At 35.1% G+C, this 72,089-nt stretch overlaps 1 protein-coding gene across 1 annotated transcript; it reads left to right on the top strand.

Moving 5' to 3' along the window:
- Window positions 1-18,672: 18,672 nt before the first annotated feature.
- On the top strand, window positions 18,673-58,421 carry CMAS (cytidine monophosphate N-acetylneuraminic acid synthetase). Its single transcript, XM_051963416.1, has 8 exons — window positions 18,673-19,015; window positions 43,325-43,467; window positions 43,675-43,830; window positions 46,772-46,905; window positions 49,187-49,281; window positions 49,874-50,045; window positions 50,878-51,031; window positions 53,513-58,421. Exons 1-8 carry the CDS (start codon window positions 18,762-18,764, stop codon window positions 53,698-53,700), a joined length of 1,296 nt encoding a protein of 431 aa, XP_051819376.1. The 5' UTR covers window positions 18,673-18,761; the 3' UTR covers window positions 53,701-58,421.
- Window positions 58,422-72,089: the final 13,668 nt, after the last annotated feature.

Genomic DNA, 72,089 nt, shown 5'->3' with positions numbered 1-72,089 from the left:
CAGGACTCAAACTCAATCTATTACTACTATAGTGAAGAATGAATTCAGTTTCTCTTTGTAGCCTGAAAATATTCTTGGATAAATAGTTTAGAACTTAAGTTTTGATGGAAATACTTTTGTATGGAAATCTATTGTGAGGCTCCTGTGAAAACTGTTTTAACGATGTTTATTTTAAAACCAATTCTCAGATCTGCCAACAAGATAATGGCAGAAGATTTTCCTAATTCTGAACAACAGAACGTGAAGAAAAATCCAATAAATCTGTTAGGAACAAAGTAACACTCACAGAGGGCACTAGGTGGCACAATGGATAGAGTTCTGGGAAAGTCAGGAAGACTCATCTGGCCTCAAAAGACACTACTGGAGCAGTCATAATAAATTCCCTCAGTTCCTCATCAATAAAATGAGCTGGAAAAACAAATGACAAACTACTCCAGTATTTTTGCCAGGAAAACCTCAAATGTGATCACGAAGACTCAGATATGAAGTGAAACGAGTGAACAAAATAAAAACCCCAACAGAAAGTAGTCTTTGTAGGAGAAAATGTTGCTGAAAATATCATTGGCCACCAGGTGGACCCAGGCCCTTATAAAAATCAATGATAGGTAATGACAACTCTAACAAGATTAACGGAATAAAAATCCAGTAGGTCACAAAGTTGGAAGCCCACGTTCCTTTGAATATAAAACTAATATATAGTAGTAATATCTAATACAGGAAGGAATAGGACAGCACTAGTCCAAAATTAGTCCTACCACAAACTAGCAATCTGAACTTAAGCCATTTAACTGTTCTGGGCCTGTTTGTCAAAAAAATAGAGAACTTTCTATAATTGTTATAAGAATTTTTAATTTATATATAGACACACAATATACATATGAAAGTTTTAGTAAAAGTACCTTATTGGTATTCTCTTATTTATGAATATCTATACAAATAAACAACTTTCCATTGGTTAAAATTATCTCTGGAACGGAGTAATCTTGGCTACTAATAGCCAAAAGCTTTTGTGAGCTATTACGGGAAACTAGCTACTATTTCTAATTTTAAAAATATATGTTCTACATTCTTGAAAAATGACTTTTAAATGAACTTTTAGAACACAATCTATTCTCAAAAAGATTATTGAAATTATTAGTATTAATGGGTTGTTAACATGAATCAGGAAATAGAGGAAATAGCATTAATGTAATTTTCAAATCCAAAAACAACATGGCATTAGGTTACTCATACTTTAACTGTTTTTGTAATATCCAGCTAAGCAGGCTCATCACAATATACAGTGCCAGGTACCAGAGGGAAATTTTTTAATATCTTCCCAAGCTGGGTTATGTATGACGTCGAGGTTCCAAAAATCACTAACAAAATTAAGAGTAATCTCATCTTCAAATGGTAAATTGTCTTAGTTTGCGGACAGGGTAATCTAGAATTTACATAGCATTTACTCTGTTCCAGGCACTGTATAAATTACTTTACAATTATTTCTTTAGATCCTTATAACAACTCTCTGAGGGAAGTGTTAATGTTGTTGCTTTTGTTCAGGTTTTCTATTCCCAAGCCAAATATTCTCTCCACTGTGCTGCCTAACTGCCAGAGAAGTTTAAGTTAACATTGGAGTTTAAGTTTATTTGTGTCATCTGTTAAGTTAGATAATTGGAGAACATCCTAATTGGACAATTTGGACACTGATATCTAAGGATTAAAAGAGAAAAAGAGGGGAGAAGGCTTTTATTTAAAAGAATAAATGTGTAATTATTGTCAAAAATATAAGAAGATACTGCTTCTGTTGTGGATGAATAGTTTAATATCTAATAGAGTGGGAAAAGAACTTTAGTTTTAATATAAACTATTGAAAAGTGTATGAAGAAATAGCTTGTAGATGAGATTTTAGCAAATTTTGGAAAGAAAAGGATCTGTAGGGGCAGCTAGGTGGTACAGTAGATAAGAGTACCAGGCTTAGAGTCAGAAGAACCTGAATTTAAATTCAATCTCAGACACTTGATGCTTAGTAACTGTATGTGACCCTGGACAAGTCACAACCTCAAATTGTCTTTCCAAAAGAAAAGAAATAACCAGAAAAATATTTATTTTTTTAAAAACTTGAGTAACTTTAAGTGTAAAGAAATTTTTAGAGCACAAAGACAAAGACCACTCTTTTTTTTTTTCAAGGATGCCACACTCTAATGGAAAAGCCAATGTGCAAATAATTATGTACAAACAAGGTATTTTTGCAAAATAATTTGGGGATAATCTCAGAGGGAAGGCACTAAGATTAAGGACTAGGAAAGCTTCATGAAAAAGTTGGAACTCAAAATGAGATTTAGAAGAAACTAGGGAATCCAAGAGGTAGAAATGAGGACTCATTCCTGACGTGGAGAACAGGCAATAAAAATGCTCCATATTGAGAAGTGAGTGTCCTATTTGAGTAACCATTAATGTCACTGGATTGCAGAATATGGGAAAGGAAATAAGGTGTAAGAAGCCTAGAAAGGTATAAAGTAGCCAAGTTGTGAAGGGCTTTGAAAAACAAATAGAAAAATTTGACTCAAAGGTGATTTTTGAGAAGCACTAGAATTTATTGAATAGGGAGATAATATAATCCGGTCTACATCTCAGGGAGACCAGTTTTCTGAGAGAGGGAGATTGAGATCCCCCAGTGGTATAGTTTTACAGTCTTACTGCAACTCATTTAACTTCTCCTCTAAGAGTTGAATGCTATACCAGCTGGTACATATTTAATAATGATATTACTTCATTATTTATGGTATTCTTTAGCAAGATATAGTTTCCCTCCTTATCTCTTTTAATTAGATCTATTTTTACTTTTGTTTGGTCCGAGAGCACTATCTCTGCTTTTTTTGTTTGTTTATTTGTTTTTTTTTATTTCAGCTGAAGTATTATATAGTCTGCTCCAGGCTTTTATCTTTATTATGTATATCTCTCTGCTTCAAATGTGTTTCTTGTAAAAGCCACAATGTGTGGCTTTTAATACATTCTACTATCTGCTTCCATTTTATGGGAGAATTCATCCCATTCATATTCATAGCTATGATTATTAACTTTGTATTTCCCTCCATCCTGTTTTATCACCCATTTATACTTTTCTCTCTCCTTTCACCCTTTCTCTTCTCACCAGTGTCTTGCTTCTGACCACTTCCCTCAATCTTCCTTACCTTTTATCAGCCCTGTTCCTTTCTTACTCCTTTCTCCTTCTACTACTGACTTTCCTTCTATCAGCCTCCCTCTTTTCTTTCTCCTTTCTCAGGAAGATCACAAATGATACAGAAAAATTGAGGCAGGGAATCCAATGAGCATGCCAGACCAAGTGTGAGATAATGGTGTCAGAAAAGAGAATAGGACATATAGTATATAAAAGATATTTCACTAATAAAATCGATAGTACTTGGTAATTGATTATATACAGATAGGGAGAGGGAGGAGAAGTGGGAAGGAGAGAAAAAAGAAAAAAGGAGGGAGAAAAGAGTTGAAAACACCTCAAGCCTCAGTGACTAGAAAGAGGTGGTACCTTCAAAAATAATTGGGAAGTTAAGAAGCATGGAATGTTTAAGGGGAAAAAATGAGTTTGATTTTTGACATGTAAGTTTAAGATGTTTAGGAATATCCCATTCAAGGTATCTAAAAGACAATTGTAGATGAGTTCTGACAGTCAGAAGAGATTTTAGGACTAGATAAGTAGATCTGAGATTTCTCTGCATAAAGATAATTGAAATAATGAGTGCTTATGAAACATTAATAAATAAATGAAACTGTGGAAAGATACTGGCCTGGCTTCAGATATAGATGACATTGCTTCTTATTTTAGCCACTAGCTAGGGCTGTTTTTTAGAAGTCACTTAACTTCCCTGGGGTTACTTTACTTATCTGTTAAAAAAAAAAAAAATGACATTCCTCCATCCCTAAGGTTTTCAGTATACTCTGAAATTTTCTTTTGTTTTAAAATCAGGAAATAGACCCAGGAAAGACAGCATTTTGGAGTGGAAAGGAATAAAAAAAAAATCTGGATTTAGAGAAAGAAAATATCTTGAAATGCAAGCTGTGGAACTTTGCATGGAAAGACAATCACTTCCTTTCCTTGGGCCCTCTTTTCCTCAAACTGTAAAATGAGAGTTTAGACCAATATAATCTCTGTACTCCCTTCTATTTCTCTGATTCTAGATGTGTGTAACATAGTCACCTTATGTTTTTATTATATCTTCCCTTTCTATAATGAAATTCATTCATGAGCACTTTTCAAGTACCTTAATCCCTTTGGGCTTCTGTATCCTCATTTATAAAATGAGGATAACAGATTAAAGAATTTCTAAATTTCTTTTTAAATACTAAAATTCTATGATATAAGCATTCAAGGAAATATTAACACCTGGCAGAAACAAAGATAAATGATTGAAATGAATTAAATGATCCCTGACTTTAACAGCTTATCAATTAGTAATAAAAATAACACATGTATATAAATAAGCATAATTTCAAATAAAACATAATAAATCTATAACAAAACAATAAATAAAAGCAGAATGAAAGAAGGAGGCTTTAGAAATAACCTCTCTTTATAATGTCTCTTCTGTCTGTTCTCTTTTCATACTCATATCACAGCCTCAAGAAAGACTCTCAATAAACTCACATGATCACTGGATACAATGTTAAACCTTTGTTTTGTTATTTTTTCATCAAGTCAGAGTCTTCATAATCTTACTTAAAGTTTTTTTGGCAAAGATATTGGAGTGATTTGTCATTTCTTTCTCCAATTCATTTTGCAGATGAAGAACTAAAGCAATCAGGATTAAGTGACTTGCCCAGGATCGTATAGCCAGTAAGTGTCTGAGGTCAGGTTTGAACTCAGGAAGATGAGTCTTACTGATTTCAGACTCAGCACTCTATCCGCTGTGCCACAGAACAGCCTAGGACATCTCTAGCAATTTTGACTTTTTATGTCAAGTGAAGACATTTTCATGGGAATATAGCCTTAAACTAAATCCTTAATTGTGACTTGAGATTTTATAATAATATAACTATAGCTAAAAAAAAATAAAAATAAAAAAAAAGTGGCAGATGTTTGTCTCCTTCTATTTCTCACTACCTCTTAATCAGCATTTAAGTACCTCTTTTTTTTATTCTTGTATTTCTGGGTTAGATTTCCCCCAACAAAGTGTAAGCCTGGATTCCCCCCAAAAATGGAAGAAAAGCCCAGGCTGGGGTGGTGGGGGCTTTGGGAGCTTCTGCATTCAAGCTATTTAATCTTGTGTTTTGCAGTTTTTACTTTGTGTTCTTTTTACTGACAAACACCTTGTCAGATGGGAGATGCCCTTTTGTTATGCTGGAGAAACTGAGGCAAGATAGAGATTAGAGAGTATTTAATAATTTATTTAAAAGGGAAAGATTTACTGGAACCAAATGGATCCATGATTTGGTCCCAGGGCTAAATGAGATTATCGTCTCCAAGAATCCAGCAAACAATGTGAGTTCTCAATGACATATATACCCATGGCTCAGACTCAGGGGATAGACTGAGGCAGAGGCGGAGTCAGGGTGCTGAGAGCAGGAACAGGACTCTGACAGGGTGGGATGAGCCTCCGGAAATGGAATGACCTAATGGGGAAAGAACCCTGGAGATGAGAAAAGGCATCTTGATAAGACGGTATCTGACATTCTGATAGCTTGGGATGGGGAGAGGCATTCTGATATTCTAAAACATAAGACCTTTTATCCTTATCAAATATTCTGATAAAGAGGAAGGGGAGGTTTTGCAGGACTGAGCTTTGAACTGATAATTATAAACTGAAGCAGAACAATTTGAGAAACTGAGTCAGGACAATAAAAGAGAACTGTGGCATAACATTTTCTTGCAAGATCATAATAAATCCCTTTTTGCTTTTTCTTACTCTGAGAGTCTCTGATTGTTTTTGTGGTCAATATTGTCCCACACAGTTTGGAGGCTTATTCTGGGATATTTCCTATTTGTGAAGGGTCTCTCTTATACAGGCGCTCTCTAGAGAGTTCCCCAGTGGTCCTTGAACTTTATTCTTGAACTCCGACTCCGATCGAGTAAACACAAAGAGAGACACTTGAAGAAAGCAAAAATGCAGTAGGCTAACAAGATAGAAGATTAATTTGGCCCAGTAGATCAGCCAACTGAGAAAAGTTTGAAATCAGTCAGGTAAGTTGTGCAACACAGTCCAGAAGGCAAGAACTGGTGAGGGGAGAAGAGACTCTGACAAAAACTGGTGAGCCAATTCTAGGATTAGGACTAGAAGAATTTAGGCAATTAGAGTGTATAAAAGGCTCTTTTTTCCCTTTAAATGACAAGCACTAGTGAGGAGGAGAGAGACTCTCTGAAGAGGATTTTCTTCTGCCAAGCAACTGGTGAACCATCTGCATACTGGGAAAATACTAAATGTTCAAGTCGGTAAGGATTATCCTATTTTTCTTTGGTAAAATCAGGTGAGTCCTCCCTTAAAAGAGGATAAGATACTGTGAGCTTTAGGAAAGGAAAGTAGTTGACTAAACCTATTTGGTGTCCCAGAGAGTTGGAAGAATTGGGATGACCTAAGTTTCCCCATTGTCCTATTTAGTTATTCTGCCTCAGGTTATAACCTTTCCCTCTTAATGCTTGATGAGATAAAGGTTTTATATCTTTAGGTTTTGGTCCCAGTATCTCTCTCCAGTTAATAAACTATTGAATTGGTTTCTAATCTCTGTCTTGCTTAGTTTCTCTGGCATTACAATTTCTTGAATTTTTTTCAGTCTATCTTGAGCTGGAGAGTGGTTTCATTCCATCAGATTCTGTTCAGAGGCTTGGTTTGATGTGGTTTTCCAGGAAAACTGGGAGAGCTCAAGCAGCTTCCTGATCAAAATGGATCTTGGTCCCAGGGCTGGATGAGACTATCGTCTCAAAGAGTCCAGCCCTGAATATTGGGACAGCAAGCTTTTTTTCCCCACTCTTTCTCTTGTAACTATTCAAATCTTTGAATTACCTTCCTCTAGAAGGTCTTACCACCATAATTTTGAACAACCCTATGTAAAGTAAATAGACCAAATAAAAATCAAAATAAAGCTAGAACAATGCAAGGACTTATGGCAAGGTCAGGTCTCTCCCTGATAACCCCAGAGTTAATCAGCAATACACAAAGTTCCTTATTTCAATTATTTCTGACAATCAATTGTCAGATCCTCTGCAGTTGGGGAGCATATGGACAGCTGTGGTCATTTGTACATGACTCAGCCTCTGCTTACAGAGCAGCAGGGCTCAAGACAGTTGTGCTGCCCATTCAGAAGGGCAACCCACTCCAGGGGAGAAGGATGAGGCTTGGAGTAACTCCACCTGTCCCTGCCCAGAGGAACAAACAGGGCTGCAGAAGAATCAGATTTCTGAGCAGATTATGCAATTAGACCAAGGCAGGCAAACCCCAAACTTTTAGAAGCCTTATATCAAATACAAAGTCCTTTTAAGTATGCTGAAATACTGATTAAGGACCTGGGGTAACAGGAGTGGAGAAACAGATCAGAGAGACTGCCGGTCCCAAGACAGGTATCCAATTTCTGGTTGTTTCTAAAAAATAATCCCAAAAACTGAGTCTGCCAAGGCAATTCCAACAGAATAGGGGATTTCAAAGTTAAAGCACAACCAGCAAATCATAGTCTAGTAAATTCAAGCAAGGAGTAAAAAATGAAAAGGACTGTTTAAAGGATTTCCAATTAAATACGAACTAGTAAGATAGGGGGTAGGGCAGAAGTGCCTAAGAAAATATACCGGTTTCCCCAATTTCCTATTTCTTCCTCCTTTTTTCTTTTTTTCTTTTGGAAAGGAATTATCAAATAACCATCCCACATATAAATCATATACATATGCATATACATAACAGACTAAAAGTCCCTCAAACATGACAGCAATAGTTACACAAGTTTAACAATTTCCATCCCAGTCTTAAACACACAGTAATACAGTTAAAATTCTAACAAGTCAATCCCTTTCCCACTCCCCCATATCAGTCCAAATTATATCCGGAAAAGGGGCGATGGTTTTCTCAAAAGCTGCTTCTTGTTGAAAATGGGCAGAAGATGCTCAGTCCAGGGAGGAAGATGGATGGATGTAGTGTGGCGTGCTGACAAGCAAACCTTGATCTAGGTCCCAGAAGCAAGTCAATTTATCTGTAATTTGACCAAATCTAGAAAGAAAAACAAATCTAACAAAGAAAAGTTAGAACAGTCTGAGATAGAAAGACTGGTCCACAAGGACTGCTACAAAATGTGGCCTCTCATTAGTTATAAACCTTAAAAAAACTTGAATATCCAGACACAATACCTAGTAACCAATAGATGACCAGACTAAATACTTATTTGCTCAAGTATTTAGGATATAATGATTACAGATAACCAGATTGGAAACAGCAAGGTATGACATAATTAAATTAACAATTTCTTATTGACCATTATTCCAATCATAGAAATCAGTTACAGGAGGAAAAAATGCAGGGACATATTAACTACAAACCCAAGAAATTTTACCTCCAGTAACAAATCCTAAACAGATATTTACCATAACCTTATCAGTTTGCTGCTTTTAGCCAAGAGCCAGGTAGCTACAACTTGATTTTTTTAAAATGTCTGGAACAGTTTAGAGGGAGGGGGGAGGAAAGGATTCCATGCGACTGCCCTTCCCCCCACTCTACCTCCAAAGAGACAGGGGGTGGGGGGGTGGGGGAGGATCGAACTAAACTTCACTCCAGGCTAACCAAATGCTCCAATAGCTGAAATAACAGCAGTGGGGGGGCGAGTTTAAATCTTTGCAAAAGATCCCTACCCCACCCAACATTTAAAGTAGCAGAAATCAGTGGGGAGGGGGGAAGAGGAAGGAGGGGGTGCATGAATTCCATAAAACCCACATGTCCAGCAGAATTGGATTTAAAGCATAATTTACAATGTTATAATATAGGTAACAAACAGCTTTAAATTCCCAATAATATAAAACTGCTTTTCCTATCTCATTTCAAATAATGAAGCAGCATAGTTTCTTTCTCTCCCTCTGGCCCCAAGTGGCCATTATTCCCAATGGACTCTTCCTAAGCTCCAACTTGACCAAAGTTGAAGCTTTCAGAAAAGTCAGATCCTTTTTGTTACATACTTTACCTAATTAGAAGCACATGACCCCTTTCAGGCAAGTTAACAGAACTTTTTTAACAAGCTATTGTTCTTTTAAGATCTTATACTTAAAGATCACCAATTCTAGCCTACATAGGCAATGGTAAAATATATTTCCTAAATTTAGAATTATCTTTAAATTCCTAATCAAATGTTTTCTCCAGCTGGAATTCAGTATTGAAATAACCCAATTCCCGAACTTGATCATTGTTCTTAAATTTAACAGGGCTCTTACGTTAACAAAACAGACAAACAAATTACACAGAACACAGAACACAACTAGACTAGCAGCCATTTAACATTTAACACAGACCGGGGCTATCTGGAAAGAATAGCCCTGATGTCTGCGCCAGTCTTTCCTCCCATAATCCAAACGGAGCCCCTTTTTAACCTTAAGCCATAAAACAGGAAATAACATACAAGACATACAGAACACTGATCACACTTAGACTGCACAATTACAACATTCAGTAGGACACTAACATAAAAACCAAGCCAAATGGCATCTTAAAATCCGTTCTTTGTAGACAGCCCCGAGTATGCAGAAGCCTAATTCTGAGGCTTCTACAGTTAAAAGGCTGTGACAGGAGGGGCACTGCTCTAACACAGGATGACCAAATCAGGGAAACCGAGTCCTATTTTCAAATGTATACACTCCCTACTCGATGGAAGAAGGGGGAGGAAAGGCCAGAGCGAGGGTGGGGAAGGAAGAGATGCCATCTTACCCAGCTCTCGTCCAGAATGGCGAGGGTTCCTCTGGTGGTTCCACGTTGGAACTTGAGGGTAGGGTAACTCATCTAAACCTAGATTGCTAACCCCTGTCCAGGGAATAGCAGCCGTGGGCAGAGACATATCTCTAAACTCATCCCAATTCAGTGTCCTTTCTCCTCGTGCCTAAAGCCTGACCATTAGAAACTCCATTGCATTAAACAGTGGAGTGGGAGAATGGCTCAAACACAGCTCCTCTTTCCTTTTTTCCAGTTATCTCCCCAGAACAGATCAAAGAGAGCGCTGGCCTGGGACCCCCAAGAGAGGTGGGGTCCGCAGAATGGCCATGTGTTCCTTGGTCTGGGGTGGAGTATTAAAGAGACACTTCCTCTTGTGTCTCAAAGTCCCTGCATGAGAGCAGGACTTTCTGGTGACAAAAAAAGATTAGAAATGCATTGAGATGCAAAGGAAGGGCCTTTGTCTCTGGAAAAGGATTTGGACAGAGGGAATTTCCTCAAGCAAAGCATCTGCTCCAGGAAAGATTTTAGAGGCAGGGGAGTGTCTAGGTTGTGGACAGGTAAAAACTTTTAGTTTTCCAAAACCTTGCAGCCTCCCTCGTATCTCTTAGAGACAGAGCCAGACAAAAGAAAGTCTTTTGTCAATCCGCAGCAATTCCTAAAGAATTGTGCCAGAGCTTCCAAGAGCTCCAATGACGACTGCAAGGCCCAATCCACTTGACAACTGCAGTGTCCACTGCAAGATAAGGAAAGAAAAAAATCTTTTACCTTGTCCAGAGTTCCGGATTTCCTGGTCAAGAACCAAGCCAAATGGTGTCTCAAGGACACCCCAACAGTGACAACCACGTCTGGTTAGACACTAATCAACCAAGCAAATGGTGTCTCAAAAGTGACAACCACATCTGGTTATTCACACACAAGGCTAAGCCAATGGTGTCTTTAAAACACCCAGGGTTATACTCTGGAATGCCCAGCGTTGTGCCAACGGGCACACAGAACTAGAAGTGTCTTAGGAGACACTCAGGTAGTGCCAACTGGGTGCAGTTCGACACTACCCAGGTATTAGTACAAATCAGTATATTCTAATATTCTGAGAATCCAGGTGCTAAAGCTTACTCTCTCCCCGCCGAATCAAAAGTATCCACTGTTGGGAGTGACCCCAGCTGGTGAACTGCTCTTCCTGGAGCCTCTGGAGGAATCCAGAGGGCGCCTTTTCCAAGAAAAAGAAAACCCAGATCCCCAACTGTTTCCAGGCCCAAAGGGGAGACTTGAAATGTCTCTAACCTCTAGTCCCGTTCTCAGTTCCCGATGTCTTGCTGGGGAAGCTCCAAAATGTAATGGTGGAGAAACTGAGCAAGACAGAGGTTTGAGATCGATTCAATAGTTTATTAACTGGAGAGAGATACTGGGACCAAATGGATCTTGGTAATGCCAGAGAAACTGAGCAAGATAGAGATTAGAGAACAATTTCGTAATTTATTTAATGGAGAGATTTACTGGGACCAAATGGACCCATGGTTTAATCCTAGGGCTGAATGGGACTGTGGTCTCCAAGAATCCAGCAGAGAATGTCAGATACAAGATTATTTTATAGGGTAACAAGAACAATGACGTAATGGGGGAGGTACCTGGATGGGGATGACTTAATGTGGGAGGCACCTAGGATGACATAATGGGAGGTATCAGAGAGGCTCCTGATATTCTAATGATGTCTAAAATGGATAGACATTTATCCCATCAAACATTAAGAGGGAAGGATTATAGCCTAAGGTCTAAGATATTAGACCTCCATCCTAACATTAAGAAGGAATGGTTATAACTTGAGGCAGATTAGCTGTATAGAACAATTAAGGAAACTGGGTCAGGACATTAAAAGATAATTGTGGTGCAACAACTGACTCCAATTTGGGCTGGATGGGCTATTATCTTAAATTTGTGGTTTTCTCAAAACCACAAGACTATGATTGGTGGAGTCCACCTGTGCCTTCCTAGTCCCCCAATTTCTTGTTTGCTCAAGGCTTCTATTGATCACTTAATTGTTCTGTGAATCCTAATCTTCCTTAATCTCTCACATTCTGAAAACCTCTGGGTCACTGTTACCCACTGTCCAATCCCACACTACCTCAAAGCTTGCAACATTTTATGTTGTGTCACAGTTTTCTTTTGATGTCCTGACCTAGTTTCCCCATTGTCCTATTTAGTTATTCTGCCTCAGGTTATAACCTTTCCCTCTTAATGTTTGATGAGATAAAGGTCTACCTCAGTTGCTCTGCCCAAAACCCCAGGCTATAATCATTCCCTCTTAAATGGTTGAGGAGATAAAAGTTTTATATCTTTAGGTTATAGTCATTCCTTCTTAATGTTTGACAGGATAAAGGTCTATCCATTTTAGATATCATTAGAATATCAGTAACTTCTCCAGTACCTCCCTCCATTATGTCATCCTAGGTGCCTCCCCCCATTAGGTTATCCCCATCCAGGTATCTCCCCCATTATGTCATTGCTCTTGTTATCCTATAAAAAAGCTTGCTCTCTGATGCTTAGTGCTGTATTCTTTGAGATGATAGTCTCGTCCAGCTCTGGGACCAAGACCCATTTGGTCCCAGTATATCTCTCCATTTAATAAACTATTAAATTGGTCTCTAACCTCTGTCTTGCTCAGTTTCTCCGGTATTACATGTAGAAACCCAGCTTTTCAGCATTTCTCACATTGCTGATAGGCATCTTATTTGTGAAAGCTTAAAGGCTCTAATTACTAGAGACAAATGGTTGAGATGATAGATGGTCCCAGATGGAAATGGGGTAATCCCAATTTGTATGTTGAATAGGCTCATTAGATTCCAGGCCCTGGTTAAAATAATTAATAACCTGATGACAAAGGTACTAGATTTGTTATAGCACTGAGGGAGCATATAGTTCAAGGAAAGAGCTTTTATAAATTCCTTGGTAGAACTCAAAATTTCCCAGTAGAAAAGGAGTACCCCATGGGGTTGGGCATGCTAAATCCTAAAAAGGGATTTAGCACCCTAAAAGACTTAGTTAGCTATAAGGAGGAGACGTGGTGTCAAAAAGCATAGTGCAGCTAGGAGAGATACCACGCAATATGAGGGAACAGAAAAATGCTGTGATGGGATGACCCAAAGGAGAATGACCATTGGATGGCCCACAAGTAGATTTTATAGGGAAACTTTAAGCTCAGGGACATGACTGGGAAGAAAGATTGAGCAATCTGAAGAGGGAAGTCCAGTTAGACAAGGATGGATCCCAGTAGAAAAAAAGGACAAGCCAGGTCCAGAGAGATTGGAGACTGAGAACAAGATGGCTGAGGAAATGTATCAAGAATGTGTGACTGGGCATGTCACTTAACCCCAATTGCCTCAGGGGGAAAAAAATGAATGGTGTGAGAGGTCTTCAAAGGATAATAAATAAAAGAGGAAGAATTGTGTGGAATTAATAGAATGAAGACACTTTCATGGGAATATAGCTTTAAACTATACCTTAATTGTGACTTGAGACTATAGCTAAAAGAAGTTGGTGTTTGTCCCTTCTTGTTTCTTACTACCTCTTAACTAGTCTTTAAGTATCTCTTTTTTATTCTCTTGTATCTGGATTAGATTTCCCTAATTAGAATGTAAGCCTGGACTCCCCCAAACAATGAGAGAAAAGGCCAAGTTGGGGTGGGGACTTTTGTGTTTTGGTTATTTTTTTTTTCCTTACTCTGAGAGTCTCTGATTGTTTTTGTGGTTGATACTATCCCACACAATTTTTATCTTGACATTAGATTTCATTGATTCTGGAAGAAAAAGTGTAGCTGATGATTTTGTGCAACTCTGCTTCTTATAAATCTATGCTCAAATCAAGACCTCAGACCATGATGTCAATTATCTTCTTCATGAAGGATAAACAAGAACTGATACCCTAAACTACTGGTACAGTCTTGATAGGTGTCTTGATCTCAAGGGTTTTGTTGGGGTTCAAAGGAGACCCTAAAATGGTTGGGGTTCCAGACTGGGCTCATGAGGTATCTCAAAAGAATTTGCGCCTGCAAATTGGACCCATTTCCAATTCAAGAGGCAAAGTTTATTATAATTGTAATACCTATTAAAGCAGGTTAAATTCCAAAAGAATTTAGCAAGGAACCAGGAGCAAGAAGATAAATTTACAGGGAAAAAATAGACAAAAAAGGAGGGGGGGAAAAAAGGAGAAAAATTATGCTACTGATTTGCTAATTTTATGGCTTAAAGGTAGAATTGTAGAGGTAGAGAAATGATCTTAGAGATGGAGTTGAGGAGTAGTTTAGTATGCACCTCATTTTTGTCTCTGAAACTTTGATATTACTGACCAATAGCTTGTTATCTGACAGCCAGAATTGTTTGTGGAACTACAGCACTCCCAAGATTAGGGTTAAGAACAGGTAACCTAAGGTTATTGCTATATTTTCCCTATGAACTAGCCAGATCAGTTTCTTTTCTATCTGCCACATCTGTCGAAATTATTTCCTAAAGCTCAGGAAAACCCTTGTCATTTCCCTATCTAATAAACAGGTTATTTCTAGGATCAAATATAAACTCTTCTGTTTAACTTTTAAAACCATTTATGATCTGGCCTCAATCCATTAGAGTATATATCTTTAAAAGTGTAATGCCAGAGAAACTGAGCAAGACAGAGGTTAGAGACCAATTTAATAGTTTATTAAATGGAAAGATATACTGGGATCAAATGGATCTGGGTCCCAGAGCTGGAGGAGACTATCACCTCAAAGAATTCAGCACTAAGTATCAGAGAGCAAGATTCTTTTATAGGATAATAAGAATAATGACATAATGGAGGAGGTACCTGGATGGGGATAACCTAATTGGAGGGAGGCCCCTAGGATGACACAATGGAGGGAGGTTCCTGATATTCTAATGACATCTAAAATGGATAAAGACTTTTATCCTGTCAAACATAAGAAGGAATGATTATAGCCTAAAGATATAAAATCTTTATCTCATCAATCATTTAAAAGGGAATGATTATAGTCTGGGGTTTGGGGGCAGAGCAACTGAGGTGGACCTTTATCTCATCAAACATTAAGAGGGAAAGGTTATAACCTGAGGCAGAGTAACTGAACAGGACATCAAAAGGGAACTGTGGCCTTTGCTTTTGTTTAAATTCTCAGTTCTTAGCACAAAGCCTGGAACTAGTAATCCCTTAATAAAAGCTTATTGACTAAGTCTTTTTTGTGGTTGTTCTTTACCCTTAGCCCTCCTCTGTTGCCTTCTCCCTTCTAGAATGTAAACTCCTTTGTGACAGGGAGTGGCTATGTAATGAGGGGTGGAGATTCATTCCAATTAATGGGAAATCAGGGGAGGGACTTTTGCTTCAGAATAGGAAATAAAATGCTGCCTTTAGAGTCCCAAAGATGTGTCCATTCACCTAAGTATCCATTCCTGATAGAAAGTAAAATAAATCTTTTCTGCATTCATCAGTAAGTCAGTGGAGTTCTTGGTGAGATATTTTGTTTCTTACAAGTGGACAGCATCTTTATAAGTCCAAGTTTTTACATATTTTTGTAATTACACCAACTCATCAGTTCCTACAGCAAAGCAATATTCGAACCTTGTACTATCTAAATAGTCTAAAACTATATTAATATGACTGACACATGGTGTGGTTTTTCTGTTTTTCTTTTGATTAAATCCATTTTAGTCTTTGCCTGAGATTGTGATTACTATCCCTGCTTTTTTTTTTCATAATAAATTCTACTCCTGATCTTTGGTTTGTTTGTATTTATCTCTTATTTCTTACTGCCTCCTGACTCCTCTGTTTTACATCTACTCCCTACTTTGCCCTCACCTGTTTTGCCACATATCTCTTTTATTGTCCTCACTCAGTTTCTCTAATTATCCTGACCCAGTCCTACCTCAGTTTCTCTAAGTGTTCTGTCTCAATTTATAATTGTCCTGCAAAACCTCTCCTCCCTCTTTATCAGAATATTTGATAAGGATAAACGATTTTATATTTTAGAATATCAGAATGCCTCTCCCTATCCCAAGCTATCAGAATATCAGATACCATCTTCGGGGTGCCTCCCCCTATTATGTCATCCCCCTCTCCAGAGGCTCACCCCACTTTATCAGTGTCCCATTCTGCTCTCAGTACCCTGCCTCTGCCCATGCCTCAGTCTACTCTCTGAGTCTCAACCATGGGTATATATATATCATTTAGAACTCACACTGTTTGCTGGATTCTTGGAGACGATAGTCTCATTCAGCCCTAGGACCAAACCATGGATCCATTTGGTCCCAGTAAATCTCTCCCTTTTAAATAAATTATTAAATACTCCCTAATCTCTATCTTGCCTCAGTTTCTCTGGCACTACACAACCTTCCAAGGATTTTTCCTCTATTCTATCCCCCAAGTCTTTCTCCTTTTTCCTATCTGAATTTAGAAAAATTTTAATAGCTTCTAAATGTGTTGTTCCCTCTTTATCCCATTCCCATTAACCTACTTCCTTATTCATTCTACCATTAACTTAAACATCCTTCTATACCTTCCCCTTATCCTATTCCCTTGAGCTCTGACTTATTTATAAATTTAGAAGACCTTTATTCCCTTCTAAATATATATTGTTCTCTCTTTAACCCAGTTCTGATATGAGTAGGGTTCACTCTAAAACTCCTTCCTTTATTCTTTTTCTCTCTTCCCTTGTTGTGCCACAGTTCTCTTTAACTGCCCTGACTCAGTTTCCCTGCATTAGTTTCTGTTTCTTTACCTCAATCCCTAAACTGTAAACCCCTGTCCATTAAGACTGGGGACCATTTGCTCTGGGGTTGTAAAATGCTAATGTAAGACTCAAGGAGGAATTAAGACTTCTTGACTTCTTTGATCCTCAAGAATTTACCTCTGTTTATTCAGACATCCTGACTCTAGCTTTTAGTAAGAATTTATGGCCTCCCGGCTTCCTGACAGAGTCACATGGATATGTGAAGAAAGTTTCCTACTTCTGTTCCCTTCTTTGTCTGTAACTTCCTGCTCTCAGTGTTCTGACTTCGCCCCTGCCTTGGTCTACCCTTGTAGCTGGCTCAGTTACGTATGTCTGTGTATGTCATTAAGAACTCCTATTCATTGCTGGATTCTTTGAGATGACTGTCTTGTCCAGCTCTGGGACCAACATGGATCCATTGGTCCCAGTATATCTTTAATCTCTGTGTGACTGGATAATTTGAGAAGAGAGTCCTGTCCAGTCAATTATACTCTCCAATTAATAAAATATTAAAAACTTTCTAATCTCTCTCCTGCCTCAGTTTCTCCGGCATTACACCCTATCCCATTACTCTTATTTCTTCCTGAATTCAGAAGACTTTTATATATGTATGTGTGTGGGTGTATAAAATTAATAATACCCATGTATCCTTCCCTCTTCAACAAATGTAATGCCGGAGAAACTGAGCAAAATAGCGATTAGAGAACAATTTAATAATTTATTAAATGGGAGAGATTTACTGGGATCAATCGATCCATGGTTTGGTCCCAGGGCTGAATGAGACTATCGTCTCAAAGAATTCATCAGTGAATGTCAGATACTAAGATTCTTTTATAGGGTAACAAGAACAATAACATAATGGGGGAGGTACCTAGATGGGGATGAGCTAATGAAGTGAGTCACTTAGGATGACCTAATGGAGGGTGGCACCCAGGATGACATAATGGGAGGTACTGGAGAGGCTCCTGATATTCTAATGATGTCTAAAATGGATAAAGACCTTTATCCCATCCAACATTAAGAGGGAATGATTATAACCTGAGGCAGAGTAACTGAATAGGACAATTAGGGAAACTGGGTCAGGACATTAAAAGGGAATTGTGGCACAATACCCATATAGATGAAAGTAGGACTACAAAATTACCAGCCTTCCTCTCTTATCTGATTCCTCTGTGTCAGTTCTTCCTCTGGAGCTTCATTTGTATAATTACTCTTCTTATCTTTTGCTACACTGCTCTGCTTTTTAGGATCACATCATCCTCAGCTCTACTCCAATTTTTCTAAATAGCCAATTACTAATCAACTTTAGGCATACAGCTTACATTTATACCTATAAAAAGTAAATAGTGTCCTTGAGTCCCCAGTAATTAATCTTTGATGTTTACTTTCTGTTTCTTTTGGAACAGAAATTTTCTATTGTCAAATTTTCTATTAAATTCAGTTTCTTTGCAACAAATTCCTGGAAGTCTGGGGGTTCATTGAAATCTCACCCTACCCTCTCCTTTTTTTCTCGTTGTTTAGGATTATTCTTAGTTTTGTTGGGAATGACCTGAGCCTGCATTTCAAGCTAAAGTCTTCCATTAAATCCAGGATCTCTGGCCTTTTTCTGCTTTGAGGCTAGACTGAAAATGCTAAGGATTGTTTCACTGTTATCTTTGTATGTCAGCAGCAGCTGGCTCATGACAGGCCTTTAATAAAAGATAATTGACAGTGCCATGATAAAATCAAAACACTTTAAAAGTATTTCACAGATAAATGACGTAACTTGTCCCTAAAAAGACTCACAAGAAAGGTATATGAGTGGTATTTATTTCAAATTCTTTCACTAAATCTTTACGTCTTTCAGGCGTCATCTTCCGAGTCAATTTCCTAACTTTACGAAACAAAACAAGCCCGTTCAGTCCGGCTTCGGCTCCGCCCAATTCACAACAGTCCAGAGTCAGAGGCAGCCCAATAAGCTTGTTGCTCCGCAGAGCAAAACGGCAGGCCGAACTACAACTCCCGGCGGCCCCCGCGCGGCCTCCCGCAAGCTGGACAGGGGACGGAGCCGGGGCTGTGCTGAGGTGGCAGAGGAAACGATCCCGGATGTGGCGGAGCCGGGGTAGCGGAGAAGGAGGAGAAGAGGGCTGAAGATGGACTCCTCCGAGAAGGCGGCTGCTACCTCCTCCCCTCGAGGTCGGCCGCCCCGGGGTAGACCCCCAAAGCTACAGCGCAACGCCCGCAATGGCGTGGGCAAAGGTGGGGAGAAGACCCCGCACATGGCGGCTTTGATTCTCGCGAGAGGAGGCAGTAAGGGCATCCCCCTGAAGAACATCAAGCACCTGGCGGGGGTCCCGCTGATCGGCTGGGTGCTGCGCGCAGCCCAGGACGCCGGGGTCTTTCAGAGGTGTGCATGCGCAGAGTGGGGTCCAGGCTGACGGGGAAGGGGGCTCGGGGCCGCGGGAGGTCAGCTTCCTTCCTCTGACAGCCCTTCAGGAGTGGGCGTGGAAAGGGTTTGGAATTCGAAGAATCAGGCTCCCTGGAGAAGAGGGTGACGTGGGGACAGTTTCTTACCATCTTCCCCTCACTTTATCGTCCCACTCATAAAATGGGGAGATTGGTTGGTTGTCACACTACTCTCCCCTCAGTGATGCGGGTGTCTCGAATGAATGAATGAATGAATGAACGAATGGCATTTATTGAGGTGTACTACGTTCCAAATACTGTCTACAGCAATAGGCGAATTGTTTAGAGATTCGACAAATGTTACTTAAACCTCACAATGATAAGAATGAAAAATGAGGTTCAGAAACGAATGAAAATTCCTAATTCTTAAAAAAAAAAAAAAAAAAAAAAACCTTCTAGGTTTCTTCCTGTGAGTCAGCAAAATCTAAAATGAAACCAGTGTTTATGCATAGGCGAAAGATAGGGAAGATTTTTGTACTACACAGTCTTGATGGTTTTATTATAATGTTCCTGTAAATGATTTCATCGATTAAATTTGAACATTGCCCTGTGCGGAGAACTGCCAGTGCTTTGCCCTTGGTGCAATTATAAGTCAATTCTAATCCCTGTGCCTGTTGAAAACCATCTGCTGATACTCTTGCTAGCTCTTTGAAAAAAAGCTGCACATAGATGACTAAGGGAAAAGAAGAGAATATTTCTTAGTAATTATGAATTCAATTGTCATGGCTTCAGACAATGGCAGAATTGTATGTAAATATCTCGTTGTGGGAATTTCAGTATTTCAGTTTTTTAGTGAAAAGGTGAATTGGTGTAGCGGATTGAGAGCTGTTGGTCATCCAGTCAATAAGCATTTATTATTAAATGTCTACTATGTGCCAGACACTGTTCTAAGGGCCCAGCATACAAAGAAAGACAACAAACACTTCCTGCTCTCCCGAAACTTACTGTGTAAAGGAGGAGACTACATGCAAAATAATTGCACACAAACAAGCTATATACAAAATAAAAATGGATATAATCTTAGAGAGAAGGAACTAAAGGAAAACTAGGAAAGGCTTCTTTAAGAAGGTGGGACTTACCTGAGTCTTGAAAGAAGCCAGGATGCAGTGCTAAAAATTTAGAGAGCATTTCAGGTCTGGGGAACTGCTGAAGAAAGAGCCAAGAAGCAAGCGTATAAGGTCTAACATTGATAATACCTTTCCGGGTTAGATTATGAAAGATCTTCTTTGTCAGACAGGGGATTTTATATTTGATCTGAAAGTGAAAGGAAGTCACTGGAGTTTATTGCAGTGAAGATGAGAGAGTTAATTTGGTTAGACCTTCTATTCAATAAAATCCCATGATTGAATGGAGGCTGGATTGGAGGGGAAAGAGACTTGAGGCAGGGAAACCAGGCTGTAAGCTATTGCAGTAATTCAGGTATGAGGTGACAGAGGGTGGTAACATTGTCAGAGGAAAGAAGGGGATGTATTTGAGAGATGCTACAAAGGTAAAATCAAAAGACCTTGGCAACAAGTGAAAGAAATCAAGGGTGACACTTAGGTTGTGAGTCTGGGTGACTGGGAGAATGGTAGTGCCCTCAACAGTAATAAAGAAACTAGGAAAATTTGGAGGGAAAGATGAGTTCAGTTTTGGATATGTTGAGTTTTAAGTACTCTACTGAACCTCCATTTTGAGATATATGAAAGGTAGTTGGAGATTTGAGACTAAATGTCAACAGAGAGATTAGGGTAGGATAGATAAATTTGAGAACCATCATTATATAGATCTTTAGAAGTTGCTAAGATCACCTAGTAAAGTAATATAAAAGGAGAACAGAAGAAGGCTCAGCTCCAGAGTTAAAGGGTCCCATATGGGATCGTGACCTACAGTTTAAGAAGCTGAGCTCTAGCCAATTCCTGAAGAATATATATGGCTGACCTATATGTACAAAAATATCTATAGCAGCTCTTTTCTCAGAGTAAAGAATTTGAAATTGAGGGGATGGCCATTAGTTGAGGAATGGCTGAATAAATTATGGTATAAGATTATAATGGAATATTATTGTTCAATGGGAAATGATGAGCAGGATGCTCTCAGAAAAACCTGGAAAGTCCTCCATGAACTCAAATAAAATGAAATATACTATATACAAAATAATACCAATGTTGGGGGATGATCAACTGTGAATGACTTTATTATGCTCAGCAATAATAATAATCCATGACTACTTTGAAGGACTTTTGATGAAAAATCCTGTTCATACCCAGAGAAGGAACTGATTGTATCTGAATACAGATTGAAGCATACTCTTTTTTTTCCCCCTTTATTTTTCTTGAGGGTTTTCTTTTTTGGAGGGGTGGAGATCTTTGTTTTCTTTCACAACATAACTTTTATGGAAATATTTTGTGTAACCTCATATGTGTCTTAATGAGGGGTAGGGTGAAGAGGAAAGGAGAGAATCTGAAAGTCAAAGTTTTAAAAACAAATGTAAAAATTGTTTTATATGTAATTGGAAAAAATAAAAATATTAAATATTTAAAAAAAAAAAAACAATATAAATGACAGAGTGAGTGCCAAGCAGCACTGATAGAGGAAGTTCATCATGAAATTTGTATATCATTGAAGTCATAGGCTTAGTCCCTATCTTTTTCTCAACCTTTTAATATGTTTGAATTCTACACCTGGTTCTGTACCTGGCATTTTGAGTTAGTGCTTGAAAAATATTTGTTCATTAAATGAATTCAAGTGGTTTATAAAGGTGCTCTTAACAGTGGAAGTTCCTTACCCAGCAACTCCCTAAACTAATGATACACAGGCCCAGTCTCTTTCCCTGTTAGAGATAATAAATTATATAGAAAGAATAGAAATATACATAAATTCACAGAAGAAAAAAATCCAAGAAAAAGACTAAAGGGATAAATGCAAACTGTGACTTCAAATGTTTTTATAAAACTGCACCAAGTTTGGGTAACAAGCAAAACATGCCCCAAATTAGGGCCATTCAAAAGTGGAACAGAATATCTTAATCTTTTCTTGGGGGGGGAGGGGAGGGAAAGAGGGTTGCATAACTGTGGATTGGGTATATTATAGAGAGGATTTATATAGCTGGGAGTAGGTGGCTTGTGTAAATCTTGGAATTTTAGAACTGGAAGGAACCTTAGCATTTACTCCAAACCTGATTTTGCAGTTGAGGTTTCAAAAGATGAAAGTGATTTATGGAAGAAATGCATCACCAGTTACAGAGCTGAGACCCCAACAGTCAAGGCTCTAAATACATACTGATTTCTGCTGTTTTGTAATTTTGTCTACCTTTATTAATAATACCGTATCTCAGAGCAACTTTTAGAAATGTTTTCTTTTCTCCTCTTGGCCTCACCTGGAACTTCCTACATTTAGCAGATAATAATAACAATGATTGACTTTGAAATGCTTTGTGCCTCACTTATATCATTTGAGCTTTAAAGCAAAAAGTAAGACAGATACTATAGAAATCCCACTTTATAGATAAGAAAGCTGTAGCCCTGGTCAGATTTCTAACCATTGTCAGAAGAATGAAATTTTAATCCAGGTCTTATCTGACTCTACATTCCACACCTCATTCAATACCTTATCTTGAATCTTGCTTCCAACTTCACTGTAATTGAAGTAGTCTACTTTTCCACAATCCCCTTCTTCTATTACTCAGAACTTCCCAGGATCTTGATCCATTTCTTCCTTTTGCTCATTGTTCACAGCATAAAAGTTATTTCTATTTTTCAACGTTATATTATTAATCTGTTTATTCCCATCTTCTCTGGGATATTATTCCAGCATTCACCCATCTCTCAGGGAAAGCAATTTGTTTTTGTGAGGGAAGAGTATTCAATTCCAAGTTAAAGGTCTTGAGTTCAAATCCTAGCTGTACTGGACCCACCCATCCTTTCATTGCTCTATGACCTGGGCAAGTCATTTAATAATAACCTCTTTAGGCCTCAGTTGTCTTATTTGTAAAATGAAAGAGTTGAATTAAATTCTAGGGTCCCTTCCAATTCTAAATCTATATCATGGGACTCTAATTTGTTTGCCTGTAGGTATGCTCAAGTCTCCAATCCTTCCTTTAAAGTAAAAAAAAAAAATTCCCTTAACCTATATTCCATCTGGTTATTGTTTCATCTTTCTTCCACTTTACATTATTTCATGTTTTGAAAACCTTCTGTATCTAATGTTTCTACTTCTTTGACAGTTTTTCTCCTAAACCCTTTCCAAAAGACCCCTCCATCCCCTTTTTTGTAGAAGGGGTTAGCTGTGAATATAGCACACTACATAGAATGTATGTTGGTTAATGTGGCCAAACTGCTTTTTTACCCTTATTTAATTAATTATTTATTCATATATTTAATTCTTAATATATTTAATAAGAGGCATACCTCTTATTTCCTGGAGAGAGGGAAAGAAAGGGATGCAGGAAAATGTCAGTATTCTAAACTTAAAAGGTATCAATAAAAAATTTTTAAAATTAGAACAGATATTTCTCCAAAGGTCATGAATGACCTAAAAGTCCAATCCAATGGCTCTTTTTTAATCATTGACTTTGACTTTTTTTCTATTTTTGAAAGCACTGTTGTATTTTTATGAAAACTTTCTCCTCCTTTAGCTGCAGAAACACCAATTGTTTAGTTTTCCTACCTCTCTCATCATGCCTTTTTCACTTTCTCTTTGCTTGAAGCATCCAATCTTAACTTCCTCTCAGAGAAGAATGGCTGGAGCATTGAATTTGGAGCCAGAAACTTGGGTTTGGATTCTACCTTATATCTATGACAGAATCAATTTCCTCATCCACAAAATGAGGAGAGTAATCTTTGCTTTGGGACAGAAAGATAATTCAGTTAGATAGAGCTCCAGGCCTGGAGTCAAGAAAACCTGAGTTCAAATGTGATTTCAGATATTTACTAGCTATGTGACCTTGGGCAAGTCACTTAACCCTATTTGCCTTAATTCAGTGAAGAAAGAAATGGCAAACTCTAGAATCTTTACTAAGAAATTCCCATGGATATTCTGGTTTGTGGAATTAGAAAGGATTGAGAACAATTGAACAATATTTATTTAACTAATATGATTGCTAAGAGGAAAGCATTTTACAGGTTGGTGTTTCATAAGTATAGTACTTTGTCCATCTATCTACACTCTCTCCCTTGTCAGTTTCAGGTTTTTCCTCATACCTTCAATTACCACCTTTATGCCAGGGGCTCCCAAATTGGTATGTTCAGCCCTGACCTCTTTTCTGAATTCTAGACTTAAAAAACCTGAACATCTACCTGTATGTCCCAGCTTAAACTCTACATGTCTAAAACTGAATTTGCCATCTTAATCCTCCTTCCCCAAAACGTGTTTCTTTTCATTTATTTAATTTATGTTTCCTCCTCCCCTTCCATCCCTGCGTTGAGAAGACACATGGGAAGTTATACAAAATATTTCCCATACAAATCATGTTGTGAAAGAAAACATAGATCTATACCTCCACCTCCCCTCCCCCCAAAAAAGTATGCTTCAATGTGCATTAATCAGTTCTTTTTCTGAGTATAGATGGCATTTTTCATCATAAATCCTTCAGAGTAGTCTTGCTGAGAATAGCAAAGTTATTCACAGCTGATAATCCCACAACATTCCTATTACTTTCTACACAGTACATTTCATTTTGCTTAGACTCATGAAGACTTTCTAAGTTTTTCTGAGAGCATTCTGCTTATCATTTCTTACAGAACAATTTATATTCCATCATAATTTCTTATTGAGAAAAGAATTGTTATAAATATTTTTGTGCATATAAGTCCTTTTCCTTTTTTTTTTTTTTAAATCTTTTGGGATGCATCCTAAGAGTGACATTTTTTAATTTCCCTTTGGCATAGTTCCAAATTAGTCTACAGAATAGTTGAATCGGTTCACAGTTCCATCAACAATGCATTAATGTCTCATTTTCCCCACATTTCCACCAGCGTTTGTCATTTTCCTTTTCTGGCCCATTAGCTAGTCTAGTAGGTATGAATTAGTACTTCAGAATTATTTTAATTTACATTTCTCCAATCAATAGTGAGGTAGAGTATTTTTCTCATGTGGCCATAAATAGCTTGATTAGTTCACCTGTATTTCTTTTCATTTAATTATTTCTCTCTGTGGTGTCAATATTTATTCAGCCTCAGAAGTTTAAAACCTTAGACTAGTAATTGACTCCTTCTCCCTCCTAAACCTATAAGTGCCATTCCATTACCAATTGATTGCCTCTCTGTAGTATCTTTGACATTAAGCCCTCTTCTCTCTTCCCCCTGCCACCACCCTATTTCTGGCCTTCCTTAATACTCTCTTCAACAGTTAATAATACATTACTAATAGGTCTTCCCCACTTTTTTTCCCACCTCTCCATCTCACACCTTTCCAAATCCATGCTTCACCTTATTACCAAAATAATTTTTCTTATTCATATATCATATAACTCATTAGCTCAATAATTTTTAGTGGCTGTCAACCAAATAAACCTTAGATTTCTGCCATAGTCTTGTCCACGCTACCTTTTCAGGCTTATTTCAAATTACTGCTTTTTACAGACTGTGCATGCCAGCCTAGTAGGACTACTTTCTACTCCCCAAATTATATCCTGTGATCTCTTGACTCTACTCCTTCCTCACACTGTCCACTAAGCTTAGTATGTCTTTCCTATTGAATTCCTACTCCTTAACACCCAATTTAAATGTCTCTTCTCTTTTGTAAAGACTTCTAATTTTCTATGGCTGGTAATAACTTTTCAGATCTTAAATGGCACATTATCATGTTTTATATATATATATATATATATATTATATATATGTAATCTCCTTATTTGTGTCATCCCCATACTAGATTGTATGCTCTATGAGGCCTGGCATCCTATCTTATTTAAACTTGGTATGTTCCCTAGTGTCTAGCATAGTACTCTACACACCATAAAAACTTAATAAATTGTTATTGAATGAACCATAGCCCAAATTATTGCTATAGCTTTTTGCTATTGGCAGTTGCCTAACCCTACTTTAGAGAGAAACAAATAACTTATTTAACCAGTTAAAGCAATGGAAGTTCAGAGGTTGAAAGGAAGTGTTTATTTTTCCCCCTTTACTAGTGTTTTTGAGTTGGTTGAACCTCCCAAAACAACAGTTCTCTAAAGGAAGTTAAGAATAGAGCCAAGCAAAAATAGGAGCTGAAGCTAAAAGATATGAAAGTGTTTGAAGTGTGAATTGGAGAGATAAGAGAATAAATGTATCATCCCTTTTATAACTACAGCTGAGAGTAAATGGAGTATTAAGGAATCCCAGAGTAGGAAGAGGTCTCAGAACCATTTTTCAACTACTTTTCTGAAGAGAAATTTCAATATCTTACCTGATAAGTAGTTGAAAAATAATAATGTTTAAAGAAAGTCAAGTAAAAGGCAGACCACTTCTTCAGTGGCAGCCCATTCAATCCATTTTTGGACAGTTCTTTTTGGAAAATATTTTCCTTACATTAAGCCTAAAATTGCCTTACTTCAACTCATTTTTCATAATTTTCTAAGTACAGGAACATATCTAACCTCTCTTCCAAATGATGAATTGCAAATATTTGAAGATGGCCATCAGGCTTCCTTTCCCTTCCTTTTTTCTTCACTCTTCTTTTTCAGGTTCTTCATCCCAGTTCCTTCATTTTATCCTTATACTGCCCACCATCCTGATGAATAATATTAGAACTAGAAAAAAGGACATATCATCTTATTGCCTTATTTTGCAAATGAGGAAACTGAATTTCAGGAAAATGATTTTACCCAAGGCCACTGACCTGTCTGTAGTAGAGTTAATATTGAAGCAATCCTAAAATGTAAATTTAATAGTGCCTAATGTATCCTGAATTTTAATGGAATGGATTTTTTCATATCGTTGAAGTTTAATCCTTTAAGTCCTAAAGCATTTTTTTTTTAACTTTCTGATATAAATCTTTCTAAAATGCTATGTATACATCCCTGGCTTAAAAGAGAATACAATAAATATAGTAGTTTTTAAACTTGAGGAGGGCAAATCCTGTCTCTGACACATTCTAGCTGTGCAACCTCAAGCAAGTCATTTAATTTCTAAATGCTGATTGGCAACTCTTAAGACTCGTAAGTCACAGAGTTGCCCATGATAATCTTCAAGGACTTTTCATATTAGTAGTCCCTACCCTGATAAAATTATATAGAGAGTTTTTTAAAAAATCATTCTCAAAGTTATCTCTGTTGTTAGGGGCTCTCTTCTTCAGTTATCCTAAGCAAAGTTATAATTATCAATTTATGTCATATTAATTTCTAAATGTTGGAGTGGGACTAAGGACATTAAGATTCATCCCAGCAATATTCAGGCAAGGTAACCAGGCAAGTAGAAAAAGAAGAGTGACAAGATGTAACTAGATTTAGAAAGAGGTTTTTTGTTAATAAGGTTAAACCTTGATTCAAAATATATTTCTTCCTTATTAAGGACAGCACCCTTAGAAGAATCCTTATATCTGCCATAAAACTTGGAATGCAAAAATTATGGGATTTGCTTCCAACCCTCAGAACATGTTAAGGAATAGGCTTTATGAATTCTGGCAAGAAAGGTGATGTGATACATGAGAAGTCATGGAAAGCATGTGAAGGGTGTTTCACCTTTATCCTTTAATTTCTTGGCTCCACATCTCTTAGGCAGAGGAGCGGGAGCCAATACCTTCTGCCTTTTTTTTCATCCTTTTATCTTTCTGTGTGTGTGCACATCTCTCTCTCTCCATCTTTGTCTGTCTCTCTCCCTCCCTTTTTCTGGTTTACAGTTGGAAGGCTTATGTGACCCTATATCAAAGTAGACCTTACTGCTATCAGATGCAACAGAGGTCACCCTTTGTTTTCAAGGCTATGCCAGAAGAACATGTGCTGTTCTGGCAGATTCTACTGTGCCAAAAATGCTTTGACTAGGATCCCAGCAAACTAAGTTCAGATAGGCTGGTCATTTAGTGATGAATTTCTTGGCCATGGCAGCCCATGAACAAAGAAAAATGAAATTTCTGCCGGACAACAAGGTAGCACAATGGAGAAAGCACTGGGTCTGGAATCAGGAAGACTTGATTTCAAATTTGACCTCAGACACTTACTAGCTGTGTGACCCTGGACAAGCCATTTAACCCTATTTACCTGTTTCTTCATCTGTAAAATGAGCTGAAGAAGGAAATGGCAAACCATTCTATCATCTCTGCTAAGAAAATCTCAAAACGCAGTAGGATCACAAAGAATGAAACATGACAGAAATGACTAATAATAACAACAGACTATAATAATCTGTTTCATTTTTGATGGTGAAGATGGCAGAAAGTAGGATAAATGATGCCCCATCACATAGTTTTTTGATTTGTTTATGTGTTTATGTATGTGTTTAGATCATCTATAAATTTTACTTTAGTTATTGACACTCTGGATGTGAGATCTTTTATACAATGAACAATGAGTGGACATACTACTGGAGGAAGAGAATTAGATTTATCTTGACGTTCTTGCTATAAATAAAACCAGAAGAGAGAAAAAGTCAATAAATTGAAGGACAGCTCATGTTAGTATTGTAGTTGATTTTATCATGTACCCAAAGGCAGCAAAAATCATTATTTTCAGGAGACACTCATTTAGTTTGTTCACGTTAAGTATTTGTAAAAAGATACTAGAAAATAAAAAAGAAATAAAATTATCACATAAAATAATCACAAATTACGTGCCAATATCTATTTCAGAGAATAAAGTAATAGAACTTTGAAGAATACCATAATGTCCTCTGAAATTTTAGGATTCTTCTTTCTTTCTGATTTTTAATAGTATTTTATTCTTCAAAATAACTGCAAATATAGTTTTCAACATCCATCTTTATGAAATCTTAGGTTCCATATTTTTTTCACTCTCTTCCTTCCTCTCCCTTCCCAAGACACCCAGGAATTCAATAGGTTAAACATGCAATTCTTATTCTTTTATTGATATCTTTCATCTTTTTTTTTTTTTTTTTACAAAATGATCAATAAAATTTATTTTAAAAAATCATAGAACCTAACAAAAAATATTTTTTTAAAAGATAAGTGGCATTTTTTTTTGTATTTTTAAGAGCAGAGAAAAATGAATATAGTGGAGGAATAATTAATAAAATTTAAATTTTAACTATTATAGACAACATAGACCTCAGAAAAGTGTGTAATAACAGCAATGCATTTTATTTTGTCAAATTTATATGCTGGAAACAATATTCTTCCCTTCTACTTGTTGATTCCTGGGACAGAGAGATACTAAATCCTATCTATAATCTGTATCTTATGATGCCTTTTGTCTTTATATCACAATCATATACCATCAACCCCCACCAGATTGAACCCTCTTGTTGCCAAAAAACACAACAATAGTTGCTATAGAAAACAATATCACATGTGTCATTGTGAATCCTATTTTTCCTAATAGCCTCCTACTTCTCTGCCATGTAGCGAATCGTATTTCTTTAATTTAGTGACTTTCATTTGTTTTTCCATAATTCAAAGTTAATTTTGCTTTTAGTGATTTTTTCATTTATATCATTTTAATCATTTTATATAATTCCTTTGGTTATTTTATTCTGTTCTACATGAGTTCATGCAGATCCTCCCACATTTTTCTAAATTCTTCATATTCATCATTTCATACAGCAGAATTTTATTTCATTACTATAATTTTTTCATGCACCCCCTAGTTTGCACTCATTCATTTAGTTTACAATTTTTTACTACCACACTATATACCTATCACTATGTTGGTATATTTGGGGGAATGGGAAGTTTTGGAGAAGATTGACTTCCTTGGGATAGTTGTGGTTGTCCTAGAAGGAGAAGGGATGTGGAGTGTTTGGTCACTTTTCTTACATGATATTAATTGAAATACAGAATAGTTGGGCCACTTCAGTTACCATAGTATATTCTGTCATGCTCAAAAAACTTTGAGCAGAAGCTACTCTTTCTTTTTAGTCATCTATGCCAGTTCATCTGAGGTAAAGTGAAATCTTGGAGTTATTTTTATTTTCAGGTTATTAGACTTAATAATTTGGTTACTGTTAAGAATACTATTACCCAGAAAATACATCTTTGCCAAGTCTTATTAAATATTTCTTTGTCTCTTGATCAAAATCATCTCTGTTTTCATCTTTTTGTCCACTGCCTAAAATTCTCAGAAATTACTGACTAAGAGGATATCAATCCTTCCCAGAACTGTGATGTAACAGAGCACTGTTTATATTTGTATTTGATAGCCATTTGTTGCCTCATGCTTTTGTTTACAAGTTGCAACCATAATAATGTTATTTGGGCCTATATCCTTCTTTAATTGACTTAAATGAACCTAACATAATTGGAGAAATTCAAGCATGTTATTATTTACCACTCAGCACTAATGACTATGAAGAAGAAGAAGAATGAATTTCTAACAAACAAATGATTGGAGGTGAAAAATGAAGAAAAATAAGACTTATTTCCTAGACAGTACAATAGGTTGAAGGAGAGTCTCCAAGTGAGGAAATCAGTCTTCTAGCACCTATATATGTGATTCTAAGTAAGTGACTTGTCAGTGTCCTAAGCATCTTTATGAGTTACAGATGTGCAATTATAGGTGAGTTTTGTGAGGCACCAAAGAAGCAGTATTCCCAAGACTGATGAAATCACAAGTCTAAGTAAAAAAGAACAATTTAAAAATTAATCTACTAATTAGTCTTCCCACTCTTAATGTTGTCTAGGTCTTAAGCCTCAACATGTACTTCAAGGCTTTGTGATTTTGTCAGGATGGACTCTCCACCAACAGATTATAGCAACTTGATTGCCTTTGAAAGTTGCTGTGGTTGAAAAATTAATCATCTAGTGGCTAACATTGTGATAACCCTCTCTAATTTTACCTGGATCAATCCTTAGGTGACATACATAATTCAAAACTGGGCCTTCTTATACTCAAAACCTTCAAGTCAAGTTGCTTTTATAACAAATCTTTATTGTTAAAGCTGTGTTGATGAATTTGAGTTCTGAATAACATTTCTATTTTATAATTGATTTCATTTTAACTAATATTGTCAATTAATTATTACCAGACACATGTCTATGGAATATAATAAAGTTCAATTCAACACACACTTCTTAAAGTCTTACTTCATGCTAGACATTATATGAGTCCCAGCAAAGAAAACAAAACAAAGAAAAGAAAACAAAAAAATAGCCTTCTGTGTAGGCAGTTTCATGCTATTGGAGGGATACAATAGTTATGCAGAGAAGTTAGTACCTGATCATTTAAGGAGGGGAAAAAGGAATAAGTAAGGGAATCAGCAGAGGCCTGCCATGGAGATGGCACATTTATTGAGCCCTGAAAGAAGCTACTGAGCTAAGACACAGAAATGAAGAGGAATTTGAAGATATTTTAGAAAAAGAAAAGAACACTAGTAACTGGAGGAGTCAGGAAAGTCCTTTTAGAGGAGGTGGAATTTGAGCTAAGTATTCCAGGAGATAGGAAGGAGAGCCTTGCTGGCAAGAGGAACAGCTTCTTCAACAGCACAGAGATGGGATATGGGACATAAAAAGTACTCTTAGTTTGACTAAACTATAGAATGTATAAGGAGCAGTAAGAAAAAAAAGGATTTTTTCCTATTTCCTAAAGCTCCAGATTGTAAGGAACTTTAAGGGTTTTATATTTTATCCTAGAGGTAAGAGCAGCATAGTTAGATCTTTGATTTAGGAAAATCATTTTGGTAGCTGTACAGAGGATGGATTAGAGAGGGGAAGAATCAAAAGCAAAGACACTAACTCGGGGCTAGAAGTAGGGAATTCTTATAGTATTCCAGGAATGTAATGATGGCTTGAATTAGAATTTTTCCTGACTTTCTAACCCAATTGATATATTTATTCTTTTCAAAGTAATCCGTACTTGGATACAGGTCATAGTCCCAGGTCAGTTCCAGGGTAAAGATGAGCTTATGGCCAAAATGGAGTTAGGACTCTTTTCTAGAACAGAAAAGAGTGTTTGTGGTCACTCAGAGATCAGAGCACAGTCCAGGACAGTAGTGAACACCACTCCTTATATCATACCACCTTGGAAGGACTGAAAACTTACAAGTTCTTACAAATATCTCTAAAAATCAGTGCATCCTCCACCCCAAAGCAAAGCCCTACTTTAACAAAGAATTAAAAGTCAAGTAATAGGCTGGATAAATAAACAGACAATAGAAAAAAAAAAAATTCTTACCATAGATAATTACTATGGTGACAAGGAAGATCAAAACACACTCAGAAGAAGATAACAAAGTCAAACCTCCTGCATCCAAAGCCTCCAAAAAATATGAATTTGTCTCAGGCCATGAAAGAGGTCAAAAAGGATTTCAAGAAGAGAAATGAGAATCATGCAAGACTCTCGTGAAAAGAGAATGAACAGCTTGGTAAAGGACACAGACACATACACACACTAAAAAAAAAAGCCTTAAAAACAGACTAAACCAAATGGTAAAGAAATACAAAAAACTAATGAGGAGAAGTATGACTTAAAAAACAGAGTTGACTAAATGGAAAAATAAAAAATCCCTTTAAGAAAATGGCTCCTTTAAAAGTAGACTTAGACAAATAGAAAAAGAGGCAAAAAAACTCACTGAAGAACCCTAAATTCCTTTAAAATTAGAATTGAACAATGGAAACTGATGGCTTTATGAGAAATCAAGAAATAATCAAACAAAACCAAAAGAATGAAAAAATAGAAAACAATGTGAAATGTCTCATTGGAAAAACAAGTGACCTGGAAAATAGATCTAGACAAGATAATTTATAAATTATTGAACAATGGAAAAAGTGGTAAGGGGTAGTAAGTGAACCTTACTTTCATCCAAATTGATTCAAAGAGGGAATAATATACAAAATCAATTGGATATAGAAATATATCTTACCTTACAAGAAAGTGGGAGGAAGAAGTAATCAGAGAAGGGGGAAATAGAAGGGAGAACAATTGAGGCAGGGAGGTAGTCAGAAGCAAAATACTTGTGAGGAGAGAGAATAGAATAAACAAGGACTATAGGATGGAGAAAAATACACATTATGATAGTAACTGAAAAAATTTTTTTTTTAAATTTTTATTTAATAATTACTTTATATTGACACTCGTTTCTGTTCCGATTTTTTTTTCCCTCTCTCCCTCCACCCCCTCCCCTAGATGGCAAGCAGTCCTTTATATGTTGGATATGTTGCAGTATATCCTAGATACAATATATGTTTGCAGAACCGAACAGTTCTCTTGTTGCATAGGGAGAATTGGATTCAGAAGGTATAAATTACCCGGGAAGAAAAACAAAAATGCAGATAGTTCACATTCGTTTCCCAGTGTTCTTTCTTTGGGTGTAGCTGCTTTTGTCCGTCATTTATCAATTGAAACTCAGGTCTCTTTGTCAAAGAAATCCACTTCCATCAAAATATGTCCTCATACAATATCGTTGTCGAAGTGTATAATGATCTCCTGGTTCTGCTCATTAACTGAAAAAATTTTGAAGCAAGTTTCTCTGATAAAGGCCTCATAAACATATAGAGAAATGAGTCAAATTTATAAAAATAAAAACCATTCCCCAATCGACAAGTGATCAAAAGGTGAATAATTTTCAGATAAAATAATCAAAGCTCTCTGTAGGCTTGTGAAAAAAATGCTTTAACTCACTGTTGATTGAAGAAATGCAAATTAAAAGAATTCTGAGTTAATTAGATAGAAAAGGAAAATGATAAATGGAGGGGATGGGGAAAATGAGACATTAATGAAGTGTTCATAGAGCTGTGAACTGATTATTCTGTAGAGCAATTTGGAACTATATACAAAAGGCTGTAAAACTATGCACACCCTTTGACTTAAATTATGCTATTTCTAAGTATGTATCCCAAAAGAGAAAAATAAAAACAAAAAGAAAAATGATCTAAATATTTATAGCAGCTCTTTTCTGGCAACAAAGAATTGAAAATTGAGGAGATGCCCATCAATTGAGGAATGACTGAACAAATGGTAGTATGTAATTATGATAGAATGTTATTGTGGTATAAGAAATGATGAGCAGATCAGAAAAACCTGGAAAGTTCTCCATGAGCTCAAGAAAAGTGAAATGTACTGTGTACATAGTAATAGCAAAATTGTGGGATCAGCTGTGAATGATTTTGCTCTTCTCGGCAATACAACTATACAAGATTACTCTGAAGGATTTATGATGAAAAATGCTATGCACACCTAGAAAAAGAATTTTGATTATCTCTGAATATAGATTGAAGCATATATTTTTTTAAACTTTTTTTCCTTGAGGTTTTTGGTTGGCTTTTTTGTTTTTGGAGAGGTTTTTTGGTAGGGGGGATGTGTGTTCTTTTGCAACATTACTTATAGAATGTTTTACACAACTTCACATGGGCCTTCTCAATAGGAGAGTATAGGGAGGAAGAGGGAGAATCTGGAACTCAAAATTTCAAAAACAGATGAAAAAAGATTGTTTTGCATGTAACTAGGAAAATAAAAACTTTCTTTTAAAAAAGAAAGGAAGAAAGAAATGAGCAGGATGCTCTTTGAAAAACCTGAAAAGGCTTCTGTGAGATGATACAAAGTGAAATGTACTATGTACAAAGTAACAGCCATATTATAAAATAATCCGCTGTGATTGATTTAGCTATTCTCAGCAATAAAGTAATCCAAGTCAAAGGATTATGATAAATGATATCCATACCCAGAGAAAGAACTGATAATGTCTGAACACATATTGAAGCACATTTTATTTAACTTTATTTTTCTAGAGGTTTTTTTTTTTTTTTTGTTTTGGGGGGTTTTTTTGTCAGTGTTCTCTTTCACAACATGATTGTTATGGAAATGTTTTACATGACTACACATGTATAATCTATATTGAGTTGCTTGCCTTCTCAATGGAAGAAGAAAAGAAAGGAGAGAATTTGGAATTCAAAAAAGCTTTTTAAATGAATATCAAAAATTGGTTTTTTACATGCAGCTGAGGAAAAACAAAATGCTAACTAAATTTAATAAAGGAAAAGAGAAGATGCAAAAAGTAGAACTCGGATATGGTTTCATTTAATTGTTTTTTAAAGTGCAATATTGAAATCATCACAAGTGATTAATATTGCTAAATTACTGCTTGAATTTTAATCATTGATTGTCAGTGAACAAAATATTGCAACCTGTCAGTCAAAAAATAAAGAAGAAGAAGAAACTTTCTAACAATCAGAATGATCCATAAGCAGAATGAATGGATGGGCTCCTCTGTCGTAGAAATGTTCAGACAAAAGTTGGATGAGGACTTGTTAATTATATTGTAGACAGGAGTCTTTCTGAGATGCAGAGAGGCTAGGTGGGTTCGGATGGCTCTCAACTCTCAGATACTATGACCCTGTGATTTGGCAAAATGCCAGTTAATAGAACATTCAGGTGATCTTAAATGTCAAATTTCCATTGTATGGAGACTCACAGTTTTAGAATTAGGTAGAACCTTAAAACCATTTACTTAGTCTTCCTAATATTAAATGTAATGTTGGGCTACTTTTACATTTCTCAGTTATTAAATAGCATATATTCCTTTGAGAAGAACTTAATATGGGCCTTTACTGGTAGAGAGAGCTGAAGTTCATGCTTCCTATTTTCCACTTAATATCTTAAAATTTTAATTTCCACCTTAATATCCTGTATTTCTATGCCCTTTTGTTACCTGAAGATGATTATTTGTTTTATCCAATGATAGCTATCATTTAACCATTTTAAAATATTTCAAATCCTTAAAGTCTCAAAAATGTTTAATTCTTTAAGCAGATATTAGACTAAATCAGTTATCATTTAAATATGTTTAAAAGGCAAAGTTAATTATTGCTCATCAATAATAAAGCTATCCTACCCAGACACTGTGAGGACAGCATTGGGAAGATTTAGAGCCAATGTGATTAGATTTTAATTCTGGATATGCCACTTAACTTTTTGGAAGACCTTGTACAAGTTATTTTGCTTTTGGGGGCCTTAACTTCCTCAACTGTAAAATGAAAGAATTGGACTATATTATCTCTAAAGCCATTTCCAATTTTAGTTCTTGGATTTTATGAACTATAATGCAATAAAATGCCATTTTAATGGCCTGGGTTGTGACCAGAATCCTTCTAAATATTTTCTGAGAATACCAAAAAAAAAAAAAAAATCTTAGAAATTTTAATGGAAATATAAATAAATGATGGGAAATAAAGCAGACTAGTTTTTCTTTTTCCCTCCATTAATCTATAAGGCTATAGTAAAATGTATTTAAAAACATAAATGACTTAGAAAATTCATTAAACCCTGGACAATCATTTTTATTTCATTGCCCACAACTATGTGATAAGTTCCTTTATGCAGAGACTATTACTTTTTGTCTTGCATGGTAATAAATCCTTACTGGTCTCATAAAACTAATATGTCCTTAAGGCAATATTATATAATAAAGAGATTTTATTGTTCTCCATAAAGTGTAATGTGGAACTTCCACCAATTCCTTCCTGGGATTTGAAAAAATTAGGTCAGGAAATCACTTTTTTTTTTTTAAGCCTTCTTCTAAAATAAAGACAAATTATTTTGTAGATGACAGCCAACATTTTAAATAAAGAACTAAAGAAATCCACAAAAAAGATAGAAATCATGTTGAGGGAGTTAGAATTTATAGGATATTTGACTTGGAAGAAACCTTACAGATCATCCCTTTCTGTCTTGAGCAAATCACTAATTCAGTTCATAAGATGAGGAAGTTGGACTACATAACTTCAGGCAATTCCGGCTCTACAACATACACACCCTTGGCTTACAAATGAGGAAATTCAAGGACTGAGACATTAGTGACCTGATTTAACTTCACAGAGAAAATAAGGAAGGAACTTGACAGAGACTAAAAGGACACGTCTAACTGCCTTTGGTTTGCTCCCTGTTGTTCACCATTGTGATGCGGTTAGTGGCAGTGCAGAGAGTTGTGAGAATTAGGGTGGGGAATCCCCTCTGACCCACGCAGGTCCAGTGTGAAACTATTCACAGACCTGAAATCTGAATGGCAGAAGAGATTTTTATTGGCACTGAGAAGCCAGCTTTGCTAGGAAGACAGACTTCTTAGTGGCAAAAGGTCCTGTTGGGAAATAAAGGTTAACACTGAGAAGAGAATGTTTTCACAGTGGGCTAGAGTCCTGGTAGGCAGCTTTGCTAAGAGAGTTTTGTTGGCAACGCATAATCCTATTTCAGACTTCTGCAGAAATTTGGGGTTCAGAGTTGTCTTTTATTGGCAGTCTGGGGCTAGGACTTCTATTAAATGAAATTTCTTTAATATTGTCAATGCCCCTAGGCCTAGATGTCCAGTTGAAAAGAGAGTACTTAACTTTGGAATTTAAAGCCCAGATCTTCAACTGAATGAGACCACTTAAGTTCGAGTTACTGGGAGTAGTCCTGGGCTAATCTTCAACTCAACTGGGGATGCGACTGCATCTGTAGCCTGAGACCTCCAATCTCCCTTCTTTTATAGATTAAAGGGGGCATAGTTTCAGGGTTCACTTCCATTAGTTGCAGTCTTCCGGGGAATAGAAAGTGAGAGTTTAGTCAATGAAATTACTGCCAAATTCATTTAACAGTGGGAAAACAGCTAGGGGTGGTTTGACTATTGTTCCATTGATCACTAGTTATTAATATGTCATTCCCGAGTCAGCTGTTTGTCAGTACAGCCACTAAAGTGATTTTCCTAAAAAAAAAAAAAAAAAAAGCAATTAGTCCTAAAAAGAACTACCCCCTCATTCTCTCCACTACTACCCTCTTTCCTCCCTACACACACTCGGTGAACTCCAGTGGCTCCCTATTGTCTCCAGAGACAAATGAAAAATTCAAACTCTTCATAACTTAGCTCCCTCCTACCTTTCCAAACTTTATATATCTTAATCTCCACCATATAATCTGATCCAATGACACCGGCCTTTTGGTAATTACACAAACAAGATACTCTATCTGTTGGTTCAGGGCATTTTTCTCTGGAAATGCCTTCACTCCTTCACTATGATTAGCTTCCTGGCTTCCTTTAATTATCAACTAAAATCCAACCTTCTACAGAAAGTCTTATTTTCCCCCTTCTTAATTCTACTGTTTTCCCTTTTAATTGTTTTGTATTTATCCTGCACATAGCTGGTTTTGTATGTATTTTCATGCTTTCTCCCCCATTTGGGGAGTATATGGAAGTAATTTGAAAGAGGAAGGGCATTAGCAGCTGGGATTGGTAGTAAGATTTTTTTTTTCCCCTTCCAAGCTGGGAGCTGTTTAATGTGCTCTATAGCTAAGTGTTTACATCTGCTTAAGGCTTTGAAGGCCTTTGGTCTGACTAAACCGTTGCAGGAGTTTTGAAGGAAAAAGTCTCCTGCAGAAAATGCAATTTAAGTTGAGTCTTGAAAGAATGTAAAGAAAGTAAAGAAATGGAGATGATGGGAAAATTTTATTCTATTTATAAAGGACAACCAGTGCAAAGGCAAAAAGAAATGAAGTAGAATATCATATTTGGAGAACTGAGTAACCAGGCTACATTGTAGAATGTATGAACAAGATTAAGATGTAAGAAGTCTAGAAAGATAGAAAGAGCACACAATTTTAAGAAGCTTTAAATAGCAAAAATTAGGATTGCATTTTTGGTTTTGGAGAAAGCCACTACAAGTCATTCATTGAATAGGGTGGTGAAATGGTCAAAGCTTGGCAGCTAAGTGGTGGATGGATTAGAGAGAGGAAAACAATGATAATGGAAGTATTTGAACTCTAGCATCACAGTTACTGCCTAAGGAAGTAGAATTAGAACCAAGGAAAACCAAAATGTAAATTTAACTAGGCTAGCTCAAGTATCCACAGAGGGATGTAGAGCTTCAAGTCACAATTTTTATGGATCATTTCTCAAGGTCTCAAAAAGAGGGGAAGGTACCAAAAAAGGCAACTGAAAGAATACCAATAATTACAGCCTCATGTGCTTACTTTCCTATCTAGACAAAAAATTAATGAGAATCTATATATATATATCTCAAGGACATTCTTGGTGAGATTGTAAAAAGGGAACAGGCAGTTTCACAGTATTCCCTAATAAGGCTTGTTTTTATAATCATACAATTGATTAAAAAGTATAGTGAATACTTTCACAGTGCTTAGCTTTTTGCTCCTTCCAAAAAATGCTTAGTAAACATTAATAGATTATGATGGATCATTTTTGATTTGAGTGAGAAACAGGAATTACACCCCTCTTCTTTTGTTAAAGTTCTTTTCAAGTGACTTGAATTAATGAGCATGCTATTTTGTCCAGTCCAACCCTAAAATTTCCATACATAGGGATTGCTTAAATGATATATGTGGTGAGCTTTTTCTTCTCAAAACACAGCCAGGTGATAAAAGTTCAGATCTTTTATTATCTCCAATATAGCCCGGTTAGCTTAGAGGCCTATCTCTCTGCTTGGTTCCAAGAGCTCTCTCCAAATGTCTTTAAATCCAAAGGTCTGGTCCTTCAGCCTCTGCCTCTGCTTTCTTCAGCCTCCAGCCAGCTCCAGTCTTCATATCATTCCGGTGAAATCTCGACTTGTAGCGTCTTCCTCTGAAGGACTCTCCGACTGGCCCATTGGCCTATTTATGCTCCTTCCAGAGAGAGGGATTATGGGTAGTTCTACTTAGTACCTTGTTTCAGGTTCTGCCCAAAACATCTTCTTGTAAGATTAGATCAACTCTAATTAGTTAGCAGTTAGTAAGGATTCCAACATCTCCCCCTTTCTTTTGTTTTAAAACATAGGGGGTTTCTGAGGGGGTACACATAAATCCATCAATATGGGCCAGAACTTTGTAACAGATATACATGGTATACATAAATCCATCAATATGGGAGGCATTATACATAATTTACATAAGTACATAGCAATATAACACAGGCTAGTAGTAATGTAACAAATAACATGAATCATCCTGAAAATTTACACATGTCCATAAGTCCTAGAAACAGTCCAATAGGTCCATAAGGAACCCAATGATTCTTGCTGGTTTTTCAGGAACTGAAATAGTTTCATCTTGTGTTAGGAAATTCAAAGATTTCTGAAGATTTTAAGAGTCCTTTTGACAGTCTCATTGTCAGCCATCTGATTCTTTCTTCATCAGTGGAAATATAAGCAGATCCTCTTCCCCAAGCAGTTAATCTAATCCCCTTCTATTTACCAAATTTGGGATTTCTCCTCATCATCTGGTAATTACATTGGAGCTGTTTGCATTGGATATTGTCTTGTTGTCTTAAAAGGCCTGTATTCTTCCCAACTGTAATCCTGATTGCTTTTCTGTTGGTTGATGACATCAGAGTTCTGAATTTCTAAAGTCTCTCTGGGTGTAACCTCAGCTGCTATCATGCCCCACCTGTCCTTTGATTGATACTTTAGAGCTGGGCCCTGCCTCTCATTCCTCTGGGTCAATATACATTTAGAGGCCCAGTGAAAGCCTCCGTTACATTTTGGACATGGGGTTTTGGGTTTTCTCTCACCCTGTCTTCTCACTCTATCTCCATATCTACAATGAGCTCTCAAATGTCCAATTTTTCCGCACTGAAAACATCGACGAGTTTCTCTAGAATTCCTCTGCCAAGAAGGACCTTGTCTTCCCATATTCATCATAGTTTGGGTATAATAAGCATTTGTGCCCACTGTGGCACAGCGTCTTATGATCTCTTCTAAAGGAGCATTTTTGTCTAGCCCCCATATAATTCTCTTGCAAATATCATTGGCATTTTCCTTAGCCAAATGTCTAGTCATTATTTCTGTTGCTGCATTGTCTCCAATGGTTCTTATTACAGCTGTTTGTAAACGTCCCACAAAATCTGCAAAAGGTTCATTGGGACCTTGCTCTATTTTTGTGAAAGCATTACTTCCATCTTTCTGTCCAGGGAGAGAATTCCAAGCTTTTATTGCAGCCTTAGAAATTTGCTCATACATTGTTATGGGATAATAAATCTGTTCTGAACTCTCTGCATACTGACCTTCACCAGCTAGTTGGTCAAAAGCAACTTGTACAATAGCTCCTGTTTGCCTATTACGTTGGGCTTGAATCCTACATAATTCATGAAACTCCGAAAGCCACAATAAATTTTGTCCCGGTTTTAGACAAGTTTTCGTTATGGATTTCCAGTCATTTGGGGTTAGGATTTCATAAGACAAATTATCCAGTAACATCTTCACATAAGAGGATGTAGCCCCATAAAGAGTGCAACCCTTTTTCAAATCTTTAATTTTTTCCAAATTAAAAGGAGTGTATCTTCTCCTTTTTTGACCTGAGGAGTTGAGCTCTTCAATCACAGGATATGCATTTATAAAATCAGATATATCTTCTCCTTCATTTTTTGCTTTAATTAATGCTTTTTCTAATTTTGTCAAATTCTGCTTTACAGGAGAAGCTGACTGTGTTTCTGTCTCTCTCCCTCCCCCTTGTTCCACCCATGAAGGGTTAATTGCGGGGGGAGGGTCATGAGATGTGGAATCACCTAATTCCTCCTGCTGTGAAGTATCATACTCAGAATTGTAATTAACTCCATTCTCATCTGATTCATCCTCCTTTTCACCTAGTAAAGTTGGCAATTCTTCCTCCTGTACTTTCCTTTTCATCATTCTATCACTTAAATAACTTCTTATAGCCAATTGTATTACATTATATGTATTAATTATTGAGTTAGGCCCATTTTTATCATAGAATTGACAAAGATCCTCTCCAACCAATTTCCATTCATTTAGATCTAATTCCTTATCAAGAGAGAAACAAGGACATATGTCCTTTACAGTTTGTAAAAATTCAGTGATTTGCTGTAAACTTATAATTAAACCTTGGCTTTCCATAATTTTGACAATGCTCTCTAAACATTTTCCTTGAACAGAAACAGGCTGTTTTCTAAATATCTGTCTCATCTTAGATGAAATTCTACTTTAACTCTTTTAACAAAATTTCTTTGTTGTACTCACTCTAATTTCTGGGTTGAAGAGTCTTTTCCACTGGATCAGGATCAGAGGCTTTTCCACTTGAATCAGGATCGTAGCTTTTCCACTGAAATCCACTGAGGGGGGGGGGGGGTCTGTTAGCCCCACGTTGGGCGCCAAAATGTTGTGATCTAGTTCAGATGGATCTGAATCGGTCCCTGTTCGGGCGCCAAAATGTGGTGACCTTTTTCTTCTCAAAACGCAGCCAAGTGATAAAAGTTCAGATCTTTTATTATTTCCAATATAGCCCAGTTAGCTTAGAGGCCTATCTCTCTGCTTGGTTCCAAGAGCTCTCTCCAAATGTCTTTAAATCCAAAGGTCTGGTCCTTCAGCCTCTGCCTCTGCTTTCTTCAGCCTCCAGCCAGCTCCAGTCTTCATGTCATTCCAGTGAAATCTCGACTTGTAGCGTCTTCCTCTCTGAAGAACTCTCCGACTGGCCCATTGGCCTATTTATGCTCCTTCCAGAGAGAGGGATTATGGGTAGTTCTACTTAGTACCTTGTTTCAGGTTCTGCCCAAAACATCTTCTTGTAAGATTAGATCAACTCTAATTAGTTAGCAGTTAGTAAGGATTCCAACAGATATATATCTTATTTTCTTCATAATCTAGTAATGTTGCTTAAACATTTTCTATCCTTGCTTACTAAGGAAAATTCATTTATACCATTTTTTATATAACATGTATACTTCACAATTAAAATAATTTTGATCTAGATAAAGATTCAACCAAAGGTAAATAGCATAGTTACTGTGTGCATGTTTAGGTCCAAAATGTCTAAATTGTGGCTTTCTTATGGTATCTTTTTTGGGCACTTTTAAAGATGAATGTGTTTTGACATAGTCAACTCAGCCATATAAGGTAACTGGCTAACTGTGCTTTCAAACTAGTTTCACATCCAATCTTAAAATGTTAATTGGGACACACAATATTCTTCTTTCAAAGCCATAGTATTACAAGTTTACATTGCACATAACAGGAGACATTTTGTTTCTCTATATATCCATTCTTCACCAAATTCCTATTGTGTAATATTCAGTTCATTATTTCACAATATGAATATTCTTATTTCTGTTAGTTGACATTACAAAACTAAAATTCTAAATTACAGTATTTATTTTTACTTTTCATCAATTTCATGAGTTTTCAGGCAACTTTTCAAACTTTTGAAGCTATTCATTTTGATAATAAAGCTCTAATGATTTTTTTTGGGGGGGGGGTGTTTTTTATCTATATATAGCATATGGGTTTCTACAGATCATGATGAAATTGAGAAAGTTGCCAAGCAATGTGGAGCACAAGTTCATCGAAGAAGTTCAGAAGTTTCCAAAGACAGTTCTACTTCCTTAGATGCTATATCAGAGTTTCTAAGTTATCACAATGGTATGTATTTATTGTTTATTTTGTTAAAAAAAAAAAAGCACATTCTAATATTGTGTTTGGGATGGGATTTTGCTGTATTTAATTATTAAATAAACTGATTTACTTTAAGATGAATTGGATATAAATTAGAAAATTCTCTTCATTGGCATTCAGTTTTCTTTTGCTGAAATCATTTTGACACACATGTTCATCTTTTATCTTCTTAAGAGGTTGATATTGTAGGAAATATTCAGGCTACTTCTCCATGTTTACATCCTTCTGACCTTCAGAAAGTGGCAGAAATGATCCGAGAAGATGGATATGATTCTGTTTTCTCTGTTGTGAGGCGTCATCAATTTCGGTGGAGTGAAATTCAGAAAGGAGGTAATCTGACACTTTCCTTCTTTCTAGTATTAGCTGATTACAGTAAGGTTCACTTATTTTCTTCTCTGGATGTGTTTTGAGAAAGTATTACTTAATACTTAGTATAAATTATGGAAATAACAAGGTAGAAAAAATACAGTGGTTTATGGAATATTATTTCTGTTGATAAAACTCTAATTTTATTACTAAGTGAGGTGATAGTAGCAAATAATATATTTAGACCAGTAGTTCTCAACCTTTTCAAGTAAAAGGACTAATTTTTAATGTAAAAAAAAAATTTGATTTCATATGATTAGTTATACTATTAATATCCATTGATGACAAACTAGAAAAAACTGCAATAAATTCATTAATAATTTAAATGAATTTATATTTTGCCAATTCTGTATAGAGAATATACATCTGTATAGAGAGGCTTCAGAATGGTAATACATGTTTTTTTTTTAGTCAGTGAAAATTAAATTTATTGTATGGAATAAAAGAAATGTATTCTTTGTATTCCAGTGGTCCATGATCATAAGCTATATATCTGGATGGAGAATCTTTGATTTAGCTTTTCTTCTAAGCTGAGAAATATTTAAAATTATTTTCAAAAACAAGTCAGAACCATTAGGTCAAATATTTGAAAATTGCTGACCTAGGAATTCTAGTTCTTGATAAATTAGATAATAATAAATCAAATGTCAGGACCCCTCAGTCTAAAAAAAAAGAAAGAAAGAAAGAGTTAAATGTAAATAAAATAAAAGCTAATAAAATAATTTAGAACCTGTTATGTGGTTACTTATCAAAGCTTAGAATGATTTGCCCCTTAAAACTTGGAAGAAAAGTTTTAGGAAATAAGACTTAACATGTTAAAATCAAAAATTTCATCCAAAGAGATGGTAAAGCATAAATAGATTTAAAGAGGAATTTTATACATTCATATAAGACAAATTCAAAATGGTCTTTTAAAGGAAACTAGGAATGTTTGGGATGAGAAATGGTAGCAAAAGGAGGGGTAATATTTCTTTAATCTTTTAAAATTGGTTAATCTTCCTGTAAAATGTCAGAATTAATACAGATTACTAAAACAGATGGGACCAGGAGTTTGGGGCTCTGGGACATTTTATGTTCTTATGTTTTTTCTTCCATCTTGGCCAGATCAAACTATAAGTAATTTGATATATGAAATGGTACATTTATAGGTTCCTTTCTGTGGGTGAGATTGTTAAACTCAGAGAACCCATTTCAAATAATATATGGCAAAATAATTTCTGCAGTCATTTCTCCTTTAGAGAACTTCATCAGTTCAGACACACTCTTTAAAAATTTATAATTTTCATAAAATTTTATTGATAATGTTTATTTTTATGTCACATACATTTCCCAATATATTCCTCTCTCTAGCCCCTTCTAAAAAGTAATCCCTTATTACAAACAATAAAAAGAAAAGGAAAAAAAATTCCTAATCAAAAAATATGTAATACTATATTCAATTTTACATCTCCACAGACCTCTAGCTCTGCAAAGAAGCAGGGAAAACACACTGTTATTTAAACATGAGTATTTGTTAGGAGGAACCTAACTACTAAAAAGAAAATTTAATCATTAGATTAAAAGTGTGCAGAATATGATACTATTTTCATATTATGTAAAACTGACATTGACTGATTTGAATCATTGGTACTAGGAAGGTGAAAAGAGTTGAATGCTTATAATTATTATGCATTTCTGAGAATATGACATTTTTTAAATCAATTTAGTCCATTTTTAAAAATTTATGTTTTCTTTAGTATTCACTATAGAATTGAATCAGATAGTCGCAGGAATCTTTTTTTAACAATTACTAAATAGTAATAATAGCTGCTATTTACATAGCACTTTTAAGATTTGCAGAGGACTTTAAAAATATCATCTCTTAACATGACAATCAGATTAATTCAATGTTGTTTTTTTACATACCATTCAGTACTGCTTTGTTAGAAGATCCTCTCTATTCAAATGAATCCCAAGATACTGCAGTACATACACACCTCAAGTGACATAATATTTTTACTTGCTTTTAACATATTCTATTATTCTAGTATGTGGATGATTAACATATGCAGAAAAATTGGGCAGGAGGAGCATTTCATAACATGTATCCTACTTGGAGCAAATTATCTTTGGGTCCTTGGTATGCCTGAGGTATTACAGGAACACTTTAAACCAGAGGTGTCAAATATGCAGCTAGCATCCTGCAGCACTCCATACCAGATTAAAATGTAATTAACAAGTAATTTTTTAAAAATAAATATACAATAAAATGTAGGTAACCATTTTAAAACCAAGTAAACATGTGGCCCACAGACATTCTTATGTAGTCCCCATTTCTATTTGAGTTTAATAATATTATGTTTGAGATTAGTAATTATATAGAGTTGAATCAGATAGGTGCAGAAGCATTTTTCCAATAATATCAACTATTTGTTTATATTACTTTTTAAGATTTGCAAAGAGCTTTATAAATATCATCTCTTGAAACCATTATCTGATTAAAAATTAAGTTCAAATACAAACTCAAGTTTGAGTTCGATACCATGATTTAGACTCTTCTAAGGATGTGGATTTGTACTAGGGGTTTCTTTCATCTATGATCCTCAAAAGCAGTTATTAGGAACTTGAATGGATCCTTCAAACAAGGTACTAATGTATTTTAGGAAATTTTTGTAAATTTTTAGGGCCAATTTTCATTTCCCAATAACAACAAATAAAATTTTACCAGAGCATCCATTCACTTAAGTGATTTAGTTAATTGAGATTTTATTGTATTAGGTTGCTTATTACTGTTAATGTTTTTACAAAAGGTTCTTGTCCAGAATTATTCCAATAGAAACATTCTTGCTACCAAAGAGGGGCTATTGGGATGTATTGTTAGTACACATGCAGACATTTTGAAATGATTATAGTCTTTTACTTACAGTAAATGAAGTGACGGAGCCTCTGAATTTGAATCCGGCCAAACGCCCTCGTCGGCAAGACTGGGATGGAGAATTATATGAAAATGGCTCCTTTTATTTTGCCAAAAGACACTTAATAGAAATGGGCTACTTACAGGTCTGTCTAGTCATTTAGCAAAAACCCTCTAAAAAAGTATTCCCTGTGTTAGTTATGTTTATGTCTTAAGTCCTAAAAAATGACAAGAGAAATAATTGCTAAATGATATCAAATGTCAGTGTTAAGGAGGCCAGACCACTTATAAACTGCTTTGTGTGACACATTGTCCTTCATGTTCATCCTCTGGTGTTGATCACTAGAATATATAGACTGTAGGCATACTATCCCTTAGCATACAAATAAAGTGCTTTATTTAAAGACATTTTATATATAATAATTTTCAGATATATCTTCAAATATAAAATGACCATTACAACGTTTACAGTATTCTATTAAAAACATTAATATTTTTATATCCATTTTAAAGTTCTGTTTACTTACAGCATTGTTATTTAATAACTGCCCTTTGTTATGAAAACTGTTCTGAAAAGAAAATATGAAATTCCATCATATATATTACCATTAGTTTATCTGAAACATCATGTTTGGGAAGAAAACAAGTTTTTCATCATCTGACCTTTCTATAATTTTTTATACCAAAATCAGGTATTTAGAGAAAATCATACTAAGCAGGTATAGATTCTTATAAAGCTCCTGAGACATAGTTCATAAACTATACTCTAATATATGAAGAAAACCAATATTTCTCTGACAAATAGAAATGAGCACAAAGATATATTTACTGACTGGCTACTAATTATGGAAGTGGAAGTCCATCTTTATAGAAAATGATCTCTATCATTCACATAATTGCTAAGATAGGAAGTCATACTCCCTTCCTAGTACATCAGCAAATTTTAATGATAATACACCTCCCCACACATACATACACTTTCTGCTTTCTTGATTAAGAGTTTTAAGTTTGGGTTAAATATGAGTTATTCCATTTGTTTTTTTGAATTTCCACATATAAAATAAAGTTCAATAGTACTGTAAGTTTTCTTGTCCTCATTTTCTCTTGTGTCATAAAGACTAATACTGTCTCTGAGTTGGAGATAAATAGAAAAAAAAAGAGATCAGTTATATATGTTGCTAGCATATAAGCTCTGTGTCTCTATTTTTTTCTCACTAGGTTGCTTTAAAGATTGCTTCTTAATAGTATTTTGTCTACCTTTCTTGACCATAACATAGGACTAGAGAATATTGTTTATAATTATTTAAATATTGGGTAGAATTTCACTTTAAAAGAAAAAAGTGAGAATTTTGCCATCAACAGTATTTGAAAATATTCTAAGCTTTTAATGGATTTGTTTTGATACAGCGGGAGAAAGAGGCTCTCCAAATTATTGGTTCAAAAATTCTTTGTTTTATGTTATGTCTTGCATTTTTGTAATTCTCCCAAAATTCCTTTAAAAGCAACATATAAAAAAAGCAAGTGTATTATAATAAACTTCTTTTTCCTAAAAAGTTACTAAATTTTGCATACCTTTTGAACCAATTGTACCATTCCTGGGTACAAAAATATTTATAGCAGCAAACAGAAAACTCAGGTATTACTAATTTATCAGGGCATGACTAAACAAATAATAGTATAGGCATGTAATAAAATGTTATGGCCCATACAAAAGAATGATAAAATAGACAGCTCTAAAGGAAACTGGGAAGACCTCTATGAATTGATGCAGAATAACATGAGCAAAATTAGGAAAACCAAACATTCTATCTCCAGAATCCATGTTTACTGATTGTCCTCCTACCAAGAAGGCCCTGCCTCCTCATCTCTGCCTCCTGGTTTCCCTGGCTCCCTCCAAATCCCAGTTAAAATCTCCTTGGATTTTTGGGATTTTTTCCCCAATTCTCTTTAATTGTAGTGACTTCCTTCTGCTGATTATCTCCCGCTCATCTTTTGCATAGTTTGCTTGTACATAGTTTTTTTATATGTTATCTTTCCCATTAATATATGAGTTCTTTAAAAGCAATGATTTTTTTGCTTTTTTTTTCTATTCTCTGTTCTTAGCAAAGTATCTGTCACATGGCAGGTATTTAATAAATGTTTATTGACTGACTAATTGATTGAAGATAAAACATGCTACCCACTTCCTGCCAGAAAGGTGATGAGACACTAATTTTTTACGTGGCCATTGTGAATTTTTTTTTTTTTATTGTACTATGCATATCTATTATGAAAGGGATTTTGTGCTTTTTGAAAATTTTTCAAAGAGAGGCATTGGGAAAGAGAAATAATATTGATTCATTTAAAAAAAAATCTTTTTGTTGGGATAGGAACAGCTGTATTTGATGCTAAGAAAGAATACTTTTGACATTAATTTTTTTTTTCCAGGGTGGGAAGATGGCCTATTATGAAATGCGAGCTGAACACAGTGTAGACATTGATGTTGATATTGATTGGCCTATTGCAGAACAGAGAGTATTGAGGTAAGAACATTTTATTAGAATGAAGTGTATTTACATTTAACTAATAGACTCAATTACATAATTGTTAAAATATTAAAACAAAGTGTTCACATGGCAATTTTTGAATGATTTGTATGTCATAGGATACTGAATATAATTAGCATAGTTTCATAAAATGACACCATTTTAGCCATTAATCTTGTCTACAATAACATACAAGAATTTATGCTTTTATGTGTTTATACATGATAGACATCTTTAATATTTACATCAATGACTTGAAAATTTAAATAGATAACATGCTTATTCAATTTACTGATGATAACTAATTAAAATGGGGCTGTTTGTAAGAGTTAGTAAAGTGCTGGACTTGGAGTCATTAAGCCGTGTTTCAGAATCCTTCCTCAGCATTAGCTGTTTGACCAAGAGAAGGGCATATACCTATTCTGGACCTTATTTTTCTCTTTTGAGGATAATATTAGTTATAATACCTACTTTGGGGCTGTTATTGTGAGACTCAAATGAGATGATCCACGTAATAGGCTTTTAAACTTAAGAGTACTAAATTTGGATTCAAAAGGACTTTGTCAAATTTGGATTTGGTTTCTTTCAGATATGGCTATTTTGGCAAAGAGAAGCTTAAGGAAATAAAGCTCCTGGTTTGCAATATTGATGGATGTCTCACCAATGGTCACATTTATGTATCAGGAAACCAAGAAGAAATAATATCTTATGATGTTAGAGATTCAATTGGAATAAGTTTATTAAAGAAAAGTAATATTGAGGTATTTATCATAATCATAATCATACTATATTCTATATCTGTCTATATCTATATTATTTAATCATAAAAAATTGGGGAAAGAATCCTGAAATTTAAAATTTTTGGTACTGGGATATCAAATATAGAAGAGACTACAGAAGCCATCTTGTCCAACACTTGTAGACGATATAAAGAAATGTCCTGTACAAAATTCCTGACTATAGGCTTATAAAGACAACGCATTCCACTTTTAATGGGCCCGATAATTAGGGAATTTTTCCTTATATTGAAACTAAATCTGTTCTTTGAAACTTCTAGTAATCTGTCCTCTAAGAGCAACCAAAATCTAAGTCTTCTAACACATGAAAACTATTTATACACAGAAAGGTAGTTATCATGTTTCACTTCAAATCTTTCCTATGATAACTTTCACAATTCCTTTTGTTGTTTATTCCATTATTTCAAGATTCCTTACTATCCTGGTTTATCTTCCTCTATATACTTTTCAAATTATTAGTGGCCTTCTTAAAATATGGCATCATATATTCAACAAAGCACTCCAGATGTGATCTTATCGAGACAAAGCACAGTGGAGCTATCCCCTCCCACATTCTGGATACTAGAGCTATCTTATTTATCAGAATTAATCAGAACTTTATTTTAATCATAGATTAGATTTAGAAAAATGTTAAAGTAGTAACATTTTAAATATTAAATGATTTTTTAAAACTTAAAATAATGTCTCAGGATTCATTTTGTTGGTTTATATTATGTTCTGAAGCTTTATTTTAAAAATAATTTTTCTGTTTTTTAAATTACTAATGCTTTAATATTTTCATCTTTTTTTTCCATAGGTGAGATTAATCTCTGAAAGGGCGTGTTCAAAGCAGACACTCTCCTCTTTAAAACTGGATCTGAGGATGGAGATTGGTATATCTAATAAACTAGCAGTTGTAGATGAATGGAGAAAGGAAATGGGTTTATGTTGGAAAGAAGTAGCATATCTAGGTGAGTATTCAATTATTCAATCATAAAGAACAGAATTAGGATTTCATTTTTCATGTGTGAATCTAGGACTATTTTGTAAATTTTATAGAAAAAGAAATGATGAAAAGAAAGCCTCCTTCATGCCCCTTGACTGCTCATGACAAGGGAATCAAAATATTCCTTGTTTTGTGGTACCCCTTTCAAACTCTCCACCACCACTACCACTTGGCAGGCACTCCCCTTCTGAGGCTCATACTGTCTGAATTTATGACCCAGTAGATCCTTGTGATGATTTTCTGTTGATGATCAGTGTGTTCTCCTTCACTCCTCAGTGAGTTCAGGGCCTGGACTGACTTACACTGACTCTTGCCCTTATGCAAACTAGTTGAAGAGAGTGTGTCCACTATGGGGCGATGGCAGGGAAGGAGCTGGTGTCCTTCCACCCTTCAGCTCCTTCCCTTCCATCACCCCACAGCGGACACACTCTCTTCTCTCGGTTTTGAACTTTTAATAAATTGGTTCAGCTCTGCGTTTTCTTGTTGAGTCCCTGACTCCCTTGTCCTGTTTCAGTCACATCTGCCAACCCCCAGTGTGGAATTATTCCCATTCTCCATCTTGTTCACTACTGTTCATGTGGAGTTGAATAGGACTAAAGCTGAGTGGATGGTGTGAAGGGAAAAGAGGAGTATGTTCAATGCAGAACCTTCTCGTTTTCTTTAGGTGGGATCAAAGTAGAGATAGGCTTTGAAGGACAGGCTGAGGAATTTACATCTTGAGAACAAAATTAGATTTCCTAGTAGAATAGTAATTTGTGTCTGAGGAATATTCATTTGAGAACTGTGTAGAAATTGAACTTGAGATAGGAGAGACTAGACACTAGGTGACCAATCAGGAAGCTGTTGGAATGCTTCAGGAGAGACATGAGGAGGTAAAAGCAGCATTTTCTGGCATTCTTCATATTTGGCATTTCATCGGTAGTTAAAAATGTGGAGAATTCTCAGAGTGGATAAGACTCTCATCTAGCACATTAGTGACTGGAACTTGATCAATGGTACTTTACAATACAGTTTTACAATCAGTTGATGATTCTTGGGTGACAAGCACAGTAAGGCTCTCAAATGACCTGAACAAGTACTGAAGGAAAAAGTCAATTACAAATTTAAATGTTTAAAAGGTTTTTTTGTTCTGAATAATAATGTGTAGGATACATTTTCTTCTAATTCTTTGAAAATTAATCTACACATAAGATTTGTGTATTATAATTGTAGCATTTGGAAACCAGAACCTTGTTTTCTTACTTTATGAAAGTTTCCTGTAAACCAATTTGAATTACATTGGGAAAAATTTAGAGCTCAATTTATTTCCTCTCCAGAAATTCTTAACATGGGATTGATGAACTTTTTCTTTGATGTTTTAATAACTGCATATCAATATAATTGACTTCCTTTATAATCCTACTTTTTTTTTAACTTTATACAGTTGAAAACATTATTCTAAGAATTCCTTAGATTTCACCAGAAGTGACTACCACAAAAAATGGTTAAGAGTGCCTGGTAAATGCTATAGTATTCATACAAGTGTTTTATCCTGTGTATGGCTAAAATAATGGGTGCCTGTCCCTTTAGATATGTGTGTACTTCCATAATTTGTTGAAGTTACACTGTATCTTGTTTTTTAAAAATTGCTGTTGAAAAATTTTCTGCAAAATGTCCCTACAGAATACATTTTCCATTGAGAAATGAAAGCTTAAATTCAGATAACTCCCTTTATCAGTCCCTGCCACCCAGCTGACTTCACTCACTGTGGCAAGTATGTCTGCAAAAGGTAACAACACATCTATTAGAGATAGATCATAGGATCATAGCAATTTAGCTGCGGAACAGACTGAGGAGGTTCTAGTACAGCCTCTTCTGTAACAAATAACAGTCTTGGAGACTTCATGGATTTTTGTGCCAGCCTTGAACAGGGACCATGCTAACCTCCTCTATCATTTAAACTTTAACTTTGAATAAATGTACTCCCAGAGCAAAAATCCCTTTCAAACTGAGGGTCAGAGACATGAAATGATTTACCCAATATCAGAGGATAAGTGGCAAAGGCAGGATTTGAACCCAAAGCCACTGCTTCACATTTAGCACTCCTTTCCCTATACTGTAATAGGGTTTTTCCCCGGCATCTCTATTTCATGCAATATGGTACAATGAATAGACCACTAGACTTGGAGTGAGAAAGACCTGTATTTAAATTCCTCTTGAGATGTTTAATAGCATCTGTGCAACTCAGGGCCTGTGACTTAACCTCTCTTAGCATCAATTTCCTCATGGAATAATACTTCACAGAGTTGTTGTAAGAATCAGATAAGTTGGCAGTCAGAATTTAAATAGTTTTCCATATCCAAATATAATTTTTTTCTGTGTGTTTTTGATTTAATGTGAGTGTGTGTGTGTGTGTGTGTGTCTTTGTGTATACATATATATGTATATGTACTTATATATATTTTAGGAAATGAAGTTTCTGATGAAGAATGCTTGAAGAAAGCTGGCATGAGTGGGGTTCCTGCTGATGCTTGCTCCATCGCCCAGAAAGCTGCTGGGTATATTTGCAAATGCAGTGGAGGCCGAGGTGCCATCCGAGAGTTTGCAGAGCACATCTTCCTACTGATGGAAAAAGTGAATTCCTGCCAAAAATAGAATATAAAGTGGTGGTAATTATTATAATGATAAAAAGGAAGAAGAAACTATCCCTCTTCAGCCATTTTGCTATTATTTTATCAGTTTTACTCCCATGTTGTAGTAGTTCAGAAATATGATTTGCCCTGTGATATAGTTGAATAGTTTTTAAAAGAAAACTTCTGAAATCAATAGCTCAAAATCTGTTGTAGAAATGGAATGTTCTGTATTACCTTTTATTTGAATTCATGACTTAGGGTTGCTTCTGATCTTTCTCAGATTTTGTGTTAAACACAATTAGCAATATTATCAGAAGGTTAAAGCTTTGCATTATACCAAATAAGACTGCATGTTCATGTGCTTTAAGTGATTCTTGAGTTTTATTTATTACAGGACTGTGTGTGTGATAAAATTTGCACTATCAAATAATAAAATTATATTGCGCAAACATTACCAGAACAATCTCATTATTATAGGACAGAAATGTTACAGAAGCATTCCTGAAATATATTTTGGGTTGCCACTTGACATATGTTTTAGAATTACTTTGAACTCCAATACAGTGATCCAAGATAATTCCAATAGACTTAGGATAGAAAATGCTGTTTGCATCTGAAGAAAGAACTATGAAGAGTAAATGTGGATCAAAGCATACTATTTTCACTTTGATTCAGGAAGACCTATTTTCAAATCTCATCTCAGACATTTAATAACTATTATCCTGGGAAGTCATTTAATCTCTCTCTGTCTCAGTTTCCTCATCTATAAAATGACAGCAGGAGAAGTGGCTAACATCTCTGTGGCCATTAAGGTGAACCTATGATCCTGTGAAAAATCTTAACAAAATGTTGATTTTATTTATTAACTTATTCATTCAACATTTTTTTTATTGTATGATAAAAGTCATAGCAAAATTAAGAGATTTTGTGCCTTAAAAAAAATAGCAGAAAACAAGAGCAATTATCACTACCATGTAGATATCACCAAAACTAATATTTCTACCTGTAAATCTCTCCCTTTCATTCTATGTCCAACTGCTCCTTCATAGCAACATCAGGATGGCCTTGTTGCACCTCAGAATCAACACTAATGTGTAGCACAAATAGCATTAGATTTGCAGTTTGAAGATTTGAGTTCAGATCTTATTTGTATCTCTTACCTGCACAAGTCACTCAGATTCTATTTACTCATATTAAAATGAGGGAATTAACCTAGATCAGAAGTGTTGAACACTTCCTGAGCAGCACAGAGGCAGCCCACACTCCTGAGTACAGCCTGAACCAAATTAAAATGCAACTGGGACAAAAAAATTTAAAAATACAATAAAATGTAGATCATATTGCATTTTAAAATTGTCAGTGACTTTCAAGAGCCAAAATAGCAGAATAAGCAATACATTGCTGTAATTCTCCCATATTCACTTCCAAGTAACCATAAAATAGTGTCCCCCAAACAAATCCCGGAACAACAGAACCATCAAAAGGATGAGAGTGTAGTGGTATCTCATGGGGAGCCCAGAAATCTGGAAGATCAGCAAGAAAGGTCTTTATCATACAGGTAAAAGGAGAACACAAAGTCAGGAAGTGTCCCAGTAAACCCCATTTTAGCAGAACAGTGATGGATCCTGGGTCCCAGTGCAGTGAAGCAGGCAAATACTAATACCAGGACACCCCATGTGGACAGACCCCAGTTCTGAGAACCTTCACATGCTTCAGTGTAGCCCTGAGCAAGCAGATCTAAAGAAACATGCAGCCACCAATGTAGGGCCCCAGCCTCATAGTTACTAGGAGCCACATTGCCGAATACCTGAGGCTGGTCCAGGGAAACAAACATCTCACTGGTCTCAGTACGTACCAGCCCCCCAGATTAGCAGCAGGTAAGATGCAAGACCCTACAGTCTCTAGCAGCACCAGCCAGTCCCTGCCACCACCTCAGCACAGTGCTGTCCACTCAAGGTCCCGAGTACATCACAGGGCAATATCAGTACAATACCAGGTAAAAAGCTAGCTCCTGCAGCCTCTGGCATAAGATCCGGAGATAGTCTCCCTCACATCCTGGGAGCAGAATTCAAATAGAAAAGAAAGGGAAAAGGCCAAGAAAGATGAGCATAAAAACACCAAAAAAGGAATCTGAACATAGAAAGTTATTATAATAACAGAGAAAATCAAAACACAAATTCAGAAGAGGATGCCATCAAACTACCTAAGGGAAAATACCCAAAGAAAATGGTCTTAAGACCAGAAAGAACTTATGGAAAAACTCAAGAAGGAATTTAAAAGTCATATAAGAGAGATAGAAGAAAAATGGGGAACAAAATGAAAATGATACAAAAAGATTGTGAAAAAAAAAAAGTTTGGGAAAAGAAAACAACTGTTTAAAAAGAATTGGCTGCAACAACAACATTATACAATGATCAGTTTTAATGGATGTGGCTCTCTTCAACAATGAGATGATTCAGGCCAATTCCAATGATCTTGTGATGAAAAGAGACACCTACACCCAGAGAGAGGACTGTGAGAACTGAGTGTAATTCACAACATAGCATTTTCACTCTTTTTGTTTTTTGCTTTCATTTTGATTTTTTTTTCATTTTTATTCCAGTTTGATTTGATTTTTCTTGTGCAGCAAGATAATTACATAAATATGTATGCATATGTTGGATTTAACATATTTCTACCATGTTTAACATATATTGGACCACTTGTGATGGCATTTAGTGGAGCAAGGGGAATTAGAACACAAGGTTTTGCAAGGTTAATGTTGAAGAATTATCCATGCATATATTTCAAAAATAAAAAGCTTTAATTAAAAAAAAAAAAGAATTGGCTACATGGAAAATAAGATACAAAGATTTAGTGAAGAAAAAAAACTCCTTAAAGAGTACAGTTGGTCAAAAGGAAAAGAAAGTAAAAAAGCTATTTGAGGAAAACAACACCTTAAAAGTTAAAATTGGGCAGGTAGAAGCTAAAGACTATGAGACATCAGCAATTAATAAAATTCAAAAGTATGAAAAAGTAGAAGAAAATGTAAAATATTTTATGGAAAAAACAATTGACCAGGCAAATAGATCTAGGAGAAACAATATGAGAATTATTTGACTATTTAAAAACCATAAATCAAAAGGAAGACCTGAACAACATCTTTAACGAAATCAAAGAAAATCAAGAGGACAAAACAGGTATTAAAAGAATCCACTGATTACCTCAAGAAAGAGATCCCAAGATAAAACCCAAAGAAACATTATAGGCAAATTTCAAATTTCAGGTTAAGGAAAAAATATTTCAAGGGGACAGAAAGAAAGAATTGAAATAAGGGAGAACCATAATCAGGGACACGTAGGACTTTAGCAGCTGCAAAATTAAAGGATCTGAAATCATGGAACATATTCTAGAAAGCAAAGAAGTTCAAAGAGAAGGATCTGGTGAAATTAAGCATAATACTTCAAGGGGAAAAATAGTCATTCAATGAAATAGCAGAATTTCAAATCTTTGTATGGAGACCAGAATTAAACCAAAAATTTGATCTTTAGTATCAAAACCCAAGAAGCAAAAACAGGTAAAAAGGTAAAGAAAATATAAGACATGCAATAGAACTAAACTACTTACATCCCTACATGGGAAAATGGTATTTCTTATTCTTAAAAATTGTATCACTAAAACTACAGCTAGAAGGAATATACATAAATAGAGGGTATGGGTATAAGGTAAATTAGAATGACATGAAAATTAAAGAATGAGAAAGAAAAGTGCACTGGATACAAAAGGAATAAAGAAGTAGAAGTGCAGTAAATTATTTCACATAACAAGGTACAAAAGATCTATTTCAGTGGAGATGGGAGATGGGCAATGAGCATTGCTTTAATATTACTCTCTTCAGTATTGGCTCAAAGAGGGAATGATAAATGCAATCAATTGAATATAAATATTTTTCTTACCTGACAGGGAAGTAGAAAGGGAAGAAATTAAGTAAAGATAGTGGAAGGGTGTAGGAGGAAGACTGACAAAAGGGAGGGTAGATCAAAAGAGATGGTAGACAGAAGCAAAACACTGTGAGAAGGGAAAGGGTAAAAGGATAGAGAGGACAAACAGGAGGAAGAATAGGGCAGAGGGAAATACAAAGATAGTAATTATAACTGTAAATGTGAATGGGATAAATTCTCCCTTAAAACAGAAGTGAATAGTTGATGGATCAAACCCCAAAATCCTACAATATATTGTTTACAAGAAATACATTTGAAGCAGAGACACACACAGAAAAAAAAGGTAAGGGACTAGAACAGAATCTATTATGCTTCTGCTGAAATTTAAAAAAAAAAATTAGGGCTATCTATCATGATCTCCAATAAAGCAAAAGCAAAAATAAACCTAATTTAAAGAAATTAGGAAGAAAACTACATTTTCCTAAAAGATAATATAGACAATGAAACAATATCAGTACTAAATATGTATACATCAAATGGTATAGCTTCCAATTTTTTTTTTTTTTTTTTAGCTGAGACAACGGGTTAAGTGACTTGCTCAGGGTCACACAGCCAGAAGGTGTTAAGTGTCTGAGGCCAGATTTGAACTTAGATCCTCCTGACTTCAGAACTGGTGCTCTATCCACTGCACTAGCTTCCCCTGCTTCCAAATTCTTAAAGGAGAAATTGAGTTACAGGAAGAAATAGATAACAAAAATATACCAATGAGGGGTTTCATTCTCCCTTCCAGAACTCAATAAATCCAAACAAAAAGAAAAAGAAAGACACTACAGAGACAAACTATATTAGAAAACTTAGATAAAACAAATGATTGGAGAAAATTGAAAGGGAATAAAAAAGAATATGCTTTTTTTCTGAATGGCAAATGTCTCCAAAATTAACCATGTAATAGGACATAAAAACCTCAGAATCAAATGCAAAAAGGCAGAAATGTTAAATGTATTTTTTGAATCGTAATGCAATAAAAATAATTCAACAAAGAGCAGTAGAAAGATAAGTTAAAAATCAATAAGAAACTAAATAATCTACTCCTAAAAAATAAGTGGATCAGAGAACAAATCATAGAAATAATCGGTAATTTCATTAAAGAGAATGAATAATAACAATGAGACAAAGTACCAAAATTTATAGGATACAGCCAAAGTAATATAGGGAAATTTTTATTTCTCTAAATTTTTACATCAACAAAATGGAAAAGGAACAGATCAATGAACTGGACATGCAATTAAAAAAATTAAAAAAGAACAGATTAAAAATCCCCAATTGAACACCAAATTTAAATACTGAAAATCAAAGGTGTGATTAATAAAATTGAAGGTAAAAAAAATATGAAGTTAATAAATAAATTTTGGATCTGGTTTCATGAAAACAAAACAATAAAATAAATAAGCCACTGGTTAATTTGATTTTTTTAAAAAGAAGAAAACCAAATATCCATTATCAAAAATCAGAAGAGCAAAATCACCATCAATGAAGAAGAAATTAAAGCAAGCATTAGAAAATATTTTGCCCAATTATATGCCAATAAATCTGATAATCCGAGTGAACTATAGACTACTTAGATTAACAGATAAGGAAATAGAATGTTTAAATAATCCCATTTTACGAAAAAAAAATTTTTTTTGAACAAGCCATTAATAAACTTAGGAAAAACCTTCCAGGCCAGATGGGTTTGTGAAGAAATTCTACCAAACATTTAAAGAGCAATTTCCAGTACTATATAAGCCATTTGGGAAAATAGATGAAGGAGTCCTACCAAACTCCTTTTATGGTGCAAATATAGTGCTGATCCCTAAATCAGGAAAAGCTAAAACAGAAAGGAAAACATTTTTAAACAAAATATTAGCAAGGCAATTGCAGCAATATATCAAGAGAATTATACAGTATGACCAGGTGGGATTTGTACAAGAAATAAGGAAGTGGTTAAATATTAGGAAAACTATCAGCATAATAATAAAACCAACAGAAATCATATAGATGACTATAGATAGTCTCAATAGATGATGAAAAAGTTTTTGACAAAATACAGCACCAATTCCTATCAAAAACACTAGAGACCACAAGAATAAAGAAAATATTCCTTAAAATGACAAGCAGTATCATTAGCAAGCATGATATGTAATGGGCCCAAGCTAGAAATCTTCCCAATAAGATCAGGAGTAAATATCCATTATCACCACTCTTCAATATAGTACTAGAAATGTTAATTATAGCAATAAGAAGAAAAAGAAATCAAAGGAATAAGTATTTAGGAAATGAAACTATCACACTTTGCAAATGATGTGATGGTATACTTAAAGAACCCTAGGGCATCAACTAAAAAAGTACTTGAAATCATTAACAACTTTAGCAAGTTGCAGGATAAAAGACTAAAACCATTGGGGATTTCTTTAAATAAATCATTGGCATTTCTTTATAAGACCAACAAAGCGTAGCAGCCGAGAGATAGAAAGAAAAATGAAATACAAAATATTTCAGTCTACCTGCCAAGATAAACTCAGTGACTATGTAAACACAATTACAAAACATTTTCACAGTAATAAGATCAAATCTACACAACTAGAAAAATATTAATTGTTCATGTGTAGGCCAAGCTAATATAATAAAAATGACAATTCTGCCTAAACTTACTTATTCAGTGCCATACCAATCAAACTACCAAAAATTATTTGAAAGAGCTAGAAAAAAAATGACCACAAAATTCATCAACAGCAAAAGGAATTAGTGGGGAAACAAAATGCAAAGAAAGATGGCCTACTAGTACTAGATCTCAAAGTATATTAGAAGGCAGTAATCACCAAAATTATCTTGTACTGGCTAAGAAACAAAGTGGTGCATCAGTGGAATTGGTTAAGTACACAAGACACAAAAGTCCATGGCCATAGTTTGATAAACCCGAATCCCCAGATTTTGGAATCAGAAATATTTAACAGAAAATGCTGGGGAAACTACAAAACAATAGGACTCAAGCTAGGTATAGACCAACATCTCACACCATTTACCAAGATAAGCTCAAAATGGAAAGATGAGTTAAACATGAAGGCTAAAATCATAAGGAAATTAAAAGAGCAAAGAATAGCCCACCCACCAGATATATGGGGAAGAGAGGAATTCATGACCAAACAAGAGACACTGGTGGGGGGGGGGGGAGAGAGAGAGAGAGAGAACATTAGAAAATGTGAAATAGATAATTTTAATTATATTAAATTAAAAAGCTTTTGTACAAACAAAATGAGTGTCTTCCCATTTCCAAATATATAGAAAACAATGAAATGTATAGGAATATAAGTCACTCCCAACTGATAAATAGTAAAAGGATATGAACAGGGAGTTTTCAGATGGAGAAACCAAAGCTATTATGGGAATAGGAAGAAGTGCTCTAAAGAATTCTTAATTAGAGAATGCAAATTAAAAAAAATAATTGAGGAATCATCTCACACCTATCAAATTTTCTGATATAACAAAGAAGGAAAATGATAAATGATGGAGAGAATGTGGGAAAATTAGAACACTAAAGCATCGTTGGTGCAACCTAACAATGCATATCCTTTGATCCAGCAATACCACTACTATCCCAAAGAAATAATAAAAAAGGGAAAAAAACCTACATATGTGAAAATGTTTGTGGCAGCCTTTTTTGTAGTGGCAAGGAATTAAGTGGATACCCATCAGTTGGATAATTGCTGAATAAATTGTGTCATATAAAAGTAATGGAATACTATTGTTTTATAAGAAATGATTTCAGGAATGCATGGACTTACTTGAACTGATGCTGAGTGAAACAAGCAGAACCAGGGAAACATTGTACATGACAACAGAAATATTGTATGATTATCACCTATAATAGACAGCTCTTCTCAGCAATTTAGTGATCCCAGGCAATTCCAAAAATTTTGGATGAAAAATACCATCCACATTCAGAGAGAGAACTATGGAGATTAAATGTAGATCAACATATACTATTTTCACATTTTTTCCTCTTGTTTTTCTCATGGTTTTTCACTTTTGTCCTGATTTTTCTCTCTCAACATGACTCAAATGAAAATATATAAAAAATGAATGTGCATGTATAGCAAAAAAATTTTTTAAATGAATGTTGAAAATTATCTTTATGGCCTCATTTCTAAAATATATAGAGAATTGACTCAAATTGATAAAAATCCAAGCCATTCTTCAATTGATAAATGGGGGATATGAACAGACAATTTTCAGACAGAGAAATTGAAACTATTTCTAGTCATATGAAAAGATGCTCCAAATCACTATTGAAATGCAAATTTAGACAACTCTAAGATACCACTATACACTTCTGCCTAAGATGACAGGAAAAGATAATGATGAATGCTGGAGGGAATGTGGGGAAACTGGGATAGTAATACATTGTTGGTGGAATTGTGAATACATCCAGCCATTCTGGACAGCAATTTTGGAATTATGCTCAAAAAGCTATCAAATTGTGCATACCGTTTGATCTAGCAGTGTTACTACTTAAGATCCCAAAGAGATCTTAAAGAAGGGAAAGGGACCCACATGTACAAAAATGGTTGTGGCAGCCCTCTTTGTAGTGGCTAGAAACTGGAAGCAGAATGGGTGCCCATCAGTTGAAGAATGGCTGAATAAATTGTGGTATATGAATGTTATGGAATATTCTTTTGTAAGAAACAACCAGCAGAATGATTTCAGAGAAGCCTGGAGAGATTTATATGAACTGATGCTGAGTGAAATGAGCAGAACCAGGAGATCATTATACATGGCAACAAGAAGACTATACAACAATCAGTTGTGATGGACAATGCTTTCTTCAACAATGAGATGATTCAAATCAGTTCCACTTATTCAGTGATGAAGAGGGCCATGTAAACCCAGCGAGAGGACTGTGAGAACAGAGGGTAGAACACAACATAACATTTTGCTATGCTAGCATTTTGTTTTCTTTCTCAGGTTTTTTTTTCTTCTTTACCTGATTTTTCTTGTGCAGCAAGATAACTGTATAAATATGTTTATATAGATACTGGATTTAACATATAGTTTAACATATTTAACATGTATTAGACTACCTGCCATCTAGAAGAGGGAGCGGAGAAAGGAGGGGAAAATTTGAACAGAAAGTTTTGCAAGGATCAATGCTGAAAAATTACCCATGCATATGTTTTGTAAATAAAAAGCTTTAATAATTTTTTAAAATTATCTTTACATGTATTTGGAAAAATAAAATGCTATTGAGAAAAAAATGAATGCTATAAATTGTCTTGCCATTTAATTGAGAAAAAATAAAATACTATTAAAAATAATGTTTTCAATATGTGACCCCCAAGGATTCTTATGTATAGAGGAGTGGTCCCTATTTCTATTTGAATTTACTACCATTTTTCTGGAAAATGATTTTCTAAGGTCTCTTCTTGCTGTAAATTCTGTAATACTGTTCCCAAACTTGAACTTACCTCTTTGTCTCAAAAATTAATTCTCAAAAAATTTCTGTTAATGGAAACCATCTTCAAAATCATTCAGATTTGAAACCCTTATGCAACTGAGAGGCAATTTTTTCATTCTCACAATTAATCTCCACATTTTTTTGAGTGATCTAGCAATTAGAATTTTTAAGAGACTTATTTGCCACTTTGTAGTCAGATAGTATCAGTGGGAGAATATTGAAGGAAAATTTGGAAATCATTGGATTTCCATAGGAAAAATTTGGGATCATTAAAATCAAAAATGCAGTTTATCTTACTAACTTCCTCTTCAATTCAGAACCTAGTTTTTTATCCATCTCTGGTGTCCAAGCATTACTGTTAGAAGAAATTCTGGAGCAAATTTGAATCAGTGAAGGAGGCATGACAGAGACCTCAGAACATCCCAAAGTCAATATTTATACTATTACCATTAAACCTGGGTGTATCATGTAGGGTAGGACCTCAGCCCAAGTGGCATAAGGGCAGCCTATTTCAATAGGATGCAGTCATACAAGCATAGCAGTAGGGGAAGGTGTACTTCTGAGAGTAGTATGATAAGGATAGTGTTCTCAGAGAGTGGAAGGTGGAAATGATGAACTTTCTCATGAATTTACATCTCACAGTTCTTTAGAGGACCTTGAACCACAGAACTTGACTACTGCATTGAGGAAACCCACCTCCACCTGAATTTTTGGCAGCCTAGAACAAAGCTCCAGTGGCCCTGTACTACTCATAGCTTTATATTGAAGAAACACATACTGTTGAATCTTCTTTATGAATTGTTCATTGTGTATGTCTGGATATAAGTATTATTTACTCCTTTTCACTTATGTGAATAGTTAGGACAAAACTTTTTATGTGATAGAGGCTCTAAGTCTGAAAGTTTTGTAATAATCCATGACTTGAAGCAATCACACCAATATCATCTACAAATAGAATCTTTTAAAGGCTTTTCCCCACTTCCATGTGGGCTCTGTGCTTAACCTTCTCCATGGCACTAGCAAAGCATTTGATGAGTATATAGTTTCTATTTTATCCTTTGCTTAAGATTTATCACTGATATATGGTAGGTACAGTGTATCATAGATAAGATCTATAATTTCCTGAGGTATCTCTTTAGATAATTGTTTAAATTATCTCTGTGGTTATGTCTTTGTAAAGGATTCTTGAATGATTTTAACAAATAGTCAAAGATTTTTGCCAAAATCTTGGTAAACTTATTTTTAGAATTCCCCTGGTTAATCAGTCTAGTTACTCTCAGACCACACTTTTTTTTCACATTCCATTCAGCGATACTGTCATCTACCAAGAATAAATTGCTTACTGGTTGCCCCTGTAATTAATTGTACTTTAATTCACCTAAATCATCATCTGTATTAAACCTGAGTTCCTGGACAGTGGTCCTCTAGAATCCATGACCCATATGCCCGGAGAAATCCACTCATCGAGCCTTAATTGATCAAAGATGGACAGAAGCAGCTACACCCAGAGAAAGAACACTGGAAATGAATATAAACTGCTTGCATTTATGTTTTTCTTCCCGGGTTATTTATGCCTTCTGAATTCAATTCTCCCTGTGCAACAAGAAAACTGTTTGGTTCTGCACACATATATTGTATCTAGAATATACTGCAACCCATTCAACATGTAAAAGACTCTTGCCATCTGGGGGAAGGGGTGGAGGGAGGGAGGGGAAAAATCGGAACAGAAGTGAATGCAAGGGATAATGCTGTAAAAAATTACCCTGGCATGCATTCTATCAATAAAAAATTATTAAAAATTAAAAAAAAAAAAAGAAATCCACTCATCTTTGGAGCCCCCACTTTGAGTTTCAGCCTTCTTTATAAGTGATGGAATGAATGTAGATTAGTTTACTTAAGCCAGTATGACTACTAGCTGGCTTTAGCTGACAGTTCATATTTTATGTAATCAGCTGTCCCCAAGCCATCTTCCCATCTGCCAGTGGTTATGTGAATTTCTTTCCTATATTCCCCTTCCACTTCTTACTCTAAGCACAGAAATCAAATCACTAGTCAGTCAATAAGCATTTATTAAATATTTATGTTATTCCAGACATTATGCTATGCACTAAGGAAACAAATATAAAAATAAAAAACAAAGACAGGGAGATACAATCTTATGGGATAAAGGCAAGTTGAAAAAGGGTAAGTTGAAAAAAGGTAAAATCGGAGAGGTAACCAGTCAGGAGTGGGAAAGTTTGATGGAAAATTCCAAATGACAGCAACTAGGAAATTCATTTGGAAATTTTTCCAAATGAAGAGACGACTTTTGTGGGTGCTCTCCTTAAATGACGGGAAGTGCTTCTTTATTCTAACCCAAAAGATTTTTCTTTTTGATAGAAAAAGCAGAAGTAAAATGTAATTGAACTGCTTTGCTTCATTTTTATTATCTATTACCATTAGCTTATCCAACCCAGATAGTGATTATGTTCTTATTTAATCCTTTTTTTGTCAATATAGTTTTAAAACTCCCACCCTTTTGCAATTCTTTTCTTTCATTGCTTGTTCAGATTTCTGTGCTTTAGTATTCCTCTTTTGATTTTTGCATAAATTGGATTTAAGTGAGACAGAGTTGCACAACATTGTCACCTTCACTCTTTGTTCTAACACCACCACTGTCCAGTGACAGGACAGAGTAAGACAAATGGCATTGACTCAAGATGCAGTGGATGATCTTGGTGTCTGAAATTTAGCTAGCCAAACTCTAAGTGATCCCCAACACCTGACTCACTTGCCTTCGCAACCATTAGAACAAATAGCTCTCAATCGCCCATTCAGCCAGGGGAAGTCTTTATGTGCTTGGGGTAGACAGCCCACTAACTCACCATAGGTTTTGAGATCCCTTGGTTATCCTCAACTTGGTTTAACCTGTCTGCTGAAATGGTTTACCCAGATGTGGCCCCTGTGTACGCTACTACTCCTTGGAACCACAGGTGAGAGTTAGGTGGATCAGGCAGACACCAAAGGGGGAAAGCAGCCCATAAAGGGCTCGGCAGCCTTCAAACCAGAGGGACTGGGCTTCTCTGAACACACCCTAGACCCCTTTGGTATTCCAATGATTATTTTTACAGGAGTGATCCACTATACATTCATTTTCAATTATCTAGTTTTGTCATCTGTATTTATCTTTTTTAAAAAATAAGTTGATTCAGACATAATATGGCTGTGGGTGTTGGTTTCTTTTTTTTAATCTATGAAAATAAGTGGATATTATGAAACCATTTAATAATTCAGACCATTATTGGGAATCATATAAAGACAAAATAAATGAGCATCATAAAACTTAGAAATTCATTTGTAACTAGCATACTCCAGACCAATACCCATTATATATTCATTTTCAATTTGTACTGGGCCTTAAATTAAATGATGACTCAAAGATATCTATTTTTATATTAACAATTTATAAAAAAAAACTCAGAGAAAGAACATTTCAACTTCACTATGATGCTCAGGATCTGTGATGTAGGACTATTTTTATAGATAAGATTGAATTATAAAAATGAATTTTGTAATAGAATGCTTTCTTTTGTCAGCTAGAAGATTATGATGACTTGAAACCAAAGCATATTTCTCCATTTCAGAATAAAATGGCCTTTATTGAAATTAAGCCATTCTCCAATTGATAAATGATCAAAGGATATGAACAGACAATTTTCAGAGGATGAAATTGAAACTATTTCTACTCATATGAAAAGATGTCCCAAATCATTATTGATCAGAGAAATGCAAATTAAGACAATTCTGAGATACCACTACATACCTGTCAAATTGGCTAAGATGACAGGAAAAGATAATGACGAATGTTGGAGGGGATGTGGGAAAACTGGGACACCGATATATTGGGCCACTGATGCATTGTTGGTGGAATTGTGAATGCATCCAACCATTCTGGAGAGCAATTTGGAGCATTGCTCAAAAAGTTATCAAACTGCATACCCTTTGATTCAGTAGTGATTCAGTAGTAGAGATCTTAAAGGAGGGAAAGGAACCCACATGTACAAAAATGTTTGTGGCAGCCCTTTTTCTAGTGGCTAGAAACTGAGTGGATGCCCATCAATTGGAGAATGGCTGAATAAATAGTGGTATATGAATGTTACGGAATATTATTGTTCTGTACAAAATGACCAGCAGGATGAATACAGAGAGGACTGGCGAGACTTACATGAACTAATGCTAAGTGAAATGAACAGAACCAAGAGATTATTATACACTTCAACAACAATATTATATGATGATCAATTCTGATGGACGTGGCTCTCTTCAACAATGAGAGGATCCACATCAGTTCCAACAGATCAGTGATGAACAAAAACAGCTACACCTAGAGAAAGAATGCTGGGAAATGACACAACATAGCGTTTGCACTCTTTCTGTTGTTGTTTTCTCTCCTTTTTTTTTTCTTCCCAGGTTATTTTTACTTCCTTCTAAATCAGATTTTTCTTGTGCAACAAGATAACTGTATAAATATGTATACATATATTGTATTTAACATATACTTTTTTTTAAAAAAAAGGAAAAAAAGTTGTCTTTATTTTGGAATAAAGATTATCAAGTCCAAACTATGGAAATCTATTAAGAAATCATTTCTTTTTAACATCTTTTCTCATGAAAACCCTCAAATTTGTAATTTGTAATGACTCTGTAGCTATTTATACTTTGACCAAACCATGCATTGGAGTGGTCTTTAGGTATTCCAGGAATTATTACAGCATAGAATGTTTCTATATAGACACCAAAAATTATTTGAATAAAAATGACTATTAAGAGATCATCGTGGTTTCTAGTGTTTCCATATACATGTAACTATCTAATTATATTTCACAATTAATTATATATAATTCACATATAATTATGTATTATATATTTAACATTACCCCATATAATTATATGTATTAATTTTACATAGTAGATATGTACATATATAATATATAAAGGATGATACTATAAGCAAAATAGGAGAACAAGGGATAATTTACTTCTCAGATCTGAAGAAGATCTGGAGAAGGTAATTTTTGGCCAAAAAAAAAATTGAGAACATTACAATGCAAAATGGATACTTTTATTACATTCAACTAAAAAGTTTTTGCACAAACAATAACCAATGCAATCAAGATTAGAAGGGAAGCAAAAAGCTGGGGGAAATTTTTTACATCTAATATTCCTAATAAAGGCTTCATTTCTAAAATATACAGAGAATTGATTCAAATTTATAAAAATACAAGCCATTCCCCAATTGATAAATTGTCAAAGGCTACAGACAGTTTTCAGATAATGAAATTAAAACATTTCTAGTCATATGAAAAAATACTCTAAATCACTGTTGATTAGAAAAATGCAAATTAAAATAACTCTGAAGTACCACTTCACACCTCTCATATAAACTAAGATGGCAGGAAAAGTTAATAAATGTTGGAGAGCATGTGGGAAAACACTGTTGTGTTGGTACAGTTGTGAACTGATCCATTCATTGTGGAGAGCAATTTGGAATTATGTCCAAAGGACTATAAAACTATACATACCCTGTGATCCAGAAATGTGTCTACTGTGTCTGTATCCCAAAGAGATTATTAAAAAGGGGAAAAGACCTACATGTGCAAAAATGTTTGTAGCAGCCCTTTTTGTAGTGGCAAGGAACTGGAAAATGAGTGAATGACCATCAACTATGCTATGTGAATATAATAGAATATTATTGTTCTATAAGAAATGATGAGCAAACTGATTTCAAAAAAGCCTTGAAAGACTTACATGAATTATGCTGAGTGAATTGAGCAGATTGAAGAGAACACCGAACACAACAATGATAAGATTATGTGATGATCAACTATGGCTCTTCTCAACAATATAGTTCTGCAAGGCAATTCCAGTCACATCCAGAGAGAAAACTATGGAGACTGAATGTGGATTGAAGCATGGCATTTTCATCTTTTGTTGTTTGTTGGCTTGTTTTTTTTTCTTTCTTATGGCTTTTTTTCCCTTTGATCTGATTTTTCTTGCACAATATGACAAATATGGAAATATATTTAAAAGGATTGCACATATTTAAACTATAGCAGATTGCTTGCTGCCTTGGTGAAGGGATAGGAAAGGGAGGGGAAGGAGAAAAATTTGGAACTTAAAGTTTTACAAAAATGAATGTTGAAAACTATCTATACATGTATTTAAAATATATAATACTATTTTTTAAAAAATAGAATAGTTTAATGTTATGGGCCAGAACTCTGAAACAAGGATTCTTACAAGATGTTAAGTCAGTGGAATTGATGAGACAATGGTTATCTAGTTTTGTATGCTGATTAATAGTTCTTTAAATTCACTATGATTGATTTAATCTTACAACAAATAATGGTTTCCTAATTACATAATGATTGATTTATACTCAGTGTAGAGCATATAAACTGGGAGCTCAAGCTCTTGGAGAGAAAAAAGGAGAGAGAGATTCAATTCCATTTTCAATCAAGCTGGCCTGGCCCCCTGCATTTTCTCCACTGAAACCAAGTCCCCTCTGAAGGCCAGGAGAAAAGCTAGATGAGCACCAGGCAAGGAGACAATAAAGGATTTGGACTTTAATCTGGCTATTCTTGTGGTGATTATCCTGCTGAAATGAAGACTGCCCCAAGACCTCCAATAAAACCAAAGAAAAACATTAATTATAGTTTAAGAAAAACAATGAACAGGATGGTTTTAGAAAAACCTGTGAACAGAAACAGGAGAACATGTACACAGCATCAGCAATATTGCAGGATGATCATTTGTGATTGGTTACTCTGATTAAGAGAAAGGATGAAGTTTAGATTACAATGTACTTTTTTTAAACTTCTTTTTCTTGGGGGGGCGGTATGTTTTCTTTTGTAACATGGTTGATGTGGAAATGTTTTGTAGGATGTCACATATATTATCAATATCAAATGGCTTGTCTTCTTTGGGGCAAGAGAAAGGAAAATAATTTGGAATTCAAAATTTTAAAAGATGAATATTTAAAAATTTACATGTAATTGGGAAATATTAATGAAATAAATGTAAACATATTTAAAAAGAAAAATAAAACTAATATTCTACTCCATTAATTTATAAAACATTTATTAAGCACCTACTGTGTGTCAAGCACCAAGTACCTAAAGAGATGGAGCTCAAATGAGTCACAGGGTTATTGTGAGGGAACTGCTAGGTAAATGTAAACCATTAATTTTGTAGATCAGACTTAGAAATCATAGTACCAATATCATACTGATTCTTCTGATGTATGTAGATGTATTACCTTGGGGAGAAAGTCAGATTTGCAATCTGCAAAATCCATTACTTACAAAATATTTATAGAAAATATTGCCTTTCCCCTATTACACTTCAGTCTCCTTTCTCATATTCTACTCTAAAATCTAGATTGACTCATTAAAAAAATAATAACTTTTTTTCATTCTGCAATCCTATGGCTAGAATGTTGAGCTTGGAAGTCAGGAAGATAAAATATCAGACACATACCAGCTATGTATACTTTGATAAATCATTTACCCTCTATCCAGATAAGTTTCCTTTTCTATAAAATGGAGATAACAATGGCATCTCCTTCCAAGGTATCTTCACAACATTGTCATGAGAATAAAATAAGATAATATTTGTAAAGGACTTTGCAAACTTCAAAGAGATATATAAATACTAGCCAACATTATTTATTATTATTACCTTTTGCCATGCTCCTAATTAGAATCTATTCTATTAATAATTTTCAAAACATTGTTAACAAGACTTTTTAAATATAAATCATAATTTGAGTAGGAATATAAATTATGCTGTTTATCTGAAACTCTCTTTACAACAGAGAAACTGTAATGTCAAAGCAACATTTCCATCTTTACATATGCACCATCAACAACATATACATTACACAGTATCACATATAAGGCTCATGGATTTAGATATAGAAGGAACCTTAGAGATTTAGTCCAAATCTTGAATTTTATAGATTTAAAGAAATTAAATTACTTCCCTGAAGACTCATAGGTTTTAAATGTAGAGTTTGAATTTGAATCCAGGATTCTTCTGATTCCAAAACCAGTATTTTTTGTAGTGCACTATGCTGTAATGTAATACAGAGAGATAAAGGGGTATCTACGATATTATTCAAGTAACATGCTTTTCTAGCAAAGTTTTCATAGTGGATTTTCATAGTGGAAATTTTAATAAATATTGTTTGAAAGTTAAGCAATACTTATGAAATACAATTCAATAAATATCTAACAAATCTAATTCCCAATGAAATCAGCATTTCAATAGTTCCCCATTTCTGTTAATACTTTTATCATCTTCTACAATTTTCCCATATCTATTCAAAATAATGTTATCAATTATCTTGTTTTCATCGAATTTTATATAAACTAATAATAGCTGACTAGCATTTGTAAACACTTCAAGATTGGCAAAGTGCTGTATAATATTATCTCATTTGATCCTCCTGGTCACCCTGGCAATTAGATGTTATTATTATATCCTTTTTCAAATGAGGAAACTGAAGCAGGCAAAGGTTAAGAGACTTCCCTAGGATCACAGAACAGTTTCTCTCAGAGGCTAGATTTGAATTTAGTTACTGATTTTAGGTATAGTACTCTATCCACTGCATTATTCCCATGCTTAAGATAACGTCTAAAAACTTAAAGCTTTTATGAGAATGACAATGATTACTCACATTTATGCTTTAAACCCACTGGGATCATAGATTAAGAGATGAAAAGGACCATGTAGGTGATGTAGAACACCCTTTTTAAAAAAAACAAAAAACAAATAAGGAAGTCAAAAAAAGGTTAAATGAATGGTCTGATCTTACCTTCTTGCCACAAATGTCAGTAGCAACTTACAGGGAGGATTTCAGGATCCATTTAGTTGCAGAAATATGCAACTTTGGCTGAGACTTGAAGGAAGTCAGAAGTCAAGAATGAAGAGGGAATATAGCAAGCACCCTTTATTACT

This window comes from Antechinus flavipes, chromosome 5 (assembly GCF_016432865.1).
Source record: "Antechinus flavipes isolate AdamAnt ecotype Samford, QLD, Australia chromosome 5, AdamAnt_v2, whole genome shotgun sequence".
Classification (NCBI taxonomy): Eukaryota; Metazoa; Chordata; class Mammalia; order Dasyuromorphia; family Dasyuridae; genus Antechinus; species Antechinus flavipes.
This window is presented reverse-complemented; position numbering and strand designations above follow the sequence as displayed.

Bases quoted from the DNA above. Each gene is read 5' to 3' on its own strand.
- CMAS (XM_051963416.1), top strand. From the start codon at position 18,762: ATGGACTCCTCCGAGAAGGCGGCTGCTACCTCCTCCCCTCGAGGTCGG. The intron at 43,468-43,674 runs GTATGTATTTAT...TATCTTCTTAAG, and splicing joins GTTTCTAAGTTATCACAATG to AGGTTGATATTGTAGGAAAT. The intron at 49,282-49,873 runs GTAAGAACATTT...GGTTTCTTTCAG, and splicing joins GCAGAACAGAGAGTATTGAG to ATATGGCTATTTTGGCAAAG.